The sequence below is a fragment of the Lepidochelys kempii genome, chromosome 1 (assembly GCF_965140285.1).
Source record: "Lepidochelys kempii isolate rLepKem1 chromosome 1, rLepKem1.hap1, whole genome shotgun sequence".
Taxonomy (NCBI): Eukaryota; Metazoa; Chordata; order Testudines; family Cheloniidae; genus Lepidochelys; species Lepidochelys kempii.
Genome location: NC_136380.1, coordinates 296,468,440 through 296,540,528, shown reverse-complemented (window position 1 = coordinate 296,540,528; position 72,089 = coordinate 296,468,440). Strand labels below are relative to the sequence as shown.

General features: G+C 44.8%; 1 protein-coding gene and 1 pseudogene across 1 annotated transcript; both read left to right on the top strand.

Moving 5' to 3' along the window:
* The first annotated feature begins 57,326 nt into the window (after positions 1-57,326).
* Positions 57,327-57,630, top strand: LOC140906818 (large ribosomal subunit protein eL42-like; annotated as a pseudogene).
* Positions 57,631-60,440: 2,810 nt separating this feature from the next.
* Positions 60,441-67,823, top strand: LOC140906816 (prolactin). Its single transcript, XM_073331525.1, has 4 exons — positions 60,441-60,734; positions 61,178-61,285; positions 65,378-65,557; positions 67,615-67,823. The coding sequence occupies exons 1-4, from the start codon at positions 60,441-60,443 to the stop codon at positions 67,807-67,809; spliced, it is 777 nt and encodes a 258-aa protein (XP_073187626.1). The 3' UTR covers positions 67,810-67,823.
* Positions 67,824-72,089: the final 4,266 nt, after the last annotated feature.

Genomic DNA, 72,089 nt, shown 5'->3' with positions numbered 1-72,089 from the left:
GCCTAAGAATCCAGTGTCCATCGGCTGAAGAAGGCGTCAAGTGGAAATAACCAGAGGACCCCCGGAGGGCAGACTGGAATCCACCCAACAGCCTCAAGAACGGGAGAACCAAAGAACAAGATAACATCTGGCAGCACGGAACCATCAGGAATGTGCTATCTGCTGATTGATTCAGCAACAGCATGATGAAGCAATTCCCATATATTGGCATAGGAAGAAATTCCTATAAAAATGGACTCTGGAAAGTGAGAATTTTGAGGTCTGATTCTGAAAAACCAACTTCCAGGAGCATCAGATGAGCATCTGACAAGGCCCTGCTCCCTCCTCATGTCCAGGCCACCTGGCCAGTGGCTTGGCATGAGCAACTCTAAGCTGGTAACTATGATAACAACCTTGCAGAACCTGTGTCTGTGTGTGTGTTTGTATGAATGAATGTGTGAATAAATATGAGATTGAATGGAATGTTATAGATATAACTAACTGCTTACTATGATTCTTTCTGTATTCACAATAAATGTGGTATTTTGCCTTTTTCCTCTTTAATAAGATCCTGCTGGTTTTTATTTTATTGGTATAACAATAAGAACATAAGAATGGCCCTGCTGGGTCAGACCAAAGGTCCATCTAGCCCAGTATCCTGTCTTCCGACAGTGGCCAGTGCCAGGTGCCCCAGAGGGAATGAACAGAACAGGTAATCATCAAGTGATCCATCCCTTGTCGCTCATTCCCAGCTTCTGGCAAACAGAGGCTAGGGACACCATTCCTGCCCATCCTGGCTAATAGCCATTGATGGACCTATCTTCCATGAATAGATCTAGTTCTTTTTTGAACCCTGTTATGATCTTGGCCTTCACAACATTCTCCAGCAAGGAGTTCCACAGGGTCACTGTGTGCTGTGTGAAGAAATACTTCCTTTTATTTGTTTTAACCTGCTGCCTATTAATTTCATTTGGTGACCCCTAGTTCTTGTGTTATGAGAAGTAGTAAACAACACTTCCTTATCTACTTTCTCTACACCAGTCATGATTTTATAGACCTCAATCATATCTCCCCTTAGCTGTCTTTTTTCCAAGCTGAAAAATTCCAGTCTTATTAATCTTTCCTCATACTGAAGCCGTTCTATACCCATAATCATTTTTGTTGCCCTTTTCTGAACCTTTTCCCATTCCAATATATCTTTTTTGAGATGTGGCGACCACATCTGCACACAGTATTCAAGATGTAGGTGTACCATGGTTTTATATAGAGGCAACATAATATTTTCTGTCCTACTATATATCCCTTTCTTAATTATTCCCAGGATTCTGTTCACATTAAATAATGTTTAATTACCCTGGCTGCTAGGAAACTGAGTTTCATTTCAAGGTTGAATATGTCCATCTTCTAGCCACTGTATCTTGTTATGCCTTTCCTACCAAAACTGAAAAGCTGCCTACTATTAGATATAGTTTTCCATGTGAAGGTACCTATACACACTGATCAAGTCACCGCTAAACCTTTAATAAGATGAATAAGTTGAGCTCCTTAAGCCTCACATCATAAGACTTGTTTTCTAGCCTCTGGGTCATTTTTTTGGTTCTCCTTTGAACTTCCTGCAGTATTTCTACGTCCTTCTTGCAGCATGGATGTCAAAATTGGGCACAGCATTCTAGTAGTGATCTCACCTGAGCTGTTGAAACGACAAGATCACTTCCCTAATTCCGTTTGATAGTTCCCCTTTTATACATACAAGGATCACATTAACCCTTTATGTCACAGACTTGCACTGAGTTCATGTTGAGGCAATTATCTACAGAGACCCTTAAATCCTTCTCTGAGTTACTGTTTTTCCAAAACAGTTTCCCTGCCTGTAGGTATAAGATGCATTCTTGTTCCCAGATGTATTACATTGCATTTGATTTTATTACATCTCATTTTGTTGGATTTGACCATTTAACCAGGCAATTCAGATCACTCTCTAACAATAACCTATCCTCTTCATTATTTGCTACCTCACCAATCTTTGTGTCATCTCAGACTTTACCAGCAAAATATATATTGTCTAGATCATGGGTAAAAATATTGAATAGCATTGGATCAAGAACCAATACCTGGAGGACTCTGTTGAAAATGGCCCCACTCATTGATATCTCCTGATTAACAACTATATTTTGAGATGTCAGTGAGACAGTTTTTAATCCAACTAACGAGTGCCCTGTTCATGCCAAATGGTATTAAGTCAAATGCCTTTGGGAAATCCAAGTATAGTTTATCAGCATAGTTACTTTTATCAACCCAACCTGTAATCTTCTTTAAAATAAAAAAAAAATTGATTTGTTTGACAAAAAACCATGCTGACTGGCATTAGTTATATTTTAAGACTCTAATTCTTTGTTGATGGAATCCCAAATTAATCATTTCATTAATTTACCTGGGATTTACATCAAGCTAATAGATCTATAGTTCTCTGGGTCATCCTTTTTAAATAATGGAATTACGTATGCAGTCCTCCAACCCTTTGGAATTTCCCCAGTTTTCCAAGATTTATTAAAAATTAACAGCTAGTTTCTGTCAGGCTCTTGGTTGTAAGTTATCCAGGCCTTTTGATTTGAAAATATTTAATTTTAGCAGATCCTGCCTCACAGCCTCCTTTGTTGCAGATGGTAAACTTTCTATTCCACCTACAACATCATATGGGATGGATACATCCTCCTGCTTCATTCTAAATACAGAACAGAAATATCTATTCAACATTTCTGCTTCTTCTACATCATTATTTTCAATTTTACCATCTGCATCTCACAATCAATCTACACCTGAAATAAAAGGGTTTTTTTTTTGTTTTTGTTCCTAATATATTTTTAAATGCCTTCTTATTGTATTTTATCCTACTGGTTATTAATATTTCATTGATTCCTTTAGCAGCACTTACCAGTCGCCTATGTTTCCTAGCTTGTAACGTATGCATTGCTATCTACTGTTAGCCAATATCATGCATTTCTAAAAGGTTTTGCACTTATGGTAACGTATAATCATGAACTACATTCCCAGCATCCTTAGCACTTATACTAAAAGAAATTGCATTAGCAGGTGAATTGTATATGAACTCTGTTCTCAGGTATGTGTAGGAACAGTCAGGGATAAGATGTATGTCTTGTTAAGGCTTGCCAAATTGCACTTTGTGCTGGTACGGAGTGATAAGGATGGTTGGTATGATGTCTTTGTCACTTGAAAAATATGTTCAAAACAAAGATAAGAACCTGGTAAGAACACTGCATGTTGTGAATATATATATATATATATATATATATATATATATATATATATATAGCTAGAAGCCCATGATCTTGGAAGCAGATTGAATGCTGCAAGTCTGTGCTTCTCAAATTGAATTGGTAAAGTATTAATCCTTCCCTTTCTCTATTGTGATGTTTTGTCTGCTGATTGAGCCATGGTTATTTGACATCTCATCAATAATTTAAATTAAATTCTAACACTACTTCCCCTTTTTTTCCATCTTCATATATTGATTTTTTAAATTTTTTTATTGCTACTTCTTACCCAGCATAAACTTGTTGGTGTCTGTGGAACTGTGGCTTTTTGGGCATCCAGTAGGAAGCCTTCAATAATTCCCAGTTTTTGTTTACATTTCCCACTTTAAATGTATGTTCCTAGTCAGTTATGCTGACAATTGCTTTAAGATTTGGCAAACTGACCCTTTTAAAGTTCCAAATGTACATATTATTGGTTAGTACCATAATCTGTGTCCATAAAATAAATGTAACCAGATCATGATTACTCATATCTAGATAACAGCTAATTTTTAGGTCAGGGATTAACTCTTCTTTTTCCATCAGAATGAGGCCAAATGTTGAGTTATCCCATGTTGAGTGCAGGGCTTTTTCTGTTAAGAAATTATCATCTATTATTTTTAGAAACTATAAGGAAGCTTTGTTATTTGCCACGAGATGTCCAACAAATGTCCCCCAAGTTGAAGACTCCCATGACAACATGATTTTCTTCCTATACATTACAGGAGGTGCTTAAGGAGCACCCTAACGAGATTACAGGAGGTGCTTAAGGAGCACCCTAGTGAGATTTGGTGGTCTGTAACAGATGCCAACCAGTCCCCCATCTTCAGTTTTACTAGTGAGAACTTTAATTCATAAACACTTGAAGTCCAGTGATTCTGAATTGTCTAAGTCTATGACTTCATAACAGTTAACTTTGTCTTCGACATAAAGTGCACTCTTGTCCCTTTTTCCCATTCTATCCTTATGGACCAAATTGTAAACCAGCAATTTTAACAGTCTAGTCATATGGCCCATCCCACCAAGTTTCAGCAATACCAACTTTTGTAAAGGGACCGACTGCTCAATGCAATAAATACAGTTTAGTTATGGGACTGCAGGCTGGGGACCTGTTGCTTCATTTAACTGCATCACAACAGAGTGTGTGTGTGTGTGGGGGGGAATTCCCACTAACTCAACAGGAAGTAAAGAGGGGATGGAGCCTGGCTCCAACCCATAACACTGAGACTCAGTGAACCCCTTGATGACCACTCTATTACACCAATCATATTTCCTCTCACACATGAGCACTACCAACTCTTCTTGCTTATTACCTAGACTCTGAGCATTTACGGACAACTGTAAAATGTGTTCCATAAATGCCCCATAGTGCTTGGATCTGTCACATGCATGCTGCCTTGGGATTGGATTATATATTTGGCTGTTTGTACCATGACTGCCCACTTCACGATTAGTTTAAATCTCTCCTGCCTGCCCTAGCTAATCAATCACCCAGGAAATTAGTATGCCTACTACTGAAATGGAGGCTAGCAGAACCACACAATCCCACTCTCCACAGGAGGTGCCACAGTGTTCCACAAAATTGAAGTCTTCCCCCCTACACCAATTACCTAACCAACTGTTCACTCTTGGTATCTTCTGCTGTCTCTCTTCTCTCACTCAAGGGACAGGAAAGATTTCAGAGAAGATTGTCTGATATTCCACTCCTACAGCTCCCTGAAATTTTCCAAGATCTGTGGAATGGTGCCCATGTGGATCAACGCAAAAGGAGTCTCTTCTGCTGACCTCAAAATTTTCTTTATTCTTGTTGTGATGTCCTTTCTCTTCTCTACTGGAAGACAGAAAACTGTCCTGCTATCCTTCTGCCACTTCCAGAATGTCCCGTCCATGCTTTTTAGCATGTAATCCCCAGTGAGAATTGTCTGTCTTCTTTGGCCAGTTGTGGATGCTCTTTTGGGTTTATCTGAGGTCTGTCTGGTTTGAGCAAGGCAGCACTTCACTTCCTTCACTGTTTGTGGGTCCTTTCCTCCAGCTGGTTTTTGAACTTTATCTTCTTCGGATGTCTTACTCAGCACAAGGTTGTGATTTGGTACTTCCAGATGTGAAGATATCTTTCTGGTGGTGACAAATTTAAGTAAAGAAGGCTGTTGCCTGTAGCACCTATGCCTCATTTGTTGAAGAACTTGGAAGGTGCATAGTGAATGAAGCAGAGGATTGCAGGGAGAGAAAGGAGGTCTTCATGATTAAAACAGTTGAATGCCACCTTGGAGAATTGGATTCCATCCCTGAGTCTGCACAGAGTTCCTATGTTATGCTAGGCAAGTTACTTAAAAGCAATCTTTTTGTAAGTGATCTCTAATTGCATGCTCCTCATCTTCTGGGTGCCTGAATTGAGACCTTCAGGGCTGATTTGCGGAAATGCTGAATACTCACAGCTGCAACTGAAGTTAGTGGGAGCTGTGCTTAAATATATAAAGTGCTACGTAGTGCCAGATACTCTGAAGAATCGGGACCTAGTTGTCTCAGATTGGGCACTCAGAATTAATGGATAACTTTTGACCATAATCTCTCTGAGCCTCAGCTCTAGGAAATGAGCCAAATGTGGGTAGATTTTCATAGGTATGGCAAAAGGTGCATCCCTGATACAAATGCTCCCTTCCCCTGCCAAATTTTAAGTCCCTGTTCCATACATAGGGGTGCTAGACCTGTTCAAAGAAAGGTCTCAAGAATTGAACATGGGCAAAACAATCTAATTTCCCCCAGCCTTGTCTTAGAAACAGCCATAGCATTTTGGCTGAAATCTTCCAAAAACACTTAGCCTAGACACACATGGAAAATGTCAGCCTAAGGGCTTGTCTACACTACCTGCCAGATCGACACCGCGGTATGTAGATCTAAGTATGTCGACTTCAGCTACGCTATTCACGTAGCTAAATTTGCATATCTTAGATTGAGCCTGCACAGTAGTGTAGACAAGCCCTCTGCAATTACTTTTGGGCAAAGTAGAAAACAGGGCCTTCTAATGAGAAGTGTTAGGCAACTTTAGTAATGGATAGTGCTACCAGCCTCACCAATATCAGAGGTACAGAAAATACATTTGCCTAAGATTATTGTACATGTGGTGCTAAAGCAATGTAAACTGTTGAAAGCAATGCACTGTGCTGAATGTAATATAATGTAATTATTCCAGAATATTACAACAGAACATGTCATGTTAAAAAAAATCATTTTCTTTTGTTGCAACACACTGATTTATTGGATGCTTCATTAATAAAATCAGGTGTTTCTGACACTAAATTCTTCCTAACTCACTCTCAAAACTGCTTGCTTCCCTCCTTATCCTCTATATCGGGGTGGGCAAATTTTTTGGCCCAAGGGCCACATCTAGGTATGGAAATTGTATGGCGGGCCATGAATGCTCATGAAATTGGGGGTTGGAGGGCGGGAGGGTTCCAGCTGGGGGTGCGGGCTCTGGGGTGGGGTTGGCGATGAGGGGTTGGTGGTGCAGGAGGGTGCTCCAGACTGGGACCAAGGGGTTCGGAGGGCAGGAGAGGGATCAGGGCTGGGGCAGGGGGTTGGGGCACAGGAGGGATTCAGGGGGCAAGCTCTGGGCGGTGCTTACCTCAAGCAGCTCTCAAAAACAATGGCATGTCCCCTCTCCAGCTCCTACGCGGAGATGTGGACAGGAGACTCTGCATGCTGCCCTTTCCACAGACGCCGCCCCTGCAGCTCCCATTGTTTGCGGTTTCTGGCCAATGGGAGCTGTGGGGGCAGCACTTGGGGTGGGGGCAGCATGTGGAGCCCTCTGGCTGCCCCTACGCATAGGAGCTGGAGGGGGGGACATGCTGCTGCTTCCAGGAGCCATGCAGAGTAGGGCAAGACCCCGACCCCGCTCCCCAGCTGGAGCACCAGAGTGGGCAAGCCCCAGACTATGCTTCCCAGCGGGAGCTCGAGGGCCGGATTAAAACATCTGGAGGGCCAGATGTGGCTTCCGGGCCATAGTTTGCCCACCACTGCTCTATATAGTCCCAAGCAGAAAGAAAAAGTGATCATGTAACAAGGAAGATGTCATTTATCACTAATCAGCCTGTGAATTTTTTGCTGCTATGTATTTTTTTTTAACTAACACACTCCTTGAAACTGTGCAGTTGGTGTAAACTAGAAATATTAGCTATAACTTTGTGCCTTGTAATTTTATGAAAGATAATCTTTCTGTAATCTCCTTCATAAAGTTTCACGAACAATTACAGAGCACTGTAGTCTATTATAATCATTGATGTACACATTGTACAGCTCATATAACCTCAGTTATTGTTGTGCTAGCTACTGATGGGAATTTAGCTAAATTAAAAGTCTGTTATTTTTTTCTGTTACCAGATACACTTGTTGATATTAGAGCAGAATGGCAAAACCCAAATATACCAAAAATGGTGAAAGTTTTGCCAATATCTAGGTAGTACCAACAGTGTAATAGCATACTCTTACAATAAATACATTCAACTACCCGTGTTCCTGTAAAGGAATCAGTGTGTCATGGCCTGGCAAATTTCTTACTCTAATTGTTAGTAGAATTACAGTAGCACTCAGGGGTACAAACAAGGACAGGCCCTCATTGTGTTAGGTGCTGTAAATATGCACAGTAAGAGACCATCCCTGATCCAAGAACATTTGTGCTCTAAATAGACAAAACAACCAAGGGAGAAAGGAAGGAAGAGAGGATTATAATTCCCACTTTACAGATGAGGATGGAGGAACGGGGAGAATAATTGATTTACCTAAGGTCTTGCAGGGAGTCTGACAGAGCAAGGAGTTGCACACAGACCCGTTTAAGTTCCAATCCAGAGCATTAAGCACAAGACCATCCTCATCCTCTTTAAAAAACATCTGCAAGACAACATTATAATAAAATGAAATAATTTTAGCATATTTTATTCTATTGAATAAAGAATATATTGGGGTTCCTTAATTTACTGTGAATACTGTGAGGCAGCATGGGGCTCCAGTCATCACTGTGGCAAGCTGGACCCAATGATCTCTGCCCTTTGTATCATCACCGGTGCAACCTGGACAACTCCAGTTTCCAACCTTCTGACCCCAGCTGGCATTGCTCCCCTGGCAATTAAGCATAAAAGCAGGCCCTCGTCGTAGCCAACTATAAAGACAGCTTACTTCATAATTTCATCTCAAACCCATTTCAGAAATACCAGTTAAGGTTAAGACCCCCTTTTTCTGGCATAGTCGAGTCTCTCAGTCAGTACATCAGACACAACCTTTCTAAGGGTATGTCTACGCTATGAAATTAGGTCAATATTATAGAAGTCAATTTTTAGAAATTGATTTTATACAGTTGATTGCGTATGTCCACACTAAGTGCATTAAGTCAGCGGACTGCGTCCTCTCTACCATGGCTAGCATCGACTTATGTAGCGGTGCACTGTGGGTAGCTATCCCACAGTTCCCGCCGTCTCCACCGCCCATTGGAATTCTGGGTTAAACTCCCAATGCCTAATGGGGCAAAAACATTTGCATGGTCGATGGCGCAGTTTACTGACCCAGTTAGACCTCAGTGAAACCAATATTCCCATTGTTATTGCTGCTTGCTGTGCACTCCACAATATCTGTGAGAGTATGGGGGAGATGTTTATGATGGGGTGGGAGGTTGAGCCAAATTGCCTGGCACTGATTATGCGCAGCCAGACACCAGGGTGATTAGAAGAGCACAGCAGGGTGTGCTGCGCATCAGAGAAGCTTTGAAAACCAGTTTCAGGATTGGCCAGGCCATGGTGAGACAGTTCTTTTTGTTTCTCCTTGATGAAAACCCGCCCCCTTGGTTGATTCTACTTCCCTGTAAGCCAACCGACTTCCTGCCTTCGATCACCACTTGCAGAGGCAATAAAGTCATTGTTGTTTCAAAATCATGCATTCTTTATTAATTCATCACACAAATAGGGGGATAACTGCCAAGGTAACCCAGGAGGGGTAGCGGAGGAGGGAAGCACTGGGTGGAGTGGTGGATGAGGGGAGGAGGGAAGGACAAGGCCACACTGCACTTCAAAACTTATTGAATGCCAGCTTTCTATTGCTTGGGCAGTCCTCTGGGGTGGAGTGGTTGGGTGCCCAGATGGGGCCCCCCCCCACGCGTTCTTGGGCGTCTGGGTGAGGAGGTTATGGAACTTGGGGAGGAGGGCAGGCGGTTACACAGGGGCTTCAGCAGCAGTCTGTGCTCCTGCTGCCTTTCCTGCAGCTCCACCAGACGCTGGAGCATGTCAGTTTGATCCCCGAGTAGTCTCAGCATTGCCTCCTACCTCCCCTCATCATGCTGCCGCCACCTCTCCTCTTGCTCCTCCAATCTCTCATCTTGCTCGTCCCTCCTGTCCTCATGTTCATTTTCTGCTTTCCTGAACTCCACACATTCTGCTGAGCTCTTTCAGTGTGGGAGGACTGCATGAGCTCAGAGAACATTTCATCATGAGTGCATTTTTTTTGGCTTCTTATCTGCACTAGCCTCTGGGATGGAGATGATAGGGGGAGCGTTGAAACATTTGCAGCTGCAGGAGGAAAAAAAGGGAGAGTAGTATTTAAAAAGACACATTTTAGAGAACAATGGGTAGACTCTTTCACAGTGAACCAAGCTGTTAACATTACATAGCACATGCGCTTTCGGTACAAGGTCACATTTTGCCTCTTATATTGAGGGCCTGCCGGTTTGCTGTCAGAGATCACACACGCAGGGCGGGGCAACAGAATTTGGCTTGCAGGCAGCCATGGTCAGCCACAGTCTTTTGGCTTCTTCAACCTTCATAACATGTGGGAATGGTTTCAAACAGCAGTGCCCTCCTTTCCCATTCCAAGCACCCATTGGGTTGGCCATTTAAAAGAGGGGCTGCAGTTTTCGGGTGAACGTGCAGCACAAACCCAACTAACCCCCACCCACACACACACCCAGTTCTCTGAGATGATCACTTCACCCCTCCTCCCACTGCATAACTGAAAGCAGGGATGATTTCTTTTCAGCCACAGGCAAACAGCCCAGCAGGAACGGCCACTTCTGAATGTACCCTTAATAATGTCCCTGGAGGATTTCTGCTCCATCCCCAGACACGTTAACAGACTTTTCCAGTAGCTATACTGGCTGTGAATGCATCCCAAGTCTTCAGGGAAAATTAATCATTAAACATGCTTGCTTTTAACCCCTGTATTATATTTACAAAGGTACACTCACCAGAGGTGCCTTCTCCAGCTTCATGGTCCAGGAGCCTGCCTTGGGAGGGTTGGGAGGGTATTGGCTCCAGGGTGATAAACAGTTCCCGGCTGTCTCTTCGCTTGCCTGTTGTGCACTATCCTCATCATCATCATCTTCCTCGTCCCCAAAATCCTCATCCCTTTTGTGTGAGACTCCCCCCTTACAGGTGTCCACGGACAGGTGTGGGCTAGTGGTAGGGGTTGATGAGCTCGCCATGCTGGCCAAACAGGAAATGAAATTCAAAGAAGTTCCCGGTGCTTTTCCTATGTACCTGGCTAGTGCATCTGAGTTGAAAGTGCTGTCCAGAGCGGTCACAATGGAGCACTCTGGGATAGCTCCCGGAGACCAATACCATCAAATTGCGTCCACACTACCCCAAATTCGACCTGGAAATGTCGATTTCAGCACTAATCCCCTTGTCAGGGAGGAGTACAGAAATTGATTTTAAGAGCCCTTTAAGTTGACAAAAATGGCTTTGTTGTGTGGACGGGTGCAGGGTTAAATCGATCTAACGCTGCTAAATTCGACCTAAACTCATAGTGTAGACCAGGGCTGAGAAACAGCAGCAACGGCTGGTACAGGACTATGTTTTGAATCAATAGCACATTTTTTGGCAGGTAAGGGGATGCAGATCTGCATTCCCTAGTCTATCTGAATCAGCTCTCACATGCACCCTAGAACCACCATGTGAACCAAGATATCCTTCTTTGTTAAAACAGGATACACTGTGGTTATAGGCATTTAACTTACATCTGTACCACTGGGGCTTCTTGAGCAACCTGTCCTGCCCCTGTGGAGCTCAGGAACAAGCAGCATGCCTCCTGGTTATGGACTCTTTATCATCTTGATGGTTCATAGATGCACTTGATGTCTCTGGATGATGCTGCCATGATAGAGCGGCTACATGCCTGACCCAATATCTCATTGTTTGTGCCGTCAGAATCCATAACCCAGAAGATTTACGTTAGTTATTATATAGTTACTGTGTTTGTTGTATCTGAAACTTACTGTAATGCTAGCAGTCCAAGTGCTAGCACACGCCAAGGTTCCCATGTCTCAACTTAACACTGACAAATATGAAGCTGGCTCAGTCTGGCTCACCTGAGCGTCAGGATTGCTAAAATAGGTAACAGAATTATAAAAGAACGTGTTTAGACTTTATTGAATGTTTGTATTGTGAAACTCTGTGACATGTAAATCACCAGACAGGATAAAGACATTAGTGTGAAGGGCCTAGAAAACCTTGCCCCCTGGAGCCCAAGCAGCACAGAAATAATCAGTTCCTTCTTGTGATGGTTTTTATTCCCCTTCTGCCATGTGCTCTGAGCTGCAAACTCAGATAATGGGAGGGATCCACTTGTGTGACTCATGTTTGTGGGGAGGAGGGCAGAACAAAAAAAATCTTTTGTCCTTTTGTTGTTGGTGTGTTGGGAAATTCCAGCTGCAATGTCCCACAATAGGCTGCTATCAGTGGACCTTTCCTAACACAAAAAGTGTTACACCCTTCCCAAAAGGAAAGGTCCACTGATAGCAGCCTATTGTGGGACATTGCAGCTGGAATTTCCCAACACACCAACAACAAAAGGACAAAAGATTTTTTTTGTTCTGCCCTCCTCCCCACAAACATGAGTCACACAAGTGGATCCCTCCCATTATCTGAGTTTGCAGCTCAGAGCACATGGCAGAAGGGGAATAAAAACCATCACAAGAAGGAACTGATTATTTCTGTGCTGCTTGGGCTCCAGGGGGCAAGGTTTTCTAGGCATAAGCAAGAGATCCACAGCAGCTTAGCCTGGGTTAGCCCTAAAGGACATATAGCATTTGCTGATTACAGAAGCTTCTATTGCCTTCAGAAACTTAAGATTTTAGCTCATTTGTGTACTTATGTTTACCTGCTTTAACCTTGTAAATAACTCTCTGGTTTTCTTTTCCTATTTAATAAATCTTTATATAGTTTATTATAGGATTGGCTACAAATGTTGGCTTCGGTGTGAGATCTAAGGTGCAAATGACCTGGGGTAAGTGACTGATCCTTTGGGACTGGGAGTAACCTGAACATTGCTGTGATTCTTTGTGTAAGGGAACAGCTATAACAAAGGTATGCTCAGCTGGGTGGTGAGATAGATCTGAGTATCCAAGGGGACTGTCTGTGACACCATGCTAAGGCTGTTATAGTGCCCAAGGAGTCTACACTTAATAACGGATTGCTGAAAGCTAAGTGTAGAATTCACAACCAATTTGGGGTTTGTGCCCTGGTTCATAACAATCTGCCCTGAGGCTGTTGCTCACGCTCTTGAGTCACTACAGGCAGCGGATATAATTGAAATAAAGATTAACCTTTCCAGACATTCTTCCAGGTGCATTTGAATAGATACAAGGTAAGTCCGACTCCCGGAGCCTTCAGATCTAGAATTCACAGCCAAATTGTGGAGGAATCATTCTGACCCATAGTCAAAGGGTATAATACACACATTTGAGCTAATAGTTCCCCATTCACTATCCATCCTTCTCTGCTGGGATTCCTGATGTTCCTCACAGAATTAATCTCAGCTGCAACTATGTGGACACTTCTGGGCCATTAAGAATATGGGTGAAAAAAAACCCCCAGCATTATATTTGCAGTTATTTTGCATCTGTTTTGGGAGAACGGGGGCACTGGCAAAGAGGCCCAGATTTTGACCTAGTCTGGTCTAAAGCCTTCGTTCAGCAAAATACTTAAGCATAGTAAGTCCAACTCTGTTAAGCGGAGAATGTAAGTGTGTGATTATAATTAAGAATATGTTTAAATGCTTCGCTGAATCAGGGCCTAAATTACTGAATCATTAATATGACATTTGAGAATATACTCCACTCCAAAATTCCTCAGGTTTACCCTGGGAAAATTGCAAGGGGTAAATCTGTTAAAAAAATTGATTTTCTGTTTAAGTTTGTTTAAATTGATTAAGTAGAAAATTTAAATTTACTTCTGCCATGATTATCAATAACAATAATTAAAACCGCCATCCAAAGTTTCTTCTCCTAGGATTTTAAAGTTGTTGCTATAAAATCTGCTAGAAACAGTCTCTTCATAGTGTTGTTTCCTATGTATGCTTTGAAAGTTTGTATCTAAAAAGTATATTTTTAAAAAAAGTTGTCATCCTTCCCTTACAATTATCTACAGGATTATAGTGCCATCTTGTGGGAGAAAATCCTTTTAAAATTGTAAATACAATGCTGAACATGATTCATGAGACGATGAAATAGAAACAAGATTTAAAAAACCTAAATAAATTGTCTGATGCAAACCTCCAAGATGTTCCAGCTCCAAAATACATTTTAAATATAAAAACGTTCATAAAATGCAAAAATATTCATGAATTATTAGTGCAGCTCCATAAGCTAGGCAGATAATTAGAAGTTGTTGAGTAATTTATTTTAAAGAATCACAAAATTCATCTAAGTGTTCAGTGAGTTATCTGATGAGCTCTAGTCTTAACCCTTAGCCTACCTCCCACTGCACTAGCCTTCCAAATGTTAAGAATCTCCTAGTACAGTACCTTCCAAAATGGAGTTATGGTTTATAAGCGCAGAGACAAAATATGTACAGCAACTATTTCAAACAGATATTTGTATAATCTGAAAACATTTAATAGCCTTCACACTGAATACTTCACTAACATCTAACTGAAAAAATATTGTACCAGCAGGTTCAAAAGAAGTGAAAATTTGTTATCCTGTATTTTAATTGTTTAGAGCATTCATACTTCTTTCGTAATTACTTGTATTTGTATTTCAAAAGAGGAAAGGATTTGCTACCAATGTTGCTGGTGAATTAACCATAACAGGAGGGGAAATAATTGCAACATTACACTTGTCCATGTAAAGTTCAAGGGAAAAGTGTTTGCCCACAGGTGATATGTTTTTCTATGTTAGCATTTTTCTGTGTGAGTTCATTCAAGAGACTAGTGTGAGTGAAACCAGATAATCACTGTGCTCTGTAATGAACTCACACAGAAAAATGATGAAAGACAAAAACACTCTATTACCCATGGGCAAAACCTTTCACAAAGCGATCACTTCATATCTGACCGATGAGTTATCAACCTCAAAGGAAACCTGCACAACACCTCTAAAGATGAGCCTGGGATCTTAAATTCACAACTCTGCTGGACACTAAAAATCATGGACCAAACAGAGAGAGTGGTTTTATGGCTCATTACAACAATTAACCTTCTAACCTTCCTTTCTGCTGCAAGGCTGTTAATTGCCCTACTTCCTTTTAAATGGTCTCATGCAACATGTGTTAACCCCATATGCTTAATAATCTGTCCCACCTGACACTCTGGTTACCTTTTCCAGACCCAAAGAAGAGCTCTGTGAAGCTTGAAAGCTTGTTCTTCCACCAACAGAAGTTGGTCCAGTAAAAGATATTATCTCGCCCACTTTGTCTCTCTCATATCCTGGGACCAACACAACTACCACAATACTGCAAACAACAATGAATACTAGCATGCTGACATTGTACTAGCTGTTTTGCAAATACAAGTGTTGTCTGTGATCATAAATCCGATACAGTTTATCCGATTCTCCATTATCCGGCTCTCTGTATTAACCAAACAGCCAGCGCTCACACAGGGAAATTGATATCACCTCCATGGCAATACTATTGTAACCATCGTGTCTTTTCAGCCTTTTAAAATGACTGTGACTACTAAACAAAAACATGTAGTGCTGTCTTTGGATGCTAAAATAGATGATTAATACATTTTAAAAAAGGAGAGTCACGGGCAAAAATAGCCAAGATTATAAAACATTGGAAAAAACACAGTATTGGACTTCAAACACAATGCCAAGCAAATTCTTATATATAGCATGAATAACTCTGCATCACAAAAGATTATGAAGCATCCGAAGGACGCTGGTCTCGATAAAGCCCTTTATTGGGGGCTTATATAGGCAAGGGAGAAGGGCATTCCTGTGTGGTCCTTTACCATCGAGAAGGCTAAGAGCTTTAATCAAACTTTAGGAGGGAACAGATGTTTCTCTGCTAGTCAGGGATGGCTCAGACAGTTTAAAAAGCATCACGACATCCAACAACTAAGTCATAAAGGAAAAGCTCTCTGCTGATTCGGGAGTTATTTCTATCAAAAACTGTAAGATATCTTAGCCAAGCACAACTTGTCACTGGAACAAGTTTACAACTCTGATGAGACTGGTTTGTATTGGAAGATGTTGCCATCAAAAACACTTGCTGCCAGAATGGAAAGATCTGCACCTGGCTACAATCAGAGCAAAGAACATTTGACAATACTGGCCTGTGCTAATGCCAGTGGCACACACAAGCTTCCATTAACTGTCATTGGTAAAGCAATGAATCTGCATGTGCTTAAAAATGCAAACATAAATGCTTTGCATGTCATCTACAAATTACAGGGAAAAGCATGGATGGACAGTGCTTTGTTTCATGATTGGTTTTATAAAACTTTTGTACCAAATGTATGGGCTCATCTGAATTAAAATAACATCCCACCGAAAGTTATCTTATTTCTGGACAATGCACATGCTCACCTTGATGAGAGAGAGGTTACCTCCCAAGATGACCTGATCTTCTGTTTTTTTTCCTCCCTCCAAACGTAACATCTCTTGTGCAGCCTATGAACCAGGGCATGCTAGAGAGTCTAAAACAGCATTATAAACAGAATCTGCTTCATCAATTACTGATGTCAGATGAAGCAGCTGAGAATGAAGGCAACATGTTGCAGAACTGGAAAAAAATCAATATCAAGGATGCTATATAATGGGTTGCAGAGGCATGTGAAGACATCCCCACATCAACCTTGCAAAAATCGTGGAAAAATCTGTGGCCTGAAGTTACTCCTGACACTCAGGAAAGTGAACTTGCAGCTGCAACAGCAGCATTGGCAGCTAAAGAAGAAACCAATGCATTTGTTGACCTCCTCCATAGACTTCCTGACTACAGAAGTTGACAATAATGTTGCAGATTGGATTGAAAATTATGCTAATGACCTTGTCCATCAGTTACTGGATGATGCTGAAATCAGACAGACTGTACTACATGCTAACACCAATGATGAAGCTCAAGACTCTGCCAAGGAAGAATTGACGGGAAAACATTCTCACCGTGATGCTGCAACAGCAGGAAACCTCTTCCTTCAGTACTTGGAGCAGCAGCCCGACACTGACCCACTGAACTGTTGTTGATGAAGCGACTCTGTGATCACAAAACAAAGAGGAGAACCTCTCATCTAAAACAATGCAAACTGTCAGATTTTTTCCAGCCATTATAAATGTGAGTGCTGCTGTTTCTACCGCTGTGGTGTATACAATACGGTATTTTAATTTGGTACTTTATGGAATCTTTTCAGGGCCCAGGAGGGGCCCATCTGCTCACTCTGGGGTCCTGTGAGGCCAGACCTCTGTTTCGGAATCAACAAAGATCATCCTGAGGAGAGCTGGTTCCTTGCCTATGACTCCACTCCCATGCATCAGGATGCTAACCAAAGGAGGACAACTGACACCATGGAGTAGAGGTTCATCCAGTTTCTCCTGGGCAGTAATATTTTGTAGACTCTCCCCTTCTCATTTTCTAATACAATTTCCTGGATCTCCTCATTATCACTGTCACTGATACTCTCCTTAACTAACTTCAATGTCATCATGTCCATTAAGTGGTTCAGTACTATTACCAGACCAAACAGTAACATACTAACATCTCCTTCAACCAGTCCCACAGCATCTGGTCCCTGCCTTTCTGATGACTTGATCCCCCTTAAGCATTTGAAATTCAATGTTTAATGTAATATTGCATGTCTCTGATGTTTGAAGGAATAATTGATTGACAGGTGGGTGGATAATAAGGAGGATGCTATTCAGTCCTGGTCACTACCCCTCCCTATGTCTAGCCACACCCTCTTGAAAAATGCTGCCTCAATCTAAAATATTTTGAGAGAAGAATCACATCTGATACTACTACTGACTCCCTTCATACTTTTTTTTTTGCTGGTGTTATGAAACATTTATCTGTGCGAAGACAGAAAAAAACTCTGACCTCCAAGATAGAAGTATAATACTTTCCAGTTAGAATGGAAGGCCAGATTTTCAGCTGCTGTAAATCAGTGTAGCTCCACAGAGCCAATTTACATCAACTGAGGATATGACCTGCAGTTTCAGTTTAGACAACTAGCTGAACCATCACTGAATGAAGAAAAAAGTTTTTGCCTTGTCATGGAGTCACAGTCTCGGTGCTCTGGAACTGCTCTCAATGAAGTCAGAAAGAACTCTAGCAGATGTAAGCAGGGTCTGAATGAACTGACAGCTAGCTGGGAGGGGGAGAGATTTCAGGGGCAAACTGTATTTACATGAACACACCTACTCTGCTTAGATATCCAGAAGATAGAGCAGTATGGCTCAAACTTTGGCTGGTGTTGGGTTACAAATCACTTTAGTACTGAATGCAGGGGTAGTGAAAGTGAAATTAATGTGTTGTCATTATTGTATGAATGAAGGGGAAGCTCTTTATTATTATTATCATTAGGAGGCTCTTTATTATTTTAAATGCTCAATCAGAGCTGAAATCCCTTGTGGTGGGACCAAGTTTCTGCCCAGCCTGCTAAAAACTAAAGATCACCAAGAGACTGACCAGCAAAGAGGCAGGTAGCAGCAGAAGGTGACTGACAAGCGGCCAGCAAGAGTGGTAGGCGGCCAGTGGGATGAGCGTTTGGCGAGGCGGCCAATGGAACCAACGGCTGGTAGGGGGGCCAGCGGAACAAGCAGCTGGCAGGGTAGCCAGTCACAGCAAGTGCTCAGAGGGCAGAGAAAGCAAGGTGCCTTCTTCCCTGGGTGGGAGGTGAACTCACACAGATGCACCTCTGAACCCTGGGATCTCATTGACCAAAGACAACCACTGTGAGTGGGGTGTGGTGAGGGAGCAGAGGGGGACACAGTGAAGGAACTTTTGGTTGTAGAACTCAAGAATATGAGGCAGAAGACACTGCCCGACTCTGGGGGGGGTGTCCTGCTCACAGTTTTATATTTATGAATCCTGCTCCTGGCATTTTCCCTAATTAATGTCGGATGACTTCTCTCCTTTCATTAAAATCTTCTTTTCTACACTCATACTCTGTACTTGCGAGTGGGGAAGTATTGCCTCTCAGAGGCACCCAAATGTTGTGTGTAATTTTTCCAGGTTACTGGGTCAGGGCTCAAGCCAGTTCTGCATTCTATCGATGGAAAGGAACCCCTAGATATTGAACCCGGCTCTGGTTGCTGCTGGCTTCACCTGCAGAAGGGTTACACACAGTATATCTCCCCTCAGGGCACACTCTTACCAGACAAGAAGCCTCCTCGGCTCCAGAGCCTCCTGGGGTTGACCTCAGAGCATTCAGCACCCCTGCCCTCTCGGGGTCTCTGCAATGATCACACAGCCTTGTCCCACTAGTTGAGAAACACATAGGAAAACTATGAGGCACACACACAGTATTCAGACAAAACATTAAGAACATTCTAACTTCGTCACATCTCTCCCCACTTAAAGACGAAACTGAGCGGGGTCACTTCGGCCTGTGACCTGGGGAAGTTCGAACCCACCAGTTTCCATGCATGTCACAGCATCTCTCCCATTCCTTGGTGGGAGTTACACCAGGCCCTTCCAGTTTCATGCCCTCCTTTAGGTCTGGTGTGCTTGATGACACTTACAGGCCACACATGGGAAGGTTTGTGTGTCCTGTGCCCTTTTGCCACCCCAAAACCCTTGGTGTTGAAACCAGAATCGGGTCCTCTTCCTGCCCCTCCCCCATCTGGACGGCTGTGACTCGGGCTCTCTTGGTTAAGGTTAAGAGACTCCATCTTGACCTTAGCCATCCTCTAACCAGGAGTCTCTGTCACCAGCAGCGCCCTTCCTGGGGCATCATGCACCTCAGGCAAGACAAGGCAATCCTGGTTGGCAGTGGTCCTGCCCTATGTCTCCCCACACTCAGCTGGGGTCTCAGCTCCCACCAGGCTCAGCTCTGCCTTTGCTGTACCAATGAGGTTAGGCAGCGAGCCTGCTGCTTTGGTCACAGTGTCAGAGCCAGCGTGAGCCACCTCCCCTGTGTGTATGGGATCAGGAAGCATTCCTCTGTCCCACTCAGCTCCAGGGGTCTGGTTATAGATAGTCATGTTTCTCTCAAGCTTAGCAGCTCCTCCCCACTGCCAGCCAGGTCACTCGCATTTACACTGATAGCTTCAGTCCTAACCAATTGGTTCCCTGGATTCAAATTTGAATCTTTGGCCGTTACAGGATCAGGGCCTAGATCCTGTCTCAAAGAGACCCAGTCATTCCCCAAAAGGTTGTCAAAGCTGATATTTTGGAGGACTCCAACTACTAGCCACCCCGATCCTTCCTGTGTCTGCACTGGGATCTGAGCCATAGGCAGGGCAAATGGCTTCATACTTGGGACCTTCACCCAGGTCACACAGCCCTTCAGCATCTGGTGAGGCTGCACCACCCAAGGTCTGACCAGAGTTCTCTCTGTCCCAGAATCTCCCCACTGACCACCACCTTCTGCTCCTACTGGGAAGCAGAGGGGCCTGAGCCCAGAAGAGAACAACCAGACATATGTGCTGGGGCTGGGCGTGGAAGCCTGCCTACCCCCGACCATCTGGCTAATGGCTTCTATGGCCTGGGGACATAACAAGGAAGCTAGATACCTGAGCTTTTCTTCAGGGTCAACCTGATTCAAATTGCAAGCCTTCTCAAAGGCAGTGAGGTAGGCATCCATATCCCCCCTCCTTAAAATGGACCAACAATTTAATATCTAGGTTCCCTGCAGAATTGGCAATCCAGGATCTATCCCTGCTTACCACTGGAGGAGTCCCTCTGCCTCTCCGCTCAGCCATCACCAGTTAATGCTGCCGCTGCCTCTCCTGCTGTTTTTCCCTGTGCTTTTGCTGTTTCTCGTGGTCCTCTCATGCCTTCTCATGGTCCTCCAGCTCTTTTAGTCTCAGCTCCAATTCTATCCATCTCAGGTCCACTGACAGGAAACACGATGAAGACCCCCTGTTGTCTGGGGACACAGTTCTTAGGGATGCCCAGCTGCCACTCAAGCTGCTCCCAAACCCTTTTGTAGCCCCATTTGGGTCAGGATCCTGCTCCTTAGAGCAATCATTCTCCTCCAGATGTGTAATCAGATGCCTCTTGGTGAACTTTCCAATGTGTAACCCTCTCCCTCTGCACAGGTCTATAATGTCCTTAAGGCAATTATACACCATTTTCCACTGTTCCCTCTTATTCCCCTTTGTCTTACTGCTCCCAATCACTTATTGTAGGATGCTCCTGGTGCCCTCAGCAGCCAACCATGAGGTGCAGTTCATCCCACCACTGCCACCAGCAGTCATGGAGTCTGTCTTGGTGCTCTGGAACTACTCTCAATGAAGTCAGACAGGACTCTAGCATAGTATGTCTCCCCTCAGGGAGCACACTCACCAGGGCAAGAAGCCTCCTTAACTTCAGCGCCTCCTGGATCTGACCTCAGAACATTCAGCACCCCTATTCACACTGAATGGGACACCTGGGGAAGCCTTACACACACCCCAAAGGGCTATGCACCCCAACTGCAGTCAGTAATGACTATCAGCCAGCATTGTAAAACAGATGGGTGCATTAGTTGTTGGGAGCACAGTGTAGAAAAGATCTTGTTACCACAGAAAGCACAAAGTTACAGCAAAGTTCATCTTGGAGGGGAGGGATGCCAAGCCGAGGGCTCTGCCCCCGAGTTGCAAACTAGGAGACTGACCAGCTTCTGGCAGCCTGGGCTCAGTCATGACCCTCTGCCCCACCTCCTTCCTTTGTCTCTTTCCTGGAAAAACAAGTCACTTGGCCTGCACCTCTCACTTCGCTCTCCACCACCTCTGTCTGATTCTGGCAGAGGATGGGCCCCAGACATCAGTTGCCAGGATAAAAAGTGTCGGACAGTATCTGTGCCCAGGCAGCCAGACAGCAGTCACACTTGCCCTCTTGGGGTCTCTGCAATAATCACAAACCCTTCTCCCACAACCTAGATACTTGAGTAACATATAGGGGAAACTGTGGCACACACAGAGTATTCAGATAAAACTTTAAGAACATTCACATTTCATTACATCTTCTACTGGTGATGCGGTTTTCTGGCTCTGCAGAAATTCTAGCCTGCACAATGAAACAACAGAATACCTTCCAGTTAGAGATGGAAATGCTGCTAGTGGAAATTTCTTCAGAGGGCTATTTGTCACCCAAACAAGGACAGTCTCCCATTTAAGAACTTTAATCCCATATGTTCTACATATTATACTAACAGTGACATTTTATGGAGTATCAGTATTTTATACAGACGGCTAAAATATCTCAAAGTAATAGACTAAACGTTGATAATGAACTAAAAAAAAGTAAACATTGAAATAAGTTTGTGACATCGTCAGTAAAGACATACAGAATCTCTAACAGATCCATGGTGCATTTTTACTTCTGGAAAAAATATTCTAGATATAACAAGATCAACTATACCTATTGCATTAGACACAGGTTTATTGTGTCTTATATTGGTTTGGTGGCCTTTCAACTCAAGTCAACTGTGCTTTACAATTGAAGAGATCACAAATTACTACATGTAGGAAGACTGGCACTGTGATCAAAGGATGCTTACAATTTAATGAGCATAGAGCAGAAATGCCCTCATATCCAACTGGAGGGCAGTGCTGCAGGTCAGTATTAAGATCAATTTATGGAGCAGCATAGTCAACCCTGTGTTGTGATACCTCTCTCTCTCTCTCTGTAAAATGGAGTAAATCGTGGTAAAAGTCATCTTTATTTAACCTTGCATTATGAAATGGCTTAGTCTCTGCCTCCTAGCTGTTAAAAATCTATCACATGATAGGGACGGTAGTCAAAAATTAGTTCCACGTATGTCCGGCTCATGCTTGAAGCACACTTTTAATGATTTGAGCCACATGAGTCACACATTTGCTAGTGGGCAAAAAAAATTATTAAAAACTAGGCTGAGTTTTCCAGACAATATTTATTGCACAAAACAGACTAAGAGTGATATGTTCAAAGACACAAAAGGCAGTTAGTTCTCCAACTCCCATTGAAAGTCAGGGGGAGTTGGAGTTGGAGACCTAGCCCCCATTTTGTCTTTGGATAATCTCCTTCTAACTGTTATACTGTACATGCCCTTTAGCTGATTATTCTACATACAAAATACAGAAATCTCTCACTAAACGATATTCTCAAGAAAGTAGCACTTTTGCTGGGATGAGGGACTCTACCAATATAACCTTTAGGCAATATTATGTTTCATCTCTACTTTTATAAATTTTTATTTAGAGCAGAGGTGGGCAAACTACGGCCCATGGGCCACATCCAGCCTGCAGGACCGTCCTGCCCGGCCCTTGAGCTCCTGGCCGGGGAAGCTAGCCCCCTCCCCTGCAGCCTCAGCTCGCCATGCCACCAGCACTCAGGGCGGCGGGGCTGTGAGCTCCTGCCAGGCAGCATGGCTGCGAGAGCCACCGGCCTGCCCTGGTGCTCTAGACTGTGCGGTAGCGTGGCTGGCTCTGGCCGGGCGGCGCGGCTGCCAGTCTTGGTGCTCTGAGCGGCATGGTAAAGGGACAGAGAGCAGGGGGATTGGATAAGGGGCAGAGGGTCCCAGGGGGCAGTCAGGGGACGGGGGCAGTTGGATAGGGCATGGGAGTCCCGGGGGGCCTGTCAGGGGGCAGGGGTGTGGATAGGGGTCGGGGCAGTGGGGACAGGGAGCAGGAGGGGTTGGATAGGGGGTGGGGTCCCGGGGGGGGCAGTTAGGGGTGGGAGGTCCCAGGAGGGGGCAGTCAGAGGACAAGGAGCAGGGGTCAGTTGGATAGGTTGGGGGTTCAGAGGGGGGCAGTCAGGGGGCGGGAAGTGAGAGGGGGCGGATAAGGGGCGGGGACCAGGCTGTTTGGGGAGGCACAGCCCTCCCTATCCGGCCCTCCATACAGTTTCGGAACCCCGATGTTGCCCTCAGGCCAAAAAGTTTGCCCACCATGATTTAGACAGTCAAGTGGTGCCAAATTTTCAAAAGTGCTCAGCACCCAAAGTGCTTTAGAGTGACGACTGCAACATGGGTGGTCAGAGGAGGAGTCAGGAGCCAGGCAAGGTCAGATACCAGGAGATCAGAGCCTGAGATATACTAGAGGGTTGAGAGTCAGGTGTCAGGCAGAGTCATGTTACCATACCAGAGGCTAAGACAGGCCAGAGAGCAAACTGCGAGTCAGTGACAGGAGGCAGGCATAGGGTCAGGTTACAGGAGATCAGAGTCAGGCAGTGGGAAGAGGTAATGCAAGGGAAGCAGTCCTAAGCAGGGGAAACCCAGCTGCACAGACAGCTTCCTGTTCCTGTGGTTTGTTCCAATAAAAGCAGGGAACAAGCAGGACCCCCAGAGTTCCACCAATCAGAGGCCAGCTCTAAAGTCCTCTGTCCGAGTTGAGCTACTATTTCTGACCACTGTTAACTGGCTGGAATATACTAACTCCTCAGAGTCTTGGAGACCTGCAGTCCCTGACATTTAGCATGGCTCTAGGGGTGAGCATGAACCCCAAGTCCAGAGATGAACTTTGAAAATCTTTCATGTATCTTTAACTGTATTTTGTTGTGAGGGCTGGGAAATGAGGACATTTTCTAGAGCACTGATGATGGTTCTCTCTAGAATCCCCAGTTCCTGCCCCTCCAGAACAGTGAGGCCACACAAACTGTGACGGATCTGGGACTCCTGAGCTGCAGAGGTGGGGACAGGATCAGTCTCTATGATTTCAGGCCCTGATTCAGCAAGCTGTTTAAGCAAGTATAAATTTGAGCATACAACATCAGGGTACTCAGGTGGACTATGCATATGCTTATAGTATGCATGTGCTTAAGTACCTGCCAGACCCTGAAACTTTATATTTACTACTTTACTGGACAGTTGCTTTTTTCCTTCAGTGCATAAATTTTCATTAAGACTTGAGCTTTCCTCAGCAATGGAAGATGGCCATTGAATCATTTAGTTACATTATTTCAGCCATACTGAAATATGTTTAGTCAAATGCTTATTGTGTCCCCATATGGCTCTTTAATGTCTTACTCTGTCATTGACATGTGAATTTATATTATAGATCTATCAGTGACAGGGTCTGAGAAAAATATTAAAACCATTTCAGAACAAGATGAATTCACTTTAACCTCAGGTGAACCATGAAACACTCACACCAATTTATATAAACACGAACACACATTTAAAAATAACAGGACTGTTGTTCTTAATAGGCCTTTATTTTAGCTCAAAAGTTGTAGTATGATCATTAAAGAAACAATGGTCTTATTTAAATAAGAAAGATGGTCTGACAATGTATTTGCCTCTAAAAGTCCTCCAGTGTTTGGTTCAGTAATTCTAAACTAAATACATTCTTGGCAATTAAGTTCCACTGTCAACATGTTCAGTCTGTAGTTTAAAGAAATGAACATTTGCTAATGAGTCTGTCTTCAATAGTTTCTTCAGGGTTCACATGTTCCACTACCAATTCTATGACAATTTTGCTGATAGGCATTGTCTTTCTTAAAGATCATTGATAGCTGTTGACACACAATTATCGCTTATTTCTTAATGACATATACAATTTTCCATATGATCCCATGATGAATAATTCAAATGCACACCCATGACTAAATATACCTGCTTTTCCAAGAATAATCAAGCAGTTTAACCATGCAAACAATGATGACACATTGATCACGCAACCTTAAGAAATGCACAGCCTAATAAATTACTGTTTTTTTTCCAGAAAACTCCTGTCAGTTGATTATGCAAGATATTTAAAATCCTGATTGTAAATTGTGGGGTACTGAAAACTGTATTAAAATTACAAGCTATCACTTTAAATGTAAAGGGTTTACCAGTCCTGCTTGCAGGGCTCTTTAGGGAAGCTTGCTATCAGAGTCTTGTGCAGACAGTCTGCAAAGAGCCAGCCGAGAGCAAATTAGGTTGAATTGTGCCTTTCTATCTTATGGAGCAGCCTGCTTTGTCTCTCTCTGGTTTTAGTTTTTGTGTGCTAGAATTAGATGCAAATCTGGTGGATTTTAGGTTTTTTTCCCTGTTTTTTCCTCCAGTTAGTTAACAGGTAGAAACATTAATGTGGGTTAAAAATAACCCTCGCATACTATGCTTGCCACAGAAATGCAAGAGCGTGAATGAGAGATGGGTTTAAGTTACAAAATTCAGATCCATAAATAGATTTCAAACACCCAAATTTCAGGGTTTTGGTTTAGGATCATTATCAAAGGCAAGGGACATTTGGGAAATTCAGATTCAGATTTCTACACTCCCACCACAAAGGTCAAGTGTGTTTGGACCTAAGGTTTTGAGTTGGGCCAATTTCTAGTAAATAGATAGAATTAACTGACCTAAAAACCTAACTCCGTGAGACCCCTGGTGTACAACGGCAAAGTGGCCACAGCAGGAGCCTAAAAGAAAGATGCACTGCAGAGCAGGGTTGGGGGGAACAGAAGCCCTCTGAGCTCCCGAAGCTAGGCACAGACTGGTGGTAATTTCAGAGGGCTCAGGCAAACACAAATACACCTCATCTGATTCCTAGGCCTCTCCTTTCTCTCAGGGAAGCCTAAAGGGGCTCAACAAACTGTTTGAAAATCAGAAGAACAGGTAACTCAAATTAGAGGGAGAGGAGACATAAACACAGCTGGTCTTCATGCTTTCCCTCACCTCAAAGGAACCTGATCCTGTTTTCCCACTTGCTTAATGGCAGAACAGTGTACAGGCTGAGCTTCTCCTCAGGCAAGTCCCATTGCCCCTTCACACTCTTCTAGGAGGGCTGAAATTCTCAGACCCCTAGAGTCCTGTTCCTTTGGGGCTTTAACGAAGGAAAAGATCATCCCTTCACCAGGACAGCCAGTCCCCCAAAGCCTCTTTCCTCCCTTTTACTCTGATTAGTCCTTCCAGGCTTGATATTTCTGTCTAGCTTTGGGGGATGAAGCCAGTTGCAGTCTTAGCAGCAGGTAAGACCATTTACCTCTTCCTTATTGGCCAATTACTCAGGCCTGATCTACATTTAAAATTTAGCTGAGCTACGGCTCTCAGGGATGTGAAAATCTATACCGCTGAGCACTGTACCTATGCCAACATAACCCACAAGGTAGACACAGCTAGGTAAACATAAGAACACCTCTGTCAACCAATCTACCATTGCTTGGGGAACATGGTGTTCCTGCAGTGATAGAAAACCCCCTTCCATCACTATATGATGGGTCTGCACTATGAGGTTAGGCTGCCATAGCTATGACTCTGTAGCTGTGCTGCTGTCAGGAATAAGGCCTTGAAGATGTGCCTGCTCAGTCTTCTGACTGTCTCATGAGCACAGTTGGGCTGCATCAGCTAGACTGGAGTGAGCAGAACACCTCTCTTGAGGCTGAGGAATTTAACAGGGTTTCTCTGCCTTTCTCTAGCTGCCCAAGCATTTCCCCTTGGCTGCAACAGCTCCTGCACCTGCCTTGCCCCTGCCTTGTTCCAGCCTTGGGCCCAGCCCTGCTATTGGCTTGGCCCAACCTCACCAGGTAACCCAGCTCTGACTGTTGGCTCCTATTCCTGGCTACCAACTCCTGCTCCAACCACGAGGCCTGACAGTCCATGTCCCAGTCCCTGACGGTTTGAGCAGCACCAACAAAAAACAGAAAAAGGGCTGATAATGGGTCCAGCCCAGTGGCTAGAATGGATCCCTCGCAGGTCAATATTTCCCAGTTGGATAAAGTGGTGCCTTACAGACCCTGCCGGTCCCAGTCACCACCTTGCCCATGCAGAATGCAGTGCTCAAAGGACAGGCATCAGTGTCTCAAATGCCAACCCCACCTTCCCTGAGCCAAACATTCCCCTACCCGACAAATGTAACAGCAATTGTGATAAAATTCAAGGGTTTCTTAATCAGTGCCAGCTCCTATTTCTGCTGCTTCCACAGACATTCCCCACTGGCCAATCCAGCGTGAGACTGATTATCAGTCTGCTGACTGGGGAGACTCTGGCCTGGGCATCCCCATTCCTAGAGAAAGCAAGCTCACTCCTGGGCCAGCTTGAAAACTTCATTCAAGCCATGACTGTGATCTTTGATGACTCTAATCATGAGCGGACAGCCGAGGCCGCCCTTGAGGTATTGCAGTAGAGGTGATGGCCTCTTACTAAGTATGCTGTGAGGTTCCACTGCTTGGTGGCAGACCCCAGGTGGAACGATACCATGTAGCGATATCATTTTCATTCCAGCCTAAATGACGACATCAGAGATTAGCTGGCACAGGTAATCTCCCCACCTGGCCTGGACTGACAGTAGTATAAAGATCAACCACCACTTGACAGAATGCCATCAAGAAAAAGGACCAGTCTCCTGGCCCCCACCAGCCCAGTTGGCTCTGCCCCCTCCCACCACTAGTATCTTCTCTGCTGCCTGAACCCACATAAATCAGTCAGGCTAATTCCCACTCCTCTGACACAAAGAAATTTTGATACTGGGCTCCAGATTTATATCCATACTGCAGAAAACCAGGACACTTTGCATCAAGCTGCTCTGCAAATGCCCAATATGCACCCTGGTTGGAAAATGCTCCAACAGGGGGTCTGGGCTAAAATGGCGCTCTCCCCTTCTCTTCAGCACCCAGTATCGGTATCTGTCTGCAAGTACCTTGACAACAACTAAGCAGGATCCAACACACCTCCAATCCCCCTACAGATCTGACACCCCACCATGTCCAAAGTCAACCCGGAAGCACTGGTGGATTTGGGTGCCTCCAGCAACTTCATGAACTTGGACTTTGAGCGGGTTCATAAAATCTCAAACCAACACAAGAACTCCCGCTGACTTGGTGGAGTCATTGACAGCTTGCTCCTTTCATCGAGCTTGGTTACTCACCAAACTGCCCCCTTGGAGGTTCTTACCCTTCAGGAGCACCGATAAACCCTCCCTTTTGGCCTTATTTAAGCATCACACTCTCCAGTTGTCCTCAGCATGCCCAGACTCACCACCTGAGACCCACACATTTATTGGCTGGTGAGCAGAATACAGTTCAGCTCCCTGCATTGGCAACAATTTTGAAACTCGACCATTGGGAACCAGAGGCCAGGAGCCATCTACAGTTCAGTTTGCCTTCCCTGAGATTTTGAGTCTGAGTAGATTAATCCACAGGGATTCTCAGCACCCTGCTCCCTCTGTTCTACTTCTAAAATACAAGGACTTCACTGACAAGTTTGACAAAAAGAACAGGTACACCTTACCACCCCATTGTAGCTACAACTCTTCCTTTGACCTCAAGCTTTGTGCAAAAGTTCCTTTTGATCATATCTACTCTTTGTCAGAGTCTGAACTGCATGCTCTTCACAACCACCATCAGGAAAACCTACAACGCTGGTTTATCCATCCTTCCACATCTCCAGTTAGGGATTTGATTTTCCTTGTTAAGAAAAAGGATGGATCTCCAAGGCCTTGTGTTGACGATCAGGCATTATTCAGGATTACTATTTGAAATCAATGCCTCCTCCCTTTCATTAACAAGTTCTTTGAAAAACTCTGTTACACCAAGGTTTTTACTAAGATGGACCTTTGTGGGGCCTATAACTTGGTCAAGATTAGAAAGGGAGATGAATGAAAGACAGCCTTCAATACGTGGTACAAATGCTTTGAATATTTGGTCATGCATTTGGTCTATGCAATGCTCTGGTGACTTTTTAGCACTTCATAAATGAAATCTTCAGAGACTTCGTAGACCACTATGTAGTCATTTATCTTGATGACATCCTCATCTATTCTGACAAATAGAGCCTTCACAGTCATCACACATGCAGCTTCCTTGAAAGACTTTGCCAGTACCATCTATATGTTAAACCTGAAAAATGTGAGTTTGACCAGCATATGATAGAATTCCTTGGCTACAGTATCTTCTCCCAAGAAGATATGGGCCCACACAAGATGATGGCCATAACTGATTGGACCATGCCAAAGTATATCCTCAAGGTACAATGATTCCTAGCCTTTGCTAACTTCTACAGGTGGTTCATTGGGGGAAGGGGACAGTTTCCAGCCTAGTCACTCCTCTGACTGCACTTCTATGAAGGAGAGTCCAGGTCACCTGGTCCTTGAAAGCATAAATCATCTTCAATCAACTAAACAAGAAGTTCATCACAGCTCCCATCCTGATCCACCAGATCCCACAAAATTATTTACATTGAAGGCTGACAAGTCCAATTTTGCCCTGTTTGCAGTAGTGCCCCAGCCAATGGATCCTGACAGTCGCCTCACCCCTGTGCCTTTCGTTCTTGCACGCTAGCCCTGACAGAAAAGAATTATGGTATATGGGACAAGGCACTCTTAGCCATCAAGGCAGCAATTGAGCAATGGTATCATCTGCTGTAGGGGGCCAGGTTCCCTCTCCTGGTTCTCACAGATCATAAAAACCTGGAGTATTTTCGAAAGGCCAGACACCTTAACCAATGCCAGATCCACTGGTCCCTCTTCTTTGCTCAGTTTTACTTCGTAATCACCTATCTCCCAGGACCAAGAAATAGGAAGGCCAGCACCCTGTTCCATAAGGATGAGTACCTGAAACCTGGTGGGGAGACTCCTTCCACAATCCTCAAGGCATCCAATTTGATTAATGGCACAGTAGACAACAGCCTAATGGTATCCATTTTGTTCCTTGTTGCTCAATGACCCCATCGCTGTTCAGATATGCCAGATCCTAGATAAAGCCATCAACTCACTAGCTGCCAAATTCTGGTTTCAAGATGGGGTTCTCTGCCACATGGGCTGAATCTACATCCTGTAGGGACAGCTGAGGCTTCAGGTTCTGAAGTTATGTCATTACATGCCTCTTATGGGGCACTCCAGTCACCTCCAGACCTGGAACCTACTCGCAAGGAGTTTCTGGTGACCAGGCTTGCACACCACAGTCAAGAACTATATAAGATCCTACAATCTTTGCACCTGGACCAAATGTCCACACTTGAAACCGCTTGGCCTTCTCCACCCCATGTGCGTTCCATCTGAGCTGTGGGCTATAATATCTATCAACTACATTGTGGTGCTGCAGCTTTCTCAGGGGCATACACAAATCCTAGTTATGGTCAGTCTCCTAACCAAGATGGCACATGACCTGCTATGCTATCACTTCTGCCAGGGAAATGGCTTGCTTCTTCCTGGAGAACATCTTTCATCTTCGTGGATTACCAAAAGGCATTGTGTCAGACCCCAGTTCTCAATTCATTTCTTGGTGCTGGTGGGAATTTCTAAGGCTTCTAGGGATTGAGGCCCTCTTCTCAACTGCCTTCCCTCCACAGTCCAATGGACAGATAGAGCAGCTCAAGATTCTCAATCAGTACCTTTGCTGCTTCCTGAATTATCATCAGGACAATTGGTTGTCTCTGCTTCCATATGCTGAGCTTGCTTATAATAATGCAAACTATAGGTTCCATCCTCACTTTCATCTGAATGGTCATCCCGTTACCTGCTGTCTTAGATCTAGCTACCAATCTCCACCAAGTGCACCAGGAACTCAAGGTGCAATTACAAACCAGTAAAGAAACATGTAAGCATTGCACTGACCAGGATTGCCAGGGAGCCCCCGACCTTGCTGGAGGAGACACAGTCTGGCCGTCTACCCACAATTTTAAATTGACTTGTCTTCCTGGGCCAAACTGAACCACCACTATCTGGGCCCTTTCAAGATTGAGGCACAGATTAACCTGGTAATGTTCAAATTGCAATTACCTGAGTCCCTGAAGATTCACCCTGTATTTCATGTCTCCCTCCTGAAGCTGTAAACTGAGAATACCTTCCCACACCATTTCAGCCCTCCACCCCTGCCTGTAACAGTCCAAGGGTAAGAAGAGTATATAGTGCAAAAAGCCTTGACTTCTGACATGTTCTGAGACAACCCCAATACGTGGTGGACTGTGAGGGCTAAGGCCTGTACATATGGTCCTGAGAACCAATGGAACACATCCATGCCCCCGATTTGCTGTAAACTCTTCACAGAGATCACCCCGAGAAGCCAGGCCTGAGGTGGTGTCTGGGGTGGGGACTCAAAGTGGGGGATACAATCAGAAATAAGGCTCTGCAACTGCACCTGCTCAGTCTCCTGACAGTTTAATGAGCACAGCTAGGTTACATCAGCTAGATCATCTGATGGAAAGACGCACCTGACTGGCTGAGGAAGCTAGCAGGTTTGCTCTTAAAGCCCAGCAGCAGCATTTCACTGGCCGCTCAAAGCTTTTGCCCACAGCTTCAGCACCTACTTGTTCCCAGCCTTGCCCCCACCTTGTTCCAGCCTTGGACCTAGTCCTGTTCCTGCTTTGGCCCAACCTTGCCTCACTCCAGCTAACCCAGCTCTGACCCTTGGCTCCAGCTCTGACACCTGGCCTCTGACTCCAGCTCTGACTCTAGGCTCCTATTCCCAGCTACCATTTCCTAGGCCTGACTCCTGCTTCAAGTCCCTGAGGGCTGCTATAGTCCTGTGGTGTAGACTTGGCCTTTGGCTTCATGCGGAGGAAGCAAATTTTATCCTGTGTGACTCTGGAAGTATTTTCTTACTGACTAATTAAAATGATTCCAGTTCTGAGGGACACGAAGGATTTTTAGAAAATGTTACTGTGACAGATATTGCAACTGCATGCAATATCTTTGGGGACCATATTGTATTAAGTTTATGTATCACTGTGGGTCAGGGATTGTTTGTAATTCCAGGAGGGGACGGTTACCGCAACTTTTCCAGGAATCAAACAGTGAGTGGTTGTTTAGGTGAATTATTTAGCCTAGAAACACCTCCAGAGAGGTATCACCCTGAAAAGGTTTGAATATACTAGTTCAAACTGGGTTTTTCAGAGACTAACAAAGAAAGGGCTTTTGATGTAAAAAGAGTGGGTTTAAACTGATTCAGGGCCTTCTTTCTGGTCCAGCAACTAGACAGGACCTTCTGTTCAAGAGGGCCCAACCCTTGCAGGAGGGTTGGCGTTGGCAAGACTTTGATCTACTAAGGTTCCATAAGACTGATGGGTGACCTCTGCTAAGCTTTTAGCACCTGTATAGGAGCTTGTTTTTAATATGTTTTCTCTGTAACACTTTTACCTTAAGAATAAATGTTCTTTCTTAGAAAGACTGTGCGGTAACTGGTAGCTGCTGGCAATACGCTGTTCACAGCCCTCAGAGAGAAAGCAACACACAGGCACTGGCCTTTAAGCAGACTGGTTTGCTGGGGCTATATCAGTGTATGGAGGGGGATGTGCAGTCCTAAAACCTCACACACAGAAGGGAGTGATGGACAAGGTCCCTGCCCAGAGACAGGTGATGGATGGAGACCGCAGACCTGACTGGGCACTCCTGGAGTGGACCATAGAGGCCCAGGGGGTAGGGCAGCTACAAGTGCAGTTACCCTGAAACTGTGACTGTTACAATAAAGCCTTAATTTATGCTTCAGTAGAGTAATGCTTTAATATTTTTTCTTTACACTGAATTAAATATAAATAGACATGCATGTGGGTAATACATTTACACTGATTTTATATACACATACACTTATATGCTCCAATTTGTTTTATTATTTTTCATCCTTGTCAAATAAAGTATACAGCTGTGGAAGTGAATGCTTTGCTTTTATGTGATTGTGTTTTTCCAGTGAGTTCTCACACAGACACATGACATGCTTACGGAGACTTAGAGTCCATGTGACAATAAACAAATGATGAGAAAGCTGCTTCTCTGAGTGAACTATTTGCATCATATTATATAAGAAAGTTGGCCATTTATTCCAATCTACGAAATGGTTTGCAGCAGTTTAGTAAGAAAACCTTCAGGCTTTCTCACTGTCATTTGTCGTCATATGGCTGCAGTCTGGGAATAATGGAAGGGTAAAGCCCACCAGCATGTGAATATATATGGAAGCAGACGTCAGTGATTTGAAATTAATTAATTAATTAATTAATTAGCTAAATAAATAAAATAAAGAAGCAGAATTCAGAGATAAAGATAATCTTACATATTTTATGGCTTCTAAATAGGAGCAACTTTGCTGTTTTAAGCAACATATTTTAAAAGTTATGGAGCATAATTCAGATGCTTAGTACAAATCACAGAACAAACACTCCAGAAAGAGTATTGTATGCAACAGTCCTGCACTGGCAAGGAGATCAATTGTATCTTTCAGGAAGGACAATTTTTGACTTAGAACATAGGACCCAGAGTCAGAAGATATGGATTCGAGCCCTAGTACTATCCCAAAACTTCCTATATCGCATTGAACAAGTCACTTTACCTCTGACTGGTTCAATTCTCCCATCGGTAAAATGATGTTTGGCAAACTCTTTCCAGCCCTTGAGTGGAACAGAAGTGTACATTACTCAGTTTATTTTCTATTACAAATTTCTCTGAAAAGATGAAGGGAGGGATTTTCCCTCCCACGGAGGGTTCTGCACACTCCAGTGGTGGTAAAGAGGGGCCACAAAAGCCCCTTAGCCATGCCAGGAAGGTTACTTACCTGTAACTGGAGGTTCTTCAAGATGTGTGGTCCCTGTATGTATTCCACTGAGTGTTTATGCCTGTGCACCATGCCTCCATAGCCAGAACATTTGAAAGTAGTAATGTCCATTGGTTCACGCATGCGCCCTGATTCACCTCATGTTTTCGTCCAAGGTGATAAAGGGCAGGGAGGGCTGACTGCATCTCCAGTTCCTTCTCCATCACAAATCCAACAGATCTGGAGCAGAGGAGGAGGAGGGCAGGAAGTGGAATACAGATAGGGACCACACATCTCAAAGAACTTCCAGCTACTGGCAAGTAACCTCCTCTTCTTCTTCTTCAAGTGATGCTCCCTATTGTATTCCACTGAGGGTGATGAGCAAGCAGTGCCTAAGTTGGAAGGATGGTGCAAGGATGAAGGCAGGAGAGATGAGTGGAGAACAGCTGCACCAAAGGAAGCAGCTATCGCAGTGTCCTGCACTAAGGCATAATGTATAGCAAAGGTGTGTACCAAAATCCACGTGGCCGTTCTACAAATATCCCAAAGCGGTACATCATAGAGGGAGGCCATGGTCAAATCCTGGGCTCTAGCTGAATGGGCCCGCACCCCTGAGGATGGCTCGAGGCTAGATGGTGGATAGCAGAACATAATGCACCCCGAAATCCACTTAGATATTCATTGTCTGGAGATTGACTGCCCCTGAACTTTTTCAGCTATTGCAACAAACAATCTGGGGGAATCTCCTGAACAGTTTTGTCCTCTGCAGGTAGAAGGCCAAGGCCCAATGGACATCAAGAGGGTGGAGTCACTGTTCCTCTTCTAAGGGTAGTCCCTCACTACGAAATTAGGTCGAATTTATAGAAGTCGAATTTTTAGAAAGCAATTTTATACAGTCGATTGTGTGTCCCCCCACTTAAAACCATTAAGACCATTAAGTCAGCGGAGTGCGTCTGCAGTACCGAGGCTAGTATCGACGTCCGGAGCATTGCACTGTGGGTAGCTATCCCACAGTTCCCGCAGTCTCTGCTGCCAATTGGAATTCTGGGTTGAGATCCCAATGCCTGATGGGGCAAAAAACATTGTCGCGGATGGTTATGGATATATGTCGTCAGGCCTCCCACCGTGAAAGCCACGGCAGACAATCGTTTTGCGCCTTTTTTCATGGGTTACTCATGCAGATGCCATACCACAGCAAGCATGGAGCCCACTCAGCTCATCGTCTCCTGGGTGCTGGCAGATGTGGGACAGCATTGCTATACAGCAGCAGCTCATTGCCTTGTGGCAGCAGATAGTGCAGCACGACTAGTAGCCCACCTCGTCATCTCCTGGGAGCTCTTGGCCAGCATTGGTCAGGGCGCCTGGGCAGACATGAGTGCTCCTGGCAGATCTCAGTAAGGTCTCTGAGGGGCGCCTGGTCGGACATGTGTGCTCCCAGCGGACCTCGGTAAGGTCTCTCGGGGCGCCTGGTCGGACATGCGTGCTCCTGGCAGACCTCGGTAAAGTCTGTCAGGGGCGCCTGCAAATAAATGGGAGTGACTCAGGTCATTCTCTTCTTTAAGTTTTGTCTAATAGAGATTCAGTCCTGCCTGGAATATTGGCAGAGGGATAGCGCAGTGGTTTGAGCATTGGCCTGCTAAATCCAGGGTTGTGAGTTCAATTCCTGAGGGGGCCAGGCTGCTCTCCCAGCCAGCAGCACCATCTTCTGCCAGCGTACCCCTCCCTCCCTCTGTGAAAGCAATGTCCGACAATTGTTTCACGTCTTTTTCCATGAGGGCGCCGTACTGCTGTCAGCATCATCATCCACCCGCCGCTTGCGCTGCCACTCTGCTCTCCTGCTCACACCGTACCACGGCAAGCCTGGAGCTCGCTCAGAGCACCATGGCAGTTGTGACCGCTCTAAACACCACGCGCATTATCATGCAGTATATGCAGAACAAGAACCAGAACCTGCAAAAGCAGGCGAGTAGGCGATGGCAGCACGGTGAGGAGAGTGATGAGGACATGGACACACAGACTTCTCTCAAAGTACGGGCCCTGGCAATTTGGCCATCCTGGTGGCAATGGGGCAGGCTCATGCCATGGAATGCCGATTCTGGGCCTAGGAAACAAGCACAGACTGGTGGGACCGCATAGTGTTGCGGGTCTGGGACGATTCCCAATGGCTGCAAAACTTTCGTATGCGTAAGAGCACTTCCATGGAACTTTGTGACTTGTTTTCCCCTGCCCTGAAGCGCCAGAATACCAAGATGAGAGCAGCCCTCACAGTTCACAAGAGAGTGGCGATAGCCCTCTGGAAGCTTGCAACGCCAGACAGCTACCGTTCAGTCGGGAATCAATTTGGAGTGGGCAAATCTACTGTGCGGGCTGCTGGGATCCAAGTAGCCAACACGATCACTGAGCTGCTGCTTTCAAGGGTAGGTACTCTGGGAAATATACTGGTCATAGTGGATGGCTTTGCTGCAATGGGATTCCCTGCCCGTGGTGGGGCCATTGATCCCTATCTTGGGACCGGACCACCAAGGCAGCCAATACATAAACTGCAAGGGGTACTTTTCAATGGTGCTGCAAGCACTGGTGGATCACAAGGGACGTTTCAACAACATCAACGTGGGATGGCCGGGAAAGGTACATGAAGCTCGCATCTTTAGGAACTCTGGTCTGTGGGAATGGATGCAGCAAAGGACTTACTTTCCAGATCAGAAAATAACCATTGGGGATGTTGAAATGCCTATAGTTAACCTTGGGGACCCAGCCTACCCCTTAATGCCATGGCTCATGAAGCCATACACGGGCACCCTGGACAGTAGTCAGGAGCAGTTCAACTATAGGCTGAGCAAGTGCAGAATGTGCATTTGGACGTTTAAAAGCACGCTGGCGCAGTTTACTGACTCGGTTAGACCTCAGCGAAACCACCATTCCCATTGTTATTACTGCTTGCTGTGTGCTCCACAATATCTGTGAGAGTAAGGGGGAGACATTTATGGTGTGGTGGGAGGTTGAGGCAAATCGCCTGGCCGTGGATTATGCACAGCCAGACACCAGGGCTGTTAGAAGAGCACAGCAGAGCATGCTGTGCATCAGAGAAGCTTTGAAAACCAGTTTCATGACTGGCCAACCTACGGTGTGAAAGTTCTGTTTGTTTCTTGATGAAAACCCGCCCCATTGGTTCACTCTACTTCCCTGTAAGCCAACCGCCCTCCCCTCCCCACTTTGATCACCGCTTGCAGAGGCAATAAAGTCATTGTTGTTTCAAATTCATACATTCTTTATTAATTCGTCACACAAATGGGGGGATAACTGCCAAGGTAGCCCGGGAGGGGTGGGGAGGAGGGAAGCACCGGGTGGGGTGGGAGAGGAGGGGAAAATGGAAGGACAAGGCCACACTGCACTTCAAAACTTATTGAATGCCAGCTTTCTGTTGCTTGGGCAGTCTTTTGGGGTGGAGTGGTTGGGTGCCCAGAGGCTCCCCCCCACACGTTCTTGGGCGTCTGGGTGAGGAGGCTATGGAACTTGGGGAGGAGGGCGGTTGGTTACACAGGGGCTGCAGTGGCGGTCTGTGCTCCTGCTGCCTTTCCTGCACCTCAACCATATGCCGGAGCATATCAGTTTGATCCTCCAGTAGCCTCAGCATTGCATCCTGCCTCCTGTCCTCTCACTCGTCTCTTGTCCTCGCGCTCATTTTGTGCTTTCCTGGACTCTGACATTGTCTCCCTCAATGCATCGTGCTGGGCTCTTTCAGCATTGGAGGCCTGCATGAGCTCAGAGAACATTTCATCGCGAGTGCGTTTTTTTCAGCTTCTAATCTTTGATAGCCTCTGGGACAGAGATGATAGGGGGAGCGTTGAAACATTTGCAACTGTGGGAGGGGAAAAAGGGATATTAGTCTTTAAAAAGAGACATTTTAGAGAACAATGGGTAGACTCTTTCACCGTGAACCAAGCTGTTAACATTACATAGCACATGCGCTTTCGGAACAAGGTCACATTTTGCCTCTTATATCAAGGGCCTGCTGGTATGGTGTGAGAGATCACATACGCAGGGCCGGCGGGCAATAGAACTCGGCTTGCAGGCAGACATGGTAAGCCACAGTCTTTTGGCTCCTTTAACCTTCCTAACATGTGGGAATGGTTTCAAACAGCAGCACCCTCATTTCACATACCAAGCACCTGTTGGGTTGGCCCTTTAAAATGTGTTGGCTATTTAAACAGAGGGGCTGCGGTTTTTGGGTTAATGTGCAGTACAAACCTAACTAACCCCCCCCCCACGCATACACATCCAATTCTCTGGGATGATTGCTTCCCTCCTCACACCATGTGGGTAACAGCGGGGATGATTTCTGCTCAGCCACAGGCAAACAACCCAGCAGGAACGGCCACCTCTGAATGTCCCTTAATAAAATTCCCCTATTTCAACCAGGTGACCATGAATGATATCACTCTCCTGAGGATAACGCAGAGAGATAAAGAACGGATGTTGCTTGACTGCCAGCAAACACCGGGACCATATGCTGCCATGCTTTGTTATGCAATGATTCCAGACTACGTGCTGCTTGCCTGCAGTGGTAAAAGTGTCCTACCATGGAGGACAGAATAGGCTGCCCTCCCCAGAAACCTTTTGAAAGGCTTTGGGAGTACATCCAGGAGAGCTTCATTGAGATGCCCCTGGAGGATTTTCACACCATCCCCATACACGTTAACAGACTTTTCCAGTAGCTGTACTGGCCGCGAATGCATCCCAAGTCTTCAGGGCAAATTAATCATTAAACACGCTTGCTTTTAAACCAGGTATTTATATTTACAAAGATACACTCACCAGAGCTGCCTTCTCTGCCTTCAAGGTCCAGGAGCCCGGGTTGGGAGGGTATTGGCTCCAAGGTGATAAACAGTTCCTGGCTGTCAGGGAGAAGGGTTTCTCCGCTTGCCTGGTGTGCGCTATCTTCAACCTCCCCCTCATCACTATCTTCCTCGTCCCCAAAATCCTCATCCCTGTTGCATGAGTCCACGTATGGGGTGGGGCAGTGGTAGGAGCACCCCCCTAGAATTGCATGCAGCTCATCACAGAAGTGAGCATTTGCCTCTTGGGGTTTTTGGTAGGCTTGCCTAAGCTCCTTGAGTTTCACTCGGCACTGCTGCGGGTCCCTGTGATAGCCTCTGTCCCTCACGCCCTTGGAGATTTTTTCAAATATTTTGGCATTTCGTCTTTTGGAACGGAGTTCTGATAGCACAGATTCATCTCCCCATACAGTGATCAGATCCAGTACCTCCCGTTCGGACCATGCTGGAGCTCTTTTGCGATTCTGGGACTCCATGGTCACCTGTGCTGAAGAGCTCTGCATGGTCACCTCTGCTGATTAGCTCACCACACTGGCCAAACAGGAAATGAAATTCAAAAGTTCACGGGGCTTTTCCTGTCTACCTGGCCAGTGCATCTGAGTTGAGAGTGCTGTCCAGAGCAGTCACAATGGAGCACTCTGGGATAGCTCCCGGTGGCCAATACCATCAAATTGCATCCACACTACCCCAAATTCAACCCAGTGAGGTCGATTTCAGTGCTAATCCCCTCGTCGGAGAGGAGTACAGAAACCGGTTTTAAGAGTCCTTAAAGTTGGAAAAAATGGCTTCGTAGTGTGGATGGGTGCAGGGCTAAACCGATCTAAACTCGTAGTGTAGACCAGGGCTAAGGCATGTAGCTTTGGGAAGAAAGCAGGTAAGTGAATGGATTGAGTAACATAAAAGTGGCTGATGTCATTTGGCAAAAAATTGGGATGCAGGCATAGGCATACTTTATCTTTATAGAAAGTCATGAAAGGAGGGTCCGCATCATAGCCCCAAGCTCACTGGCCCTTCTCATTGACATGATAGCAATAAGGAAGGCCACCTTCATGAAAAGCAGGGACATTGAACACAATGCCAGCGGTTTAAAGGGTGCTTTTGTTAATACAGATAGAAACAAGTTGAGATCCCATTCGGGAGCAATGGGTTGTAGAGGTGGGAAAGTTCTGACAAGGCCCTTCCAAAAAAGAGCAGTCAACAGGTGAGTAAAGATGGAGTGTCCTTCCACAGGGTGGTGAAAGGCTCTAACTGCCAGTAAGTGGACCTTGAGAGAGCTATGGGTCAGACATGATGCCTGCAAAAACAGGAGATAGTCCAGGAGGAGGGGAATCCCCACTGCTTCTGTGTTCTGCCCAGGAAGCAAAGCATGTCCACTTGACTCAAAACAATGCCTAGTGGATGCCTTCCTGCTGCTGGAGAGGATGTTTTGCACATCTAGAGAAGATGCCCATCCAAATACCAAGCTCTGATGTGACACACCTGTGGATTGGGATGGCTGATGTTGCCATTGTGTTGTGTCAGCAGATCGTGGAGAGCAGGAATGGGGATTGGGGGATGGAAAGACATACAAAGGAGGTTGGGAAACCAAAACTGTAATGGGCAATCAGAATGACTGTTGCTTTGTCCCATCTGATCTTGTGATGGAGTAGGAGAGGAGGAAAGGTGTAACTGAGTTGGTCCGACCAAGGGAGGATGAGAGCATCGCCCTGAGAGTGGCGTTCCAAACTCCCTCAGGAGCAATATGCTCTACATTTTCTTTTCACTGGGGATGTGAAGGGGTCTCCGGTTGGAGTTCCCCATTTGTTGAAGATGTCACATTGTATGGTGTCATAGAGTTCCCACTTGTGGTTGATCATGAACCCTCTGCTGAGCATGTCTGCAAACACATTCGGAGTCCCTGGGAGATAGGCTGCAGATAAGATGATCTGGTAAGTGATGCACCATGCTTCTGAGCACAGAGCCATTGACTTCATGCCCCCATTTGTTGATGTAGCATGCAGTCGTGGTATTGTCTGACATGATGAAACTATGATGGGAATGGATGAGTGGGAGAATGGCCTGCCATGTCTTCCTTACAGCTCTGAGCTCCAGAATGTTGATGTGCATTCTGAATTTCTGAGGAGTCCATGTTCTCTGTGCCTTGTGTTCACCCATGTGCACTCCCCAGCCTCGGAGGGAAGCGTCAGTGATAATTGTCTTGTCCAGGGAGGTGTGGGAGGGATGAGATGATCTTGAGGGAACTGACAGCCTGAGGTCCATGGTATGATAATTGGGTGAGTAAACCATCTGGAACCACATCTGGAGGCAGAGAAGACGAAGCAAAGATGGTGACATATGTGGCCCAGGAGGGATAGGTAAGTCCTGGCTGTGACTGAAGGAATGTTGACTACGTGATTTATGAGTTCGTACAGAACCTGACCTGAGGTAGGTAGGCTCGTGCCATGACTGAGTTGATGGCAGCTCCTATAAAAAGTCTAGGCATTGTGTGGGATTTAAGGTTGATTTTTCAACATTGATACTCATCCTGAGTGAAGAAAGGAGGTCAAGCAATATGGACCTTCGAAACTTGGCTTGCAGATGAACCAATTGAGAAGACGAAGGTCCAGAATTAGCCACCCCCACCTTCACTTTTTCTTGGATATTAGGAAGTTGAATAAAACCCTATTTCTTGATAGTCCAGAGGAACATGCCCTATCACTCCTCTTTGTAGTAAAGAGTTCACTTCTTGGGTGAGGATACTGTGGTGAGAGTGGTCCCTGAGGAGAGATTGGGGAGAGGGGCTCTGGATGAGATAGCATGATGAACTCATAGATGACATTTAGCACCCATTTTGTCCTGTGTTATTGCACTCCAATCTGGAAAAAAAAGAGTGCTAGATGACCCACGAAAGGACTGAGGGGTTTGCACAGTAGTAGGCAATGTGGTTGACAGCTCTTTAGGATTCTTCAGAAATATCTTTTCTGGGAGGTTGCATCTGGGAGGTTGCATCTGGGAGCTACGTTGCTGTAAGCTACGAAAGCTTATGCTCAAATAAATTGGTTAGTCTCTAAGGTGCCACAAGTACTCCTTTTCTTTTTGCAAATACAGACTAACACGGCTGTTACTCTGAAATATTTCAATATGGTGGCAGATGGGAAGCCAAAAGCCGAGACATTGTTTCAAACCAATGGATTGTCCAAAGGAAAAAAAGTCGGAGACTTTGGGAAAAAATGAGGGCCAATTCAGAACAATTTGTTCCTATTTTATTAAAATTTTCAAGGTCTCTATACCAACCAAGTAGAGGATGCTACATAATTTTAATCTGCTTTAATTTCTTAAAACAGGGAATGTAAAAAGGTATTTCTTCCAGATTAATATTACAGAATTAATACTGCAGATAACATTCATTTTTAATTGTGGAAACTAACCAATAATACAGACTTGGGTCTGATTACAAACTCCCTGACATTGGAATAAATCCAAGCTAAATCCACTGAAATCAAATCAGCTACACCAGTGTAAGAGTCTAAACCAATGCCCACTGAAGTCTTTGGAAAGACTCCAATATACTTTAATGGGCATTAACTCAGCTATGCATTGCTGCAGATATTAGGGCCCTGATTTATCTTCTTAATTACTTAAAATTTTGAGAGCTCTGGATTGACCACTTTATCTGAAATTTATCTCCAAAAATTTTGGTTAGCAAACTAAAAAGCAGCTGTCCTTGATTAATAAATAACACACATTTTCCAACCTTTAATGGTCCCTTTAACGTATCATCATATAGAAGGCATGTTGTTTCAAATATAAGCATGCCCTCACTGAAGTTTAACAGTTTTTGCAGAACTAACTATAGAAAAAATTCTGCCAATTTCATGGATCTCTGAAGTCAAAAATAGTTTCCATGATAATCTTCTGTACCGCATAAGAAAATATGAGTGGACAAGATTGGCATATATCTATAAAGTTAGGGTGCAAGTTCCAGTGGGTAATGGTGGTCCCTGTTAAGGTTGTTTTTGAGTGGCATACAGCTCTATTATAGTATATTGTACAAAATCCATAGTTGGTAGAATATGACGATTGAATATTTCATCTTTGCCAATGACATCAATTGCAGATATATATGGAGTAGGACCCAATCATGTCTTACTCTCATTCTTTTAATTCTTTCCAGACTAACTTGATTTGATATTCTTAGGCATGTGGGACTGTCTCATCTAACTGTAGAAATCCACAGAAATCCATGGACTTGCACTCACGCAAACCATAGTTCAGTTTGTCCTAATGATCTGTGGAAAGCCTTTTATTTTATGCTGATCATGAAACGGGTTGCCATGTTCTTCCTGTTAACACGGGAGTGTAGTCAAAGCTGCTCCTTCCATTCATCTTGTACGGGCACTGTCTCTCCCTCTTCACAATCTCTGAGAGATACACTATACATACCCATGTCTGTATGAAATTAAACTAACATGTTTTTCTACAAAAATCATAATTTAACGTTTCTACTTAAGATGGCACGTTTTTTGTTTTGTTTAAGTGGATCGGTGCTCTTATTTGGGAAGTAGTTAGTTTTATTTTATTCCTGGCGAAATCATACAGTTGGAGGTTATTATGAAATCTAGTGAGCCAAATTCACCCCTGATGTAACTGCAATGCAATTCCACTGAAGTCAATGGAATTTTACACCAGAAGCCAGTTTATCCAAATGATCTGTGGAAAGTGTTTGTTCCGGATCACATTTAATAACTTTATTATAAATTCTCTTACAGTCAAATGCAGTCTTTTGTTTCTCAGAGCAAAAATATTTTTTAAAACATTGTTGTAGACTTTAATTGTTATAATCAAAGTCCCATGATAAATATAGGTGTAGTATATGATGCAGAATTTAGTTATAAGGTCCTAAAAGGGTCCTATTGTGGGATAGCACAATGTGTACATTGGGATAGCAAACTATCTTTTCACCTCTGGTGACCAGAGTTCAAATTTAAATCTGGTTCACAAGCAACACAAGTGTGCTGTTCTTACCCTAGTTTCCAAACACACACACACACACACACACAAAATAAGCTCATCACATTGTGCAGTGGCTGCTCTAATACGTTGAATGCCAGTGATGTTGCAATACAAGATTGACACAAAGAGTCCTGTGGCACCTTATAGATTAACAGACGTATTGGAGCATAAGCTTTCATGGCTGAATACCCACTTTGTCGGACTTCGTACTCACCCACGAAAGCTTATGCTCCAATATGTCTGTTAGTCTATAAGGTGCCACAGGACTCTTTGCTGCTTTTACAGATCCAGAGTAACACGGTTACCCCTCTGAAGATTGACACAGTTTCCCCAGCACCTGCTTGTCCCTGTGCCTGACTCAATTTGTTCAATTCATTAGCACTAAATTCATTGATAAAATAGTACGAATTCTGCTCTCAGACCCCATGCAATACCACTGAAGTCAATAGAACTGATGGTAAAAAAATCACTCCCCCTTCAAGGAAAATATAAAGAGTTCTCCTTCAGACGTGAAATATTAAGACATTGATCATCTCACTTCATTTCTGTGATGAAGGGCCTCTGATCCTTCTCTGATGGAAATTATTGATTTAGGACTAGGAACTCTCAATAAGGCAACTCTCCCGCACTCATTCCCACTTCCACCCCAACCTGCTCTACACAATTGATTCTGTTCCCTTAGCAGGAAATATGTTGAAGGAGTTCCTGCACACAGAATACTTGAATTTCACATCTGGTTTTTTAAGTAAAATGTTACTTACCTGTCATGTGCACGTTGTTCAGCCCATAAGATGACATGCCAGCTCTTTCTGAAAAATAAATAAGTCAGCATTTCAACGAATGAATGGAAGTTTTAGTTTGTCCCATTGTTCAGAGGTCTCTAGAGAGTCAGAAGAGAGTGTTGATTCCTGTACAGTGTTTCTCTTCACCGTTATACTACAGTTACCAAAGACAAAAAATGATTCTTTCATGGCTGCTGAAGCAATTTGCTTGAGGATAACCTTTCTGGCCCAAAGTGAGATGGATGTGGCATACCTACAACCACAGATGAAGTGATTGGATAAGTCCCGCATTCGAACACAAGCCTCCTTCTTTGGTCACCACTGATATGCATGGTGCTTTACACACATAGGAAGACCCTGTCTTAAGGAGCTTACCATATAAAGGCTTGAGCCCATATCCTTAATGATTTCAATGCCAATTTGCCAGAGTATGGAAAGCAGGATCAGGCCCTATATTGGATAGTTAACACAGTGAACCCAATCCTGTTCCCACTGACGTAAATGGCAAAATTGTTACTGATTTCCCCTGGAGCAGAATCCAGCCCAATGACAATAGAAAATGGTGAGTAACGGTAGGATTGGGGAATGAAGACAACAGTGCTATTTTATTCTGTTGAATGGATTTCCCACAACAAACATAAGAAAATGCACATAGCACGTTCGGCCACGTTGAATCCATCCTCACACAGGCTTCTTTTACAGAATGTCTTGAGTCTGATGTTATTCATCTGCAACCCAAAGTATGTACAACCCACATCCATCTATTCCCCAAAGTCCAAACTTGCTGAGGTGATCAGAGACACGCAATAAGACAGTTTGAGCTCCTTGAGGCAGATTCTGCTAGCTGTGGAAGAGAGTCTAGAGCAGTTCTCTTTCATCCCTGCCCACTAAATTTATGCACTGTTTAGCAATGTAGAATAATCTGTTACTGCTGAGTCTTATTGCTTCTCTGATGCCAATACATGTTGACATTCTTCTCCATTCTCTCTTGCCCTCCAGTCATTGATAAAGACTCTACAAGAAACGTTGTACAAATCAGACAGCGTAGCCCTTTTAGCAATGCCAGGTTTAGTCTTTACAATGGAAGAGGGGTCACAGTGGTCTTCTGCATACCAACCTCTTCCCAGCCTCCAGTGTCACTGTCCATCATCTAGTGATCTGTTCTAGGGCCCTTGGCTTTCTGACTCTCCAGTACCATCGTACCCAGTCCAGTGACTATCATAACAAGGCAATGGTAGTTCCTGGACCACAGCCATTCCTCTACTGCTATCTTTGTTGACAGTTGGTTAACCAGCAGTCCAACCTGCCAATAGAAGACATTATTTAATAAGACAGACAGGATATTGGCCATTTTCAAGCAGTCACATGTTGCCATCTTGCAGGTTGGGAGAGAGGGCATGTTAGTCTCCTTTATACCTCTCTCTCACACACACACCATTCCCAGAGCCTTCACCTGGCACATGGAATACTAGTCTCAGCTTTCAGCTGTACAGTGCCTAACATAATGGGGCCCTGGATACTGAGCCCTGCTGCAATATAGACCAATCAACCAACACTGTCTACAACTATAAATAGTTCTGCACACTAGTCTGCAACAACAAGCAAGAGATAAGTATGGTTCATACTCCAACAGCCTTATTCATTAGTGGTGCAAAATGAAAGCCAGCTTCAAGTGTGCTCTCACAAGGTCCACAAGACATTCATTATTCGGATTCAGACCTGGCCTTCACTGAATTGTGATAGCTTTTATACATGGAACTTAAAGAAACACACACCCACACATTGTGGATTTGTCACATCCCTAATAGACCCATGTTTAGGACGCATTTTGGGTTTTGCATTTAGTAATTCTACTTAACCATTATGGCCAGTTCTGCTCTCAGTGCCACACTGTGTGACTAAGTATTTTTTGTAAATGAGGCCAAAGAGCTGATATCCTCCTTTGCAACCATTTTATTATTTATTTGTATTACCATACCACCTAGGAGCTCTAGTCATGGAGCAGGACCCCATTGCACTAGGTGCTGTACAAATACTGAACAAAAAGACAGACTGTGCCCCAAACAGCTTACAATCTAAGTATAATACAAGAGACCACAGATAGATACAGACAGACATGGGAGTACAAGGAAACTGAGACAATATTGGTCAACATGGTAGGCAGTGGTCTCAGCACACCAGCATTTCGTAGGCATCACAAAACTCACAAAAAAGGAGAGTTTTAAGGAGGGTTTTGAAGGAGAATAATGTGATAGATTTGCAGATGTTTACCGTGCATTCCTCCCAAGAGTGAGGAGCAGCACGGGAGAAAGCATGAAGATGCTTGTTTGAAACTGTAAAAAGTGGGCAATAGAGGCTGACTTGGTCGGCTGATCAGAGATGGGAGTCAACATTTCCATAGTCAAGGAGAGATGATAGGTCATGAAGGGCCTTGAAATTGGAGATGAGCAGCATATGTTTGATGCAATATAGAAGGTGGAGCCAGTGGTGGCATTCAGAGAGAGCAGTGACATGGTCAAAGTGACAGGGTCATAGAATCATAGACTATTAGGGTTGGAAGGGACCTCAGGAGGTCATCTAGTCCAACCCCCTGCTCAAAGCAGGACCAATCCCCAACTAAATCATCCCAGCCAGGGCTTTGTCAAGCCTGACCTTAAAAATATCTAAGGAAGGAGATTCCATCACCTCCCTAGGTAATGCATTCCAGTGTTTCACTACCCTACTAGTGAAAAAGTTTTCCCTAATATCCAACCTAAACCTCCCCGACTGCAACTTGAGACCATTACTCCTTGTTCTGTCATCAGCTACCACTGAGAACAGTCTAGATCCATCCTCTTTGGAACCCCCTTTCAGGTAGTTGAAAGCAGCTATCAAATCCCCCCTCATTCTTCTCTTCTGCAGACTAAACAATCCCAGTTCCCTCAGCCTCTCCTCATAAGTCATGTGTTCCAGACCCCTAATCATTTTTGTTGCCCTCCGCTGGACTCTTTCCAATTTTTCCACATCCTTCTTGTAGTGTGGGGCCCAAAAACTGGACACAGTACTCCAGATGAGGCCTCACCAGTGTCAAATAGAGGGGAACGATCACGTCCCTCGATCTGCTGGCAATGCCCCTACGTATACATCCCAAAATGCCATTGGCCTTCTTGGCAACAAGGGCACACTGTTGACTCATATCCAGCTTCTCGTCCACTGTAACCCTTAGGTCCTTTTCTGCAGAACTGCTGCCGAGCCATTCGGTCCGTAGTCTGTAGCGGTGCATGGGATTCTTCCGTCCTCTGCAATTGTCCTTGTTAAACCTCATGAGATTTCTTTTGGCCCAATCCTCCAATTTGTCTAGGGCCCTCTGTATGCTATCCCTACCCTCCAGCGTATCTACCTCTCCTCCCAGTTTAGTGTCATCTGCAAACTTGCTGAGGGTGCAATCCACACCATCCTCCAGATCATTTATGAAGATATTGAACAAAACCGGCCCAAGGACCGACCCTTGGGGCACTCCACTTGATACCGGCTGCCAACTAGACATGGAGCCATTGATCACTACCCATTGAGCCCGACAATCTAGCCAGCTTTCTATCCACCTTATAGTCCATTCATCCAGCCCATACTTCTTTAACTTGCTGGCAAGAATACTGTGGGAGACCGTGTCAAAAGCTTTGCTAAAGTCAAGGAACAACACATCCACCGCTTTTCCCTCATCCACAGAGCCAGTTATCTTTTCATAGAAGGCAATTAGATTAGTCAGGCATGACTTGCCCTTGGTGAATCCATGCTGACTGTTTCTGATCACTGTCCTCTCCTCTAAGTGCTTCAGAATTGATTCCCTGAGGACCTGCTCCATGATTTTTCCAGGGACTGAGGTGAGGCTGACTGGCCTGTAGTTCCCAGGATCCTCCTCCTTCCCTTTTTTAAAGATGAGCACTACATTAGCCTTTTTCCAGTCGCCCGTGACTTCCCCGGATCGCCATGAGTTTTCAAAGATAACGGTCAATGGCTCTGCAATCACATCCGCCAACTCCTTTAGCACTCTCGGATGCAGCACATCCGACCCCATGGACTTGTGCTCGTCCAGCTTTTCTAAATAGTCCTGAACCACTTCTTTCTCCACAGAGGGCTGGTCACCTCCTCCCCATGCTGTGCTGCCCAGTGCAGTACTCTGGGAACTGACCTTGTTTGTGAAGACAGAGGCAAAAAAATCATTGAGTACATTAGCTTTTTCCACATCTTCTGTCACTAGGTTGCCTCCCTCATTCAGTAAGGGGCCCACACTTTCCTTGACTTTCTTCTTGTTGCTAACATACCTGAAGAAACCCTTCTTGTTACTCTTAACATCTCTGGCTAGCTGCAACTCCAGGTGTGATTTGGCCTTCCTGATTTCACTCCTGCATCCCTGAGCAATATTTTTATACTCTTCCCTGGTCATTTGTCCCATCTTCCACTTCTTGTAAGCTTCTTTTTTGTGTTCAAAATCAGCAAGGATTTCACTGTTAAGCCAACCTGGTCGCCTGCCGTATTTATTATTCTTTCTACACATCGGGATGGTTTGTCCCTGTAACCTCAATAAGGATTCTTTAAAATACAGCCAGCTCTCCTGGATTCCTTTCCCCCTCATGTTATTCTCCCAGGGGATCCTGCCCATCAGTTCCCTGAGGGAGTCAAAGTCTGCTTTTCTGAAGTGCAGGGTCCATATTCTGCTGCTCTCCTTTCTTCCCTGTGTCAGGATCCTGAACTCTACCATCTCATGGTCACTGCCTCCCAGGTTCCCATCCACTTTAGCTTCCCCTACTAATTCTTCATGGTTTGTGAGCAGCAGGTCAAGAAGAGCTCTGCCCCTAGTTGGTTCCTCCAGCACTTGCACCAGGAAATTGTCCCCTACCCTTTCCAAAAACTTCCTGGATTGTCTGTGCACCGCTGTATTGCTCTCCCAGCAGATATCAGGGTGATTGAAGTCTCCCATGAGAACCAGGGCCTGCGATCTAGTAACTTCCGTGAGTTGCCAGAAGAAAGCCTTGTCCACCTCATCCCTCTGGTCCAGTGATCTATAGCGGACTCCCACCACGACATCACCCTTGTTGCTCACACTTCTAAACTTAATCCAGAGACACTCAGGTTTTTCTGCAGTTTCATACTTGAGCTCTGTCAGTCATATTGCTCCCTTACATACAGTGCAACTCCCCCACCTTTTCTGCCCTGCCTATCCTTCCTGAACAGTTTATATCCATCCATGACAGTACTCCAGTCATGTGAGTTATCCCACCAAGTCTCTGTTATTCCAATCACACCATAATTCCTTGACTGTGCCAGGACTTGCAGTTCTCCCTGCTTGTTTCCCAGGCTTCTTGCATTTGTGTATAGGCACTTGAGATAACTCGCTGATCGTCCCTCTTTCTCAGTATGAGGCAGGACCCCCGCCCTCTCGCGCGCTCCTGCTCGTGCTTCCTCCCAGTATCCCACTTCCCCACTTACCCCAGGGCTTTGGTCTCCTTCCCCCAGTGAACCTAGTTTAAAACCCTCCTCACTAGGTTAGCCAGCCTGCTTGCAAAGATGCTCTTCCCTCTTTTCATTAGGTGGAGCCCATCAGAGATTAATTTTTGCAGCAGCATTCTGGATAGATATGAGGGGCAAGATTCCATTGGTCAAGGCCAGAGGAAAGGATATTGAAGTATTCATGATGTGTGATAAGAGCCTGGAGGAGAATTCTAACCATGTGGATGGACAGGAAATATCTTATCTCAGAGATTGCTATGCAGAAAGAGACTCAAGGATGTGAGGATCTAGAAAGAGGTCGAAGTCAAAGACAATGTCTGGTTATGGAACTGAGTGACAGGCAAGAAGGTGTTGTCCAAAGGGATGAAGAAAGGAGGTGCGGGGAAAAGAAAGGAGGGAAGATGAGGAGCTCTGTTTTAACCATGTTTAACTTGAGCTGACAGCTAGACATCCATGAGGAGATGTCAGAGAGACAAGTTAAGATTTTAGTTTGGGTAGGAGGAGACAGGTCTGGAGTAGAGATGTAGATCTGTGAGACATCATTATAGAGATGGTAGTTGTGTCTGTATGTGAGATTACCCACAGATAAGGCGTAGCAGAAGAAGAGAAGGAAACCAAGGACAGACCCCTATGGAACCATCACAGAAAACTTGAGGGGAGATAAGGAGAATCTTTTGAAAGAACAAGTAGAGAAGTATGAAGAGAATCAGGAGAAGATAGAGTCACAGAAGCCAAAGGAGGACAAGATTTCAAGAAGAAAAGCATAGTAGACAGTGTTGAAGGCAGCTTACAGATCAAGGAAGATGGGAATGGTATAGTGCAATGGATCTCCATTTTTTGTACTGCTGACCCCTTTCAGACAGCAAGCCTCTGAGTGAGACCCCGCCCCCCTTATAAATTAAAAACACTTTTTTACATATTTAGCACCAATATAAATGCTAAAGGCAAAGCAGGGCTTGGGGTGGAGGCTGACAGCTCGCAACCCCACATATAATAACCTTGCTACCCTCTGAGGGGTCCCGACCCCCAGTTTGAGAACTCCTGTGGTTCTGAGCTTTAACTAAGCCATTTTTAGAAACATTGTCAGGAGCCATTTCAGTGGAGTGTAAGGGTTGGAAGCCAGATTGGAGACAGTCAAGGATGAAATTACTGGAGAGGAATGCTAGGCAGCAATTGAAAACAGCACAATCAATGAGCTTAGAGATTAAAGGAGGAAGGCTGGGTAGTTGCAGAGACGAAGGCAGTCCAGTTTTTATCTATTTTATTTTATTTTTACATGAGACTAAAGCATGTATGTAAGTGAGGGGAAAGAGTCAAAGAAGAGGTTAAGGAAAAGAGTAAGGGAGGAGATGAAACTGGGAATGAGGGAGATCAGGAGATGGGATGGGGACAGTGAGGCAAAGGGAGGGATTACAGGACGAGAGTAGATGAGCAACTTCTGTTTCTGCACTGGGAAGGAGGAGGAGAGAGCACATTTTGTCAATTTCTCCTGCTCCATTGGCACCTTTGGAATGGGGCTGAGTGGCTCTACCTGCATCACACACACATTTTGTCATTTTTTTCTTGGAAGAAATTGGCTAGATCCTCTTCAGACAGAGAATTGGAGGTTGGAGGTGAGACGGGGTTGAGGAGTGAGTCAAAAGTGGTGAAAATGTGGCTGGGATTGTGGGTGTCAGATTCACTTAAGATGGAGAGGTACAGTTGCTTAGCTAGGAAGACAGGGGAAATTACAGAGAAGAGAACAATTCTGTCATGGAGGAAGTCGTCCTGGTCATGTAATTTCCACCAGAGATGCTCCACAGCACAAAAGCGGGAGTGGGGCAAGTGGCTGTTGGAGGTGAGCCAGAGCTGGGGATTGGCCAGGTGAACCTTCTGATGGGAGAGAGGGGCAAGAATCAAGGGCAGAGGAGAGTGAAGCTTGGAGAGAATCAAAAAACGTATCAATGGAGGAAAGGGAAGAAAGGGCAGGGAGGAGAGGGCTGAGAGCAGATGAGAAGTTATCAATGCTAATGGACTGGAAGTCAAGGAAAGACCAAGTGATGGGGCATGAGGATGGGTGCTAATTGGTCCCTTTCAGCATTGCCAGGTGCTGGTCAGAAAGGGAGAGCTCTACAACACTGAGAGAGCATTGCTTGGTGAAGACTGTGTCAAGTGAATGGCCCTTTTGGTGAGTGGGAGACTTGAACCAGGGCTGCAGATCAAAAGAAGAAGTGAGGGTAAGGAACCAGGCACCTAAGGGTTAGGGTGAGTCATCAAAATGGATGTTGAAATCACTGAGGATGACTGTGGGAGATTGTGAAGAAAGGAAGAGAGAAAGGCAACAATCAAAATCAGAGAGGAAGGCTGATGGAAAGGAGTTGGGTGGATAGTAGATGACAACAACATGGATGGAAAAGGAGAAAAGAGTCAGATGCAGTGCTGCTCAAAGGAGGGAAAAGAGTGGGAAGAGAGATGGGGGAGAAGTGGGATGAGGCAGGAATGGGAGACGTGAAGATAACACCCCTTCCATAGTCCAATCCAGGATGGGGGAAGTACTGTCCTCCAAAAGATATGCATGTGCATTTGTGCTAGTTAATGTCCAAAAAGCAAGTGAGATTTTAAAAATATTGAAATTTATTTAATGCTTTTGTTTTTTCCTCCCAAGGAGAGTTTGAGAGAGGGGTAGCGATTGAAACTAACAGAGTTACTTCAAAATGGATGTAACCCAGTATTTTCCATGTACATTTGTACAGCATCTAGCACACTTTTACTAGCTACACAAGCAAACGGCTCAGGCTTCTGGAGTCATCAGGCTAACTGGGCATGCTCAGAACCTGAATGTATAATCACTCTCATACTAATTTTACATCATCTCATTTGCATAGTTATGCCTGTACGTATAGCATGATATCTATCTTTAAAGAATTATTGAGACTCCCAGACTGTCACTCCAACCATTAGAAAATGCTGTCTCCTCTGGGTGGACAATTTCTCTTTTACTTAACGGCTAAGACCCATGTTCATTATTCTCTGTTTCTTATTCAAGAGCTGACATCACTGACATTTAGAGCAGGGTGCATGGATTGTATCTTCCTGTACTGTTAATGTATATATCATTAATGGTTGCAGGTAAAATAAATAAACTCTGAAACCAGGTATAGACTGGAGCAAAGCCATCTCAAATCACCTTTAAAACCACGCAGCCTTTACTCATACAAGGTGTATGTTGTGAATGGGATTTGATCACGTAATAAAAATCTAGTTGGTGTATTAATCCTGCGTTGTTGATATTAATAATGGCATTCCAAGAGTACAAAGTTGTTAAATAGACTAGAAAGACATGAGTGTCTCATTGAAGAGTCAGGAAAGAATTACATAAAAACATCTTTTTAAAAGTAGACACAGTGCATAAGCAAACACATCATCCATTTTATAAGAACCTATAAGTCAATACACTGCAGACCATCTCTCTCCCAGTTGCATATCATTAGCTGTGTAATTAGCTAAATTGATTTTCCCTTCAAGAAATCAAACTCCTCCTCCTAAACTCCAAAGTTCTCTTAAGACCTACAGGGAAACTGCTGAAGAATAAGACTTGAAAATTTCAGATCTACTAAAAACAAAAGAAAAAGGCTACTAGCCAGTAAAGACAAACTACACATGCCCATTTATTGACAGGCCCCCTCAACCCGCTAACACATACTGACAATGACCATCCATTCCTGTCATATGAATGACTATTGCTTTCCCTGCAGTGACTTGCTGCTAATATTCAAACCAACATTTAGATCACACGCAACAAACAAGCTTGCTACCAAAGAGGCTCAATGCAGTTACCAAAAGTTATTGTACCATGATTCCTATGAACAAATGGCAGTCCACTACTCTAACCACTAAAATTACCTGCCTTCAAGTGTATTCATTAGCAGGGATCCTAGAAATCTGTTTGCCACGGGAAAATGCAGAGAATCTTTAGTTTTTACATTTTGTGAAAAAATAAAAACATGTATTAACTAAATTCTACTGAATGTTATCAGTGTCACTTATTCAGTATGCGCAACCTCCCCTTCTTGTGGTTGATTTTTGAATATGCTTTACATTTGCAGTGGAGCCCTGTTCATCTGATCTAATTGGGACTGGGGCCAGATCAGATAATCAAAAATTGGGATAATCAGGAGAATTGGCAAAGAGCTTTCTATCCCTGATTTTAAGCTGGGAGGGCTTGGGCAGTCAGCCCCGGGCTGCTGGTGGCTTGGTTAATACAGAAAGCTGGATAACGGAGGCTCCGATAAACGGGGTTCTACTGCATATCAATAAAACGTGTTCAGCTGATAGCTACATATATTGTGCCTAGGGGAGATAAAGTTCAGTGTTTCATTTCAATTGTGCAAAAATGCAGATTTTGATGTCTTTAGGAGAGAATTTTGGTTTGTTTAATCACAGAAAACTAGAATCCCTTTTCATTAGTGAAAGATACAGCAGAGCTAAGAAAGTGAGGGCAACATTATGTTGACTTACTTTAATGATCCACTTTAAAAATTAACTTATGGCCTCCCAACAAGGCACAAGTTCTTGCAACAAAGTATCATTAGGATCTGTGCCACAACCAACCCTTCCAAGCTAATTCTGAGAGCCATAAGTAAACTGATGGACTCAACGATATGTGGATTTGTGTTACTAAATGTGGACGCTTTGGAGGGTGTGGAGGGGCAGCATGGATTAAGCATAGGTGGAGGATTTCCTGAATTTACCCACATTAACTAAACCAATTTACCTCTTGCTTAAATCAGTTTAAGTCCATCTACAGTAGGGACTTGCACTTATTTAGCTAAATCGATTTTAAAGCAGTTTAGTTAAACCAGTACAAATCCTGTTTAGTTAAACCAGTACAGTACAGACAAATCCTGAGGAGTATTCCATGTTCATATATAGTTCTTTCTCCACAGAGAAAAGTCATCTTCTTATTAGGGTAATGTGTGAGTGAAGTCTATATAGATAGGACAGTAAAATGCCTTTCATGGACTTTTGTTCAAATCATACAGCTTGCTACCTTTTCAACCTTTCTTCAGAGTAAAAAGGATTCTAATTTTTCTTCTTTTTTTCCTCTCTCTTTAAGGATTTATCTATTAACAAAGAGACTAGAGCTTAGCTAAAGCTGGAAGGAAAACATCTTCTAGTAAAAGCAGAGGCTCTTACCAGCATGGGGAATCAATGGTTGTTTTTTTCTATTTGCCTCCAGAAAGAGTCTGAACTTGATTTCAACCATTTTCTAATCGTTGGTTTCCATTAGCACCCAGCCAACCTAGCTGTGGCTAATTTACATAAGTGACAGGTGTAGTAATCATAGGTCAGCAGAAACAGAGGTAACTTGGGTGTCCTGCTGTATAAAAGTCCTCCAGCAGAAGCCTCCCTGATTCTCTCATGTAGTGCTTCAAAGGGGATAAAATGCTAGTGAACATGTTAAGAGTCATATCTAGCGTCTGATTCTCTACTGTGTTATTCCAGTTTTTTTGTCAGGAGAGCTCTACTGTAATAAAACTGGTGTTACATGGAGACTCAGGACTCTGGAATCCAAATGAACAACAAAATGAGAAGCTGTAACCTATACTTATTGTTAATGTTTCTCTATTTGGTTAATGTTTTTATTCTGTGCATTCCATATGCTTGCCCTGGATTGTTATTTTTTAAGATTATCCGTGGTTCTTGCCTGGTGATGTATTCAACCTGAAGCTGAAAAAAATAAAGCATTATGAATCTGCATCAGCGAGAGAGAACTTAAGCACTGTTGATGTTGGTGATGAATAGACTGAAGGACATTTTTACCTCATGGTTGAGGGTTGTATCAATGGTATCCAGAAAAATGTAACAATGGCACAATAAGGCCCAGATCCACAAAAGGATGTGGGTGCCTAACTTTCCACTTTGGACACCTAAATCCAAGATTTAGGCATCACTGAGATCCTCAAAACCCCCACTCAGGTGCTGCTTAATCCTGTAGGGACCTAAAATACCTCGGCATCTAACTTTTTGCTGTAAAAGTTCCTTAGGCACCTAAGTTTCTGCCACTGGGTATGCAACTAACAAGTCACTCTAGATGCCTGCATGCCTCACTTATGCCTCAGCCTCACTGGGATCCTCAAACCAGGTCATAGTGGAAAGCATTGCCCTGCTTATATTGCCCAATCAAGTAATCAGCACATCTATCAGACTGCACCCCATAAAAATCTGTCCAGTGGAGAAGCTGATGGTGCCACCTCCCATTTAGCCCAGTGGGGAGAACACTCACTAGGGATATGGAATATCTAGGTTCAATTCCCCCGTCTATTGCCTGAGTAGGGCTCTCAGAAGAGCCCTCACGATTGGGAAATGGGTTATTCTGATATAGGGCTCCCACAGGAGAGATTGAGGAGGCTGTTCCACTTTGTATATGTACTTAAATAGTAACTGCAGAATCAGACTGGATCCTAGATTTTCCTCTTTGTAGGACAGAGTTCTAACCACCAGCGTAGTCATTTTCATATTCTACCTCAATGATTACTTAAGTAGTTATACACCGTGGAACAGCTTCAACAAGAATCATTGTGAGAGCCCCACATTAGAAGACCCTGGTGATTAGAACACACTCCTGAGAGCTAAAAGCAGTGCTTCATTTGTGCCATGGCTTGCCAGAGCTGAGCCTAGCACCTCTAGGCTTGGCAATTCATAGCCCCGACACCTCTGAGCTTGCCACAACAGTTATGAAAGTAAAAAAATTGTTTGAGCGCCAGCATCTAATTGTTTGAGCCCTGGAACCTCTTTCATTACAAATTAAGCACTAGCTAGGAGACCCCCAGTTCAAATCCTCTCTCTGCTACAGGCAGAAGGGGGAATTGACCTACATCTCTGATTTCCCTGGTGAGTGGGCTAACCACTAGTCTGAAAGATATAAGGGAGGTTCCACCTCGAACATTTCTTACAAAAAATAGCTTAGGCACCTGACTCCAGGAGAGGATTCATGGCTAGGGATCCTAAGCAGAGAGAGGCACCTTCCTTTAGCTTAGCACGGGAGCTGCCTATTTTGTGGATTGCATTCTCAGGCACCTATCTCTCCCCATTCGTTGTACAAGGGAGTCTAGGGGTGGCCTCTACAAAGGCACTTAAGGTGTTGCAAAGCTGAGTGCCACAGCTTTTAGGCTTTGTAGAAAAATCTGTGCTACTAACGCTGCTGCTGGCAAGATGGTGAACATCCCCAAAACCCGCAGGACTTACTGCAAGAAATGTGGCAAGCACCAGCCCCACAAAGTGACCCAATACAAGAAGGGCAAGGACTCTCTCTATGCTCAGGGAAAGAGGAGATATGATCGGAAGCAGAGTGGTTATGGTGGTCCGACAAAGCCTATCTTCCATAAGAAGGCCAAGACCACGAAGAAGATTGTGCTGAGGCTTGCGTGTGTGGAGCCCAACTGCGGCCATTAAGCACTTTGAGCTGGGAGGAGACAAGAAGAGAAAGGGCCAAGTGATCCAGTTCTAAACTCCATCTTGTTCATTGTTATCGAATCCATTAAAGTATGTGGAAAGAAAAAACAAAACAAAACACTGAGATTCACAAAGCTGAGGTAGGTGCCTTGGCTCCTATACAATGGCTGGGGAGAGAGAAGCACCTAAAAAGCAATCCACAAAAGTCAGCAGGCTGGAAGCGATGCCACCTAAGCTAGCCTGTAGGAGAAGAGGTAGGCACTAAATCCAGGCTACAGGGAGGCACTGAGTTCTGCTCAGTAATCCACAAACAGGAGCCCCTCTCCTGGAGTCAGATAGTTTAGGCACCTGAGGCATTTCTCATGAGAATCAGCTAAATTCCTGCCTCGCTCCACACAAAAAGGCCAGAGAGAGAGCCCACTTTGTAGCTTTTAGCCCAGTAGTTAGAGCACTCACTGGGATGCAGGAGACCCAGAGGAGTAGAAATGTGGTGGGAGACCCCTGTTCAAATCCTAAGTGAGCATTCTAACCACTGAGCCATGGGATATTCTGATGTGAGGGTCCCTCAATCTCTCCTGTTGAAGCTGTTCCACTCTGGCTAAATAACAAAAGAGTGACTGGAGTAGGGGGACTGGACCCAAGGGGTGTCACATCCCAGGTGAGTGCCCTAACCCCCAGGCCATAGCCCCCACTTTTTACCAGCCATAAGGGCGAGCGACTGGGGAGAGAGGGGGCAAAGAGGAGCAAGGGAGAACAGGGTTTTGGGGTGGGGGAAGAGGCAGTGTGAGGGCAGGGAATAGGGGAGAAGGTGGTGTGGGGGTGGGGCTCCAGTTTGGGTGCTGGTGGACCCCCTATTTTTAGGAAGCTTCCACCGCTCCTGCACCAGGCTGTTGACTGACCCCCTCTCTTCCAGTCATCCCCCCAACTATTTAAGTATTTATCCACAGTGGAACAGCCGTTGGACCAGAGAAAGAGAGTGACTCTGTAGATGCTGAACATACCACCACCTAAAGTCCATCCCCAAATGGGTGTTAGAAGCCTAAATACCTATGTGGATCTGGACGTAAGGTCCGCTTTAACAAATTTACATAAACGAATTATAGGATTACTCACATGCCTGAAGTACTCACCTGTCTACATGTTTGCAGGATTGGGCCTAAATATTATGAAGTTCTAGATTAGAAAATTTGGAGGAAAAACATGCATAATGATCTGGGCCTAGGTGCTTTGCTGGATAGGAATGGACCTCAGCAGGGGCTGAACAGCTTTGCTGAATCAGGACCATAATTCCTAGATCCTAATAACAGGATCCCTGATATTGTAATGCAGACCACAGAACTGAAACAAATGAACAGTGAAACAAGTACATTTAACCTGCCAAGTGCTCCCACAGTATAGATACCAGGCATTGTCCCCTTCATTGATCCTGCTGAGTGTTTCCCTCTGCCTTCAGTAAGCATAGAGAATTTTTGTCTGTTTTCTCTTTCATTATGAACTGAAAAGGCCTGAGAGGCCTTCTCAGACTTTTCCTCTCTTTTACACACCTAATTTTTGCCTTTTACCATCCTTCACTCTCCCTGCTGCAAAATTCATGCCTTAATTATCTCTTGTCTTGACTATTGCAAACTTCCTTTCGGACCTCTGCTGGTCCTATCAATTCAAAATGCTGCTGCTAAAATTATCTTTTTCTGCCACTGCTTTAAGCATCATACACCATGATGGGGGTGTTCAGGGCCGGCCTTAGGGGGTAGGCAACATGGGCAATCTGTCAACAGCCCAGGGCACCTTGGTTGGGGGGCACCATCCAAGTGCTGCAAGCTAGTGGGCCTGGGCTACCAGAGCAAGGGTGAGTGCAGGCAAGCCCAGGGCTGCAGCACCTGGCCAGCCAGGCAGAAGGCGGGCAATACCGCCCCAAGTTGCCAGTCTGGTGGGGAGGTGCAGGCAGCAGGGCTTGCTCCTATGGAGCCAGTGGGCCAGCCCCTGGGTCCCCCCCTTCCTGTGGCAGAGTGGTCAGTGGGCAGGGGATCCTGCCTGTGCAACCCTTCCTGCAGGTGATGGGGAGGGGAGCCCAGGGAGCCCACAGGGGCCACAAGCGATGGGGGGGGGGAGAGGCGCCTGCAAATGCCAGGGTGCCAAAATACAAGTTTGCCCAGGGCGCCGTTGTCCCTAAGGCTGGCCCTGGGGGTGTGTTTGGGAGAGGGGGATGGTATGGGGTCATTATGGCTGCTTCTCTGCCAGCCAGGGGTAGCGGGGGAATCACCAACTTGCCAGCTGTGGTTCTCTGTGTTGCCCAGCGCAGCACGGCTGGAGGCCAAGGTCTGGCCCATAGTGTGCATCCCCGCTCTCCCTCTCCCTGTAGGTACTACCTACAAAGGACCTAGTCTCTGACTTGTGCCCCTAGAGATCAGGCCTCATTCCCCTGGAGTCAGTGGAGCGACCAGTTTAAAACTGGTGAGGCAGAGGGAAAATCAGGCCCCTGGCCCTTGGTCAGGGGCGCACAGTCTGTGCGTGCTGGTGGGAACTATCCAGTACGCACGCGGGGCGTTTCCTCGCCCTCCAGCTGCTCTCCCTCGGGCACCTAGTTGTTGTCTCGGGATTAACACTCGCCGTCTCCGAGCTGCGGCGTCTCCCGGAGCCAGCGCCCCGCTCCGCGCCAGTGGCTAATCCCCGCTGCGGGCCGCGCAAGCCCGGAGGCGCGCGCTGCGGGACCCAGCAATGACGAACAGCAGCCGCCCCGCACGCACCCGCGTGTCCTCAGCTCCCCCTCGTGCCCATCTCCACGCGCGCATATATAGGGGAGCCAGGGGCATCCCAGAGCAACCCGACCCGGCGCCCGCCCGCCCGCGCGCCGCTCCCGCCTGCACCATGGGCGCCGCGCGCCAAGGTAAGCAGCGGGCCCCGGCCCGGCGCCAGGCGGCGCCACAGCGGTGCCCGCGGAGCAGCGGGCTGGTCTTGAGCCATCCGCTCTTGGCAGGTTACGCCTGGCTGTGCGCCCTGCTCTGGCTGCTGGGGAAGCCGCCCGGAGCCGCTTCCGTGGCAATTTGCGCCCGGCAGGGAGACTCGGGCTGCCGCTTCTTGTCCGTGTCTGATCTTTTCGACCGGGTGATCCAGCACTCGGACAGGCTCCACAGCCTCTCCACGGCGCTCTACTTGGACTTGGTGAGTGCCCCGCCCCGCCGCGCCCCAGGCTCCCCTGTTCTCCTAGGGCTCGCCTCCGCTGGGCACGGGGCGATCTCCGTCCTCAGGGCATGTTCGCCAGAGCATCTGGCTTCCTCTCTCCTCCCGACTGTTTAAAACCCTGGGCTGGGTACGCGGTCGGTCCATTGCTCGCTGTCTCCGTTCTGTATCGCTGATCAGCTACGGGAGCAGCAGGAAAGTCTGGGCACTGTCCGATGCTCAGCATTTATTTACTCACACCACGTGTGACATAGTAGCTCCGTGGGCTAGGGTCTGCTCACGAGTTATCCCGCTGTATTTCCGCGTTTTCACTGGGATGTGGGGGTTTGGTAAAAGGAAATGTGCAAGGTGACAAAATAGCTATTGAAAACCACCAGCGTTCCAGCTACAGTTCTACAATATGTGTGTTGGTTTTTCCCCCCCAGGAAAAAAACTTTCTACCCAATGGAAACGAGTTGGGCAAATGGACAGGTAAATGCCACACCTCAAGGATGCTAACGCCTAATGGCAAGGAGTATGTTCAAAAAATACCGGTAAGGCCTTATAAGCTTGCACTGGATTTGATATGACATGCAGTGATGTCAGATACGGTCACTGTTTGTATGGGGAAACTTAAGGGGACGGTTTGTCAAACTGAGCTGTGCCAGATTGAAGTTATTATCTAAGGAGGGAAGGAAGGAATATTGTCACTGAAGAGGCAGGCACGATCCTGCAAAGTGCTGAGCACCCTCCACTCCCACAGGCTTCAAAGGAAGTGGAAAACGCTCAGAACCTGCTGGTAGGGAGCCCCACGTGGCTAGTAGGTGAATTCTCAGCATAGTCCCAGCCAGGGGGATTTTGTACCATTGGAATGTTATAGATATGGCTAAGAGTTTTGTCATAGATATTTTTAGTAAAAGTCAGGGACAGGTGACAGGCAATAAAAAAATGTCACAGAAGCCCCTCATCTGTCTCTGACTCTTACTAAAAATATCCATGATAAAATGGGAAGGGACTGGGCAGCTGCAGGGTGGCTGGGAGCTCTAGGGCCCCCACCATCCAGGGGGATTCAGAGCTCCCAGGGTCCCCCTGCCCCCAGCAGCGGAGGGGAGCTCCCAGGGTCCTCCTGCCCCATGGCAGCAGCTGGGGAGCTGTCGGGTACCCCCCTGCCTGCAGCGGCGGGGAGCTGTGGGTACCCCCGGTGCCTCGGGTGGCGGGGTACCTTACAGCTCCCTGCCACTGCAGGAGGCGGCAGGACCCTGCAACTCCTAGCCGCCAGGGCTGAAATCATGGAGGTCTTTGGAAGTCGTGGATTCTGTGGCTTCCATGACCTCCGTGACAAAATCATAGCCTTAGTTATAGCTGATGCTTCCTCTTTAAAGTTCTTGCATCCTACATATTTGGAGAGTGTAAGCAGGGTAGCTGATGAATTTGAGATCTCAGAACGAATCCCAATTTCCTTCTGATTGTAAGAAATAATGTTTGTGAGTCTCTATAAGATTAATTCACATTCATTAGTTATAAAAAAGGCACTGAAATACTTAAACAAAGGTCAAACATCCCCAAGGAAAGACAGGGATACATTTTCCCTTTAATTTACTCTGGCACAATGAAAGACAAATCTAGGAAGTAGCTGTGAACTCTACAAATAAATTCGATTAACCAGTGCCATTGTAAAAATTTAGAAAGCCATTATGAGAGAACCATGGGGGGGGGGGGAAAAGAGAAGCCAACATTTTTAAACAGAAATGTGTCAAAGAAAAAAATATAGTGAGGAACAGAAATCAAGCAAAGAAACTGTAGGAGCTCAAAGCTAAGGAAAGTAATCAGTATTTTAAAAGTAGTGACAAAAAGCAGTCATTGAAAAGCCAAAGGCACAAAGACAAGGTGAAAAATATTGTAAAAGAGGGATGGATAAAAAGAAAAAATGGGAGAAAAGAAATCTACAAAAATGTTATTTCGCAACGTTTCTCTTTGGTTTTGATGGTTAAAATAATGGGGAAATGCTCTTCCTGTGATTTTTCTCTTTCTTTGCAAGTGAAAACAGATGTGCTTAGAAAGGATAAAATTTTCAAAAGCAGCTAAGGGACTTGGGAATCTAAGTGCCATTTTCAAAAGCAATTTAGGCATTTAGGAGCTTAAAGCTCATGGAAAGTCAGAGACAGGCTCCTAAGTCTAAGTCACATATATCCAGATCCAAAGGTATTTAGGTGCCTAAATCCCAGTTTTGACTCCATTGCAATCCACAAAACTCCCGCCAAACCCTATAGGTACCTATACTCACTTGGTGCCTACGTTTTTCAGCATAAAAATTCCCTAGGTACATAAGTTCCTGCCTCTGAGCATGCGCATGGCTGCCTCCCTATGCATCCAGAGGCATATCTCCTGCATAAGCTCTGGAGCAATCCATGAACCAGGGGGACAAAGGCATTTGGACACCTAAGGTGTGCTCGGAGGCTGCCTACTGCATGGGGTCCACTTCAAAAATCTCACAAGTGGAGGGGTTTCCAACTTTTAGCCCAGTGGTTAGAGCATTCATCTGGGGCAGGGGTGGCCAACCTGTGGCTCCGGAGCCACATGCTGCTCTTCAGAGGTTAATATGCAGCTCCTTGCATAGGTGCCAACTCCAGGGCTGGAGCTACAGGTGCCAACTTTCCAATGTGCCAGAGTGTGCTCACTGCTCAGGCCCTGGCCCCCACTCCACTCCTTTCCCCCAGGCCTCTGCCCCTTCCCCTCAGTCTGCTGAGCCCTTGCTCCTCCTCCCCTCCCACTCCCAGTTTCCTGCACACCACAAAACAGCTGATCGTGGCAGGCACAGGGATGGAGGATTAGGTGCTGGCGGGTGGGAGACTCTGGGTGGGAGAGCTGACAGGGGGCCGCTGCTGTGTTACTGTGGCTCTTTGGCAATGCAGATTGGTAAATTCTGGTTCCTTCTCAAGCACAGGTTGGTCACTCCTGACCTGGGATGTGGGAGACCCAGCTTCAATTCCACTCTGCCTGAGAGGTAGTAAAAAATTTGACCAGGAAGGTCTCCCACCTCTCAGGGGAGAGCTCTAACCACTGAGTTACATGATATTCTGATGTTGGGCTCCCTCAATCTCTCTTGTTAGCCAAGTGGAATAGTTTTAACTAATGAAAGAGTGATTGGAACAAGGTAACTGCACCTGTGTCTCCCACCTACCAGGTAGTGCCCTAACCACTAAACCAGAGTCATTCTCATGCTCTCTGGCCCAATGACTATTTAAGTATTTATCCACAGTGGAAATGTAACTGTGCCACAGAGAGAGAGACTTTGTAGTCTAGAGATTAGGGCACCTACCTCGAAGGTGGGAGACCCAGAATCTAGTCCCCCTGCTCCAATCACTCTTTCATTAGTTAGCCACAGTGGAAGAACTTCAAAAGGAGAGACCGAGTGAGCCCCCACATCAAACTATCCCATAGCTCAGTGGTTAGAATGCTCAGAGGTGGAAGCTTCCTGTTCACATCCCCACTCAGATAGAGGGGGAACTGAAGCTGCATCTCCCTCATCCGAAAGGAATGCTCCAACCACTGAGCTAAAAGTTAGACAGTAGGAACCAGCAACTCCTTCTCTGGGTGTTTTGTGTGGAGTGAGGCAGGTGCCTAATTCATTCCCACCAGAAACTCCTTAGATGTCTAAGCTGCCTGATTCCAGAAGAGGGGTTTTCCTTTGTAAATTGTTAAGCACAGATAGGCACCTATCTTCCTGAGAGGGGCCAGGCTCATCACACACCCCTCTCATTAGGCTCTCCATTGGCTAGTTTAGGTGGCTCTCCACCTAGCATGCTGGCTTTTGTGGATTGCAGACTACGCTTATACCTCAATAGCAAAACAGCTACAGCTATGCCTCAGCAGCACTTCATAGACCCTACCTATGCCAAAGGTGGGGGGGGGGGTTCTCCTATTGACATAGGCAATCTACCTCCCTAAGAGGCAGTAGCTAGGTCGATGGAAGAATTCTTCCATTGACCTAGTGCTGTCTACACTGAGGGTTAGGAAGGCATAGCTACATTTCTCATGGGTGTGGATTTTCACTCCCCAAGAGAAGTCGCTATGCTGATGTAAGCTCCCAATGTAGATCAGCCCTCAGGCAGCTATCTCTCCCCATTCATTGTGTGGGGAGCTAGGCACCTAACTCAGGCTTTGTGGATCTCAGTGGTGTTCCTGTGATTTTCTAGGCACCTAAAAGTTAAGAGCAGCAGTGCTCGGTATTGCAACGCCCAAGTCCCTTTGTGGACCTGGGCCTTCGGCACTTCTGAAAGTTTTCCCTCAAGACTTTTTCCATCTAACAACTTGGCAGTTTAGCATTTGATTTCAATTTAGCATTATTTAATGAAGTACCACCACTTGGATGCATTTTAAGACATTACAGAACGAGATCCTAAGCAATTTGGGAAGAAGTTGCATGTGCAAAGTCATTTTGGTTTTTTGTTCATACAAATGTACAACTAGAGAAAAGAAGCCCATGAAACTGTTATTTTCTAAATATTTGCAAGTTAGTTATGAATTGTATGCATAGAAATTAAGTGTTAGTACCTGTTTAAGTATACTATGCCCAATGAAAACATCACTGTTCATATGCTTTGATGCAAGCTAATAAGAAAGTTCTTTCATATTTTGTTTTCAAGAGAGAAGAACTAACTCACTTGATACTGAGACTCTTGCAAGCCTGGAAGGAACCACTTTCCCACTTTGACCAGAATATTGGTCATCATCAAGAATTCTCTAGTGATAGCCTGAGCAAAGCAAAGCAAATCAGCAGTATGGTGCATGAGTTGAAGACTGGAATGGAGAAAGTAACAGAGAAGGCAAGATTTTCAACCTAATTTTTTCTAATATCAATTATACTGAAACACCAAAGGGTCTTCGAGGCCAAATTCCGCTCTCAGTTACCAAGATATAACCTTAGCATAAGTGTTCACAGTGGAACAGCTTCAGCAGGAGAGGCTGAGGGAGCCCCACATCAGACTATCCAATAGGTCAGTGGTTAGAGCATACTCTTGAGCGGTAAGAGACCCCACTTCCAGTCTTTTCCCTGCCTGCCAGAGTGGGGGTAATTGAACCTGTCTCCCCCACATCTCAGTTGAGTACTGGACTAAAAGTGATCAGGTGGGTCCCAGCACCATTTCCTTCTCTGGATGTTTTGTGTGGTACAAGGCCAGCACCGAACTCCTTCTGGCAAGAAACTACATGGGTGCCTAAGCCAGGGACAGGGTTCCTGTTCATGGATAGCTAGCAGAGCTAGGCACTTCCCAGCATCCTGGACTGAGGCACTTATCTCTGAGAAAGGAGCAGGATCTTAGCATGTCAGCATCTCCTATTGGCTAGCTTAGGCGGCTTCCTGCCTACCATGCTGGCTTTTGTGGATCTCATTCTTAGGTGGCTTTCTCTCCCTATTCATTGTCTAAGAAGCCTGGACACCTAACTCAGCGTTGTGGATTGCGGAGTTGTTCCTGAGATTTGCTAGGGGCCTAAAAGTTAGGCATTGCAACACTGAATGTCACAACACCTAAGCCCCTTTCTGGATTCCACCCCTAGCTACTTTCATAACCACTTTAAAGCCCCGAGACAAATGCCTTCTGGTAAATGTACATTGTGGATTCAGATTATATTTGCAGCTCTCTCACTTTTAATTGCCAGATAGTGGGCCTGATCTTGTATTCCATGTGCACTCACAACTCTCACTAAACTCAGCTGGAGCTGTGACTGAACAAGGAATATAGAATCAGGCCTATTTTCTTTATGTCTCTGACAATTAACATGTTTGTTCCCATGCAGACATCCCACTAAACAGTTTAAAAAATAAGAAAACCCCTTAATATCTCACCACCGTAAGATACAAATTGAAACTGACATAGAACTCAGCATATACAGCAGAGGAGTCATTTCATCCACTGAAATGCAGCCACCACTGAAGTGAAATTGAACAGCACTTCACAGGACAGAGCTATAAACGGAGAAGCCCAATCTTCAGTTTGGCTATGAATATGGATTAGAACTTCCCCAGAATTCAGGGGCATTTAATATCTAGATTTTTGTTTAGTTAATCATAGACTTGGGGCCAAACATAAAATTCAAAAACAGATTCAAACTTCGCCCAAGTTCAGGATATTTGTATCCAGGTTTGTAGCTCAGGCCCATTTCTACAGCATGTTTTGGGGAAATTCTTGGATGAGAGGCTCAGGGAACGGCAGTTATGTACGTGCTACCAAGGTTTCACAAATAGTAAAGTATAAGAAGGAAACAATATCAAATTGAAACTACTTGTTGCATAAACAGTGTCATGTGACAGTATTTTTCCATATTACACTGAGTCTGGGCTTGATCTTGCCCGGGGGCCAGTCCTTCTAAGAGGTGCTTATCTTGCATTGACATTAACAGCTCTTGCGGATGCTCAGCACCTGCTAGAAGGCCTAGCACCTTACTAAATGAAGCTTGTTAAATAAAGCTACAAGTCTGAAGAAAACTGATCCACTGTACTATCTTGAGATGGGGCAGCCATACTGAAGAGTAGCCTTTACCTACTCCATGTTCAAAGGGTGTTATGTTGATAGCATTGCCAAAGTTCTGCTTCCAGAGGCAGAATTTCTTGAAATAATATGAGACCACTTCAGGCTAGTAAGAATCTTATGTAGTCCCTGGATAGCAGGAAATGCAATACCAGCCTTTCTTTAGAGAACTTTGCACATATTTTTTCAGTACTTGCATAAAAAACCTGGAGGTGAGCAGTCTACGTTAGCTGATGATTTCACTAGTGGTGTTCTATAAACCCTGATTTTGTTAGCTTCAACATGAGCATTTTGGTTCTATGCACATTTACACCTATTGACAAGTTACAGTCATACATATTCTGTTTTCAATTCAGATGCAGTCGATGGGGATCATCAGCAATTCATTGAATGGAATGGGATCATCAGAAGCAGCTGGTTTATCCATTAGTAATGAAGCAAATTTGATGAGTGACTATGAGTTTATTCACTGCTTCAGGAGAGACTCCAATAAAGTACAAAGCTACTTAAAAATTCTTAAATGTAGGATTTGGCCAGGAAATAGTTGTTGAGTTTTAATCTCTGACAGGCAATTTTCAGAATTAAAGCTACATGTTGTCTGCAAAGATCGAACAAAATAATTTATAAAGGTTTTATGACATTTGCAGTAATAGTAAATTATTAACAAAGAAAACTAGTTTTGAATGGCTTTGCCAATTATTTATTTTACACTGTTAACCTACACAGTTGAAATATTAAGTAAGGCATAATGTGTGAATGTGGGTTTGACACACCAGGTAGAGTGGATTTCAGTGGTAGTGTGTAAATCAGTTTCTGTAGTTACTACAGTATGTCAAACTGCTATTTAAATAGTTCATATATTTTCAGGTGTACATATTGTCATTGAAGCTAAACATCAATAAATTAGCTGAGTCTTCATACAAGACATACATAGACTTTAAATAAAGTATATTTTTATAATAAAAGTTGATTCATTTATCACCACGTGACAAAAGTACCGATGTTTAAGAGTAAGCAACATATGGTATTACTGATTGGTTTAGGATACGTGACTCTCTGACTACCCTTCTTCCCCATCAAACTTCTAACTTCTTTTCCTAAATTGCTGCAAGCTTTTACAAGTATTGATGCCGTTTCAGGAGTCCCTAAGAGCAGGAGTCTGATACTGTGACATTGAGTAGCACCTTACTCCAGGAGTAGTCCCACTGAGCACTCTTATGGAAAAAAAGTACTATGGCACATGAATATGGGTCTAATTAATGGGTCAGTCTCAGTGCCAAGTTTGGATAGGGGTGTGTTTCCTGCACACATATCCAGAATCAGTGCCGAGATATGGGTGCTGTAAATTCCATGGTATAGGAAAAACCTTAGATTCATCTGAGTGATAAGGGAGGAGCTATTTTATATTTTCCTAACTATAACGAATGGATGGCACATAATTTGAATTTACACTAATCAGGAATGAAACATCTCTGCCTTCTCAGTCCAGATAATGCATATGAATAGGCATTGGACTCAGTGTTGGCATTCATGATTACCTGGGCCCTGATCCTGCAAATACTCATGCATGTGCTTAATTTTATTACCGGGAGTAGTGCCATTAGGACTACTAGTGTCCATTTTTGCAGGAATTAGGGCACAGTTTGCAAGCATTTGAACATTTACTGTGGGAAACCATAGAAAATCAAAGAGATGACTTAGAACTGAACACCAAGCAGCAACTTGTCAAGTTATGCCTGAGCATCCATAAGCTCAACCAATGCAGAGCTGGCCTGACCTTTTCAGAGGAGATCTGCGAAAACTCAGCACCTCTGCAACTCCACCCAAGTGACTGTCCTTAGGTTGTCTTCAGACAGCAGAGTGGAAAAGGTCACATTTCAAATAGCATGTTAGTTATCCCAAGAGAGCTAGATTCATAAAGGGACTAAGGCACCTAAGTCAAACATTTAGACACCACTGGCATTCACAACCCCCCCTACTCAGCTGCTGCCCAACATCCCTAGGCACCCAAGGGCCTGCCAGAGGGCCTACATTTAGGAAACTGAGCACGCACACAGCCTTAGCCCTGATACCACCCAGCAGGTTGGTGCCTAAGCCCCAGTGGGATTCACAAATGAGGTATTCTCTTGCCTGTTTTTCCTGATCTGGTAGGTGTGCATTGAGTATGCCTTAACCCACACAAAATGGCCTCACAAGGATGAGCAGGAGAGCATCCTCTGAAGCCAGCGGGTAGAGTACTCAGCTGGGGTGTTAGAAACCCAGATTTGATTCCCTCCTTTGCATGATGAGGAAAAGGGGGTTGAACGCAACTCAGCTGAGTGCCCGAAGTACTGGGCTAAAGGTTATAGCTACTTGCTGCTACATTTTTTGCAAAAAGTGGCTGAGGCGCCTTCTCCAGGAGAGGGTTCACAGCTATGAATCCCAAGCAGAGTTAGGAACCTAGTTCTGTGAGGGGGCAGGGTTTTGGCCATAGCCATCTGCTTGGCTTTTCCTAAGGCCTAGCTCAGATGGATCCCTACTCAGTGTGCAGGCTTCTGTGAATCCCATAACTTTCCCCATGCATTGTACAGGGAGCCTGGGCACCTCACTCAGGGTTGTGAATTCCACTGGGCAACAGAGCACCTAAAAGTGAGGCATTGCAGCAGCGCTTAAGTCCCTTTGTGAATCTAGCCCAGAGTGCCTACGCTATTTGGTAAGTTGCAAAACTGGTGAAGGAGACAAAATCCAAAGCTCTTCCTAAGCCTATGAATATCCAAAACTTACAGCTAACCACAACAAATGTACAATGTCTTATACTACCATAGCAAATACAGTAAAAGGGAAGAGACCCAACCAAAGAAGTTCCCTGAACTTGCCACTTGTCCTCTTCTTGTAACAGTACAACCAAGGAGGGTACCTGAATGTTGTTTTCCTCTACTGGTGGGATGTGAGCTGCTCAAATGGAGATGGTCTTCATGAATCAGGCTTTCTATGGCTGGGCCCTTACTTGTCTCCTACCTTTTCATTCTCTGCATTGTGTATCTCCTCTGATGGGAGAAAAGAACTAGGCACAGCCAATTAATACTCCTTTCCCAGCCCATTCTGCTCTGCATAAGGGCTATCTTTGTATTTGCTGATTGAGGTAGGAGGCAAGTCATGCAATTTATTCCTGCTCCGACTTTTCACAGAGTAATCAGTAATTGAATGGAGCTCACATTGCCAGTTGCGGGGAATATAGCAATTATTAATGACTATTTATATTGCATAACCACTCAGAAGCCCCAAGCAGAACTGGGGTTCTGTTGTCCTAGACATAGTACAAACACACAGAAACACACAGCTCCTGCTCTGAAGATCTTACTCACTGTAATTCCTTAGACAAGATATTACATATATATTATAGAATACAAAACTAATTATTTCTGATTTCCAGTGTTTTCTAAAGGAACTGAGGCTTCTTATAGTAACGAAACTAGAGATTTGTGAGACTGACAAATGTAGGCATATGGAAAAACTACGTCTTGTGACTATGCTCCTCTCTCATGCTCCCAATGCCTTTTTATATTCCCCTCTCCCCCCAACAGTGACATTGCCTCTATCACCAATCAGGAATAGCTATTTACTGATCAGCAAAAGAAAGTTAAAGGATAACCCATCAATTGCCATTTAAATAACCTCTCACTTAACAATACCATATTTATCACAATTAGATTTTATTGTATAGATAATTAAATAAACCAAGATACCAGCATAAAACTGTGAAAACAGAAGAAAAGAGGAAAACCCATTGAAATGTTCAATGTAATACGCATCCAAACAGCTCCTTCAATATTAAGGCAATGTATCCTCAGAGCAAGTGTTAAGAGGGAATTGGAGATGGACACCTACTAAATGTAGCCCTTATAGTGCAAACTCTATGTGTATGTTCATGACTGTCAAGATTCAGTAACAATTCATAAGTGCACCATCATTATGATTGTTTACAGTTCTGATCTAGTGATTTCATTTCTTTTACCTGAGTAACAGGTCTAGAAAGCAATTTACACCACGCTCTTCTACATCAAGCAAACATGAAAGTTGGTCATCAAAAATATGGTTACAGCTATGAACCAATACAGCCAATTTACACTGTATTATGGGCAAAAATCACGCTAAGTTGTGGTACAGTATTACCATTTACTCACCTGTACTAGCACCCAAATGAATGTGCGGCATATATTGTGCCAATTAGGGATGATCCCATTCTTTGCTATGCCAATAAAGAGAGAGTACAACAGGAAAACACATTAATTAAGGCAAAAAGATTTTCTCTGATGTAATCTGCCCACTTACCAACATTCTCTCTGCAAAGTTCATGTCAGTCAGAGGCTTTACTTTGGTACCAGTATCACGCATCAGGAATCGAAAGGCAAAAAATACTGTAAGGGTTAAATCATCAAAAATGGAACCAGCAAAGGTGCAGCATGAAGGAACTTTATACTTATGAAGGATATAATATGAATGTGTCAGCCACACAAAGAAATATTTCTACTTCTTTGATCTTATTGAATCTTATGAGAAAGGAGGCTATACATTGTCTCACCTTTCGGAAGGCTTCAAGAATGCCATTCTTTTATTAAGTGGCAAAACCCAAAGCCAACAGCCAGATAAAGGGATTAAGGACAAAGGAATCTCTTAAACCAACATGGGCTAACTAAAAAAAAAACAAGATGTACGTTGGGCATAGTGGAGAACAAGTCTGATTTTCTTTCTTTTCGCTCCCTTTGATGTGATGCCCAAGCTGCCTGTATTTGAATAAGCATTATTTGGAATGCTGTCCCCACTCCTCTGTTTACATCACAGATGTCAGGTG

What these genes read in the sequence shown, in the direction of transcription:
- LOC140906816 (XM_073331525.1), top strand. Translation starts at nt 60,441, where the DNA reads ATGGGCGCCGCGCGCCAAGGTAAGCAGCGGGCCCCGGCCCGGCGCCAG. An exon ending in AGTATGTTCAAAAAATACCG is followed by an intron (nt 61,286 to 65,377) that starts GTAAGGCCTTAT and finishes TTTGTTTTCAAG; the next exon opens with AGAGAAGAACTAACTCACTT. An exon ending in TGGAGAAAGTAACAGAGAAG is followed by an intron (nt 65,558 to 67,614) that starts GCAAGATTTTCA and finishes TTTTCAATTCAG; the next exon opens with ATGCAGTCGATGGGGATCAT.